The 71,194-nt window shown below is 49.1% G+C and overlaps 1 protein-coding gene across 1 annotated transcript; it reads right to left on the reverse strand.

Annotated features, from left to right (window-relative positions):
- Positions 1-31,867: 31,867 nt before the first annotated feature.
- On the reverse strand, positions 31,868-55,424 carry NECTIN1 (nectin cell adhesion molecule 1). Its single transcript, XM_075172664.1, has 6 exons — positions 55,381-55,424; positions 54,863-55,248; positions 53,854-54,156; positions 53,305-53,422; positions 48,972-49,123; positions 31,868-38,996 (listed from the first exon to the last, which is right to left on the reverse strand). The coding sequence occupies exons 1-6, from the start codon at positions 55,422-55,424 to the stop codon at positions 38,455-38,457; spliced, it is 1,545 nt and encodes a 514-aa protein (XP_075028765.1). The 3' UTR covers positions 31,868-38,454.
- Between the last annotated feature and the right edge of the window lie 15,770 nt (positions 55,425-71,194).

Raw genomic sequence — 71,194 nt, forward strand, 5'->3', positions numbered from 1 at the left:
CTGCTTACTGTTTCAGAAAAACAGAAACCCAGGTGATAAATCCTCACATTTAAAAATTTTTGTCACACTTCCCAAAATATCCATATTGCTGATGAACATGTATAGATTTTGCATGGTTTGTCCCTTGTCTGTAAATGCTCTGCCCCTCTGGATAAAATAAGCAGTTGGCCAAGAAAGGACAGTTTATTTTCTGTCTTCCTAACTCTTCCACACCTGAGTTTTGAAAAAGCAGTGCTTGTATGCATCATTAATCTAATCCAGGCTCACGCTCTTTTATTTAAAGGGCACATGTGTCTGACCAGGGACTTTGGAGGCAAAATAGGTTATTGTGTCTAATGTTTACCTAGCAGATAGGACTGCATGTGCTAAGCTTTACCTGTGTGAGCAGTTCCACTGAAAGCCTTGGGGCCAGTTTTGTAAGTCAAATCAACTACAGAGAATATAAAGCACTCGCAAGATCGAGACTCCTCTGTGGTCCCACAATCTTCCCTCTGATGGAGTGTATTCTTATGAATGCTTTGCAAAATCTGATTCTTCCACTTTAGGTGCCAAATGAAATGAAACCCCCGCCAGTCCAAAGTGCTTTGGTTTCTATTGAGATAATTTTGCAGAAGTGTGGCAAGCAATACTGTAGAAACACTGCTTGTTCGAGTGCAAAAATCGCAGAGACCCTTTTTCTCCCAGAAAGATCCATGCAAACAGCAGCAACAGGAAGACAGAGGCCCCCCTGCCTCTCCGGGTGTGCCTGCGGGGGATGCCTGTGTAGGCTCAGAGGAGTGCAGAGCTTTCCCACAGCCCAGGAATCTGGCTCCCCAGAGCGTGGCAGCGGGTGGGAAGGATTCCTCCCTGCTCACAGACCCTTTCCTCCGGTTTGAAGCCCTGCAAGATGACCCAAGCAGGAGGGACATCTAGCGAGGACAGTGCTTTTGGTCTTGAAAATCAACCCACATTCACAGGCTCTCACCAAGGGCTAATCTCTTCTCCAAGAGAGAGCAAATGCACTGACAGTCACCTTTTATGCCTGTGGTTTGAACTGGGGCTGGTTGAAGCAAGTAACTTGCCCTTGAGTCCTTCCTTGTTCTCTTTCAAAATTCCAGAAACAGTCGGTTTAGTGGAAAGGACAAGGACTTGACCCTCAGGAGAAAAAGCCTGAAGGAACAGAACAATTTACTCTGCTCCTCTGCCGTCAGTTCCTGGATAAATATTTCACCAAGATGCTTAAAAAATCATACAGAAAACAAAGGGTTGACAATAATTTATTGATGGTTCAGACTGCTAAAGTGGTAAACAGCAGCAATGCTAGGGCCAATCTGATTTTATTTTCCCTTTCCTTGGCAAAACTTCCCACTGCTTAAGCTTTTAAAAGTCAGTGAGCTTGATTGACCTGGCCAGGTAGCAAAGAATAATAGGCTCTAGGCCCCTTCTATTTAGAATTGCTGCATTGGTATCTGAAATTTGGGTGGGCCATTCCCACAGCTACCTCATGAGGTTTTTGTCCACTTCTGGCTTTTAATTGCAAAGTGAAAAGGTGGAGAGGTGCTGTGCAGCATTATAGCTGTTTAACTGGAGGAACCCAAGCCAGGGGACATGAGGAGGCTTCACTAACTCTACCTTAACCCCTACAATCTCTTTCAAGCTGCTTTAGGCAGCCCTGACTTATAGCTCTCCCATTCCCAGGTGGGAGCTATATTTACACAGAAAGTTTAGACCTCTACAGAATTCAAGGCTCAGATTTACATTGTACCACACTCAACCCTGTGGCTGGAAAACTGGGCAGGCTGTGGCAACACATGCTTTAAGCCTGGAGACGGTTATCTTCATACAAATTCTATAGCATAAACAGGGATCCACACCATAAGGGAAGCAGTGAACAAAGAACAGCTGATGGCTATTATTCTGATTGCACCAGCTGATAAAAAGGGATAAAGAAGGGCTAATGGCTAAGGAGAGTGTTAGTCAGCACAGAATGTGCAAAGGTCCTCTCCCTGTATAATCTACTCTCAAGAAATCTCAACACGACAGAACTCCTTCCCATACCTGCAAGGGGGAAAAAAGTATTAGCCATGCTCGCCTCCTGTTGTATAGAGGTAAGTCATTAAGTGGTAGCTCAACTTTCTGGATAAAGCTAACCTGAAAGGGAAGTTGTCTCAATGATCAAAATTAATAAGTCATAGCAGGCAAGAGGGTCTCTTAGCAAGGTTAGTAATCTATTATCAATTAAATGGGAGGGTAGGTTTATATGCTTTTTGAGCACGCAACAGAAAAATATAGGACTTCATACTAATATGTGTACTCAAAAGGCCTAATGGACAGAAAGGTCTTATAGGAAAGAAATTCTCAGTTAACATAAGTAGACATCTTGTGTAAATTGAGCTGGCTGTTAGCATCTAACACTAAAAGAAGCAGAAGCGGTCATGAGATTATGGGCTGCCTATTGACAATATACTGGGTCAGCAGAGCCCATTTCTGTTTGTCTATCAGTTAGTGTGGGCATGAAACAAGCATCCATGAAGTAGGGCTAGAGAAAGTAAGTGCAATTTTGTCAGCACTTCTATTTGGCCAGATGAGTATGAACAAACTCTTCTTTTCTTTCTGGCCAGTGTTTTTTGCTCACTCTTCACAAGTGGGAGTGGGGCCAAAGAAGGGTAGCTGGAGAATGCCAGCATCAGGCTCAAAGGAAGAGACTTCCCTGTCTCCTTTCACCTTTCTTCAGCATGTGAAGCCAGAAGTCACATTGCTCCTGCTTTGTTCCCTGATCTCATTTCTAAGTAGCAAAAAGGAAGAGAACAAAATCAGCCTGATGTTTTTTAACAGGTTTAGCAGCCGGTGCCCTTTGACTTCCTTCCCCAGTCCCACTGTGACTTTTCCCAAATCTAATTTATCTTTAACAAAGTTTGAAATTAAATTAGGGATAATGAACTAATTAAATTGAACTGGTACACAATTCTGCCACCTTTCCCCACCTGACTTCTCCCACTTGTCTTTGTTTTCAGCATGACTCCATACAATTCTTCACTATCTGGGTTACATCCTCCCCTCTCAGTTTTATTTTCAAGAGCTTGGTTAAAGGGGATGTCAGTAATCTATCTGTTTCAGACAGCCTGGCAGATTACCTTTAAACAGATTACCTTTTGATTGAATTAGAGAGCTTTCATTTCTGCCATGACTTACTCTCAAGCCTTCTCCATCCCCTATACACCTGTCTCCAACTTTTCTTCTATTTGGAGATCATCTCTTTGGTAAAACTAGGTGTGCTGCAGACAGCTTTCCCCCTGAGCTGACCACATCCTATACTTTTAATCATCCCTAAATAATGAGTTCTTACTGGTCTAAAAGTGAAAAACTTCTCAGGATCCTGAGGATTCCTCTGCTATTTTTTTCTCTGGAAAATCTGAAGCCTCTATTACATGTGAGATTTGGACAGATACCGCTACAGAAGACTGTGGTTTCTACTATCGCACAAAAGTCCAAGAGCCAGTTAAGAACGCCTCATGCAGTTTAAACTTGTCTTTAGTCTTGCAGCATGGCTCACAAACAAAAGTAGGTTGGTTTTCTCTGCTTGGCCAAACTCAAGGCAAACGCAGTGCACATTCATGCACTTATCTGATGTGTTAGTCTGTTCCCTGGCTGGGAAAAGTCTCTGCTGTTCAAAAATATTCAAACTTTGGGCTGCCAGTAGCCTGACCCTCTCCATCAGTTGGCTTTGAATTTTGGGATGCAGCACAGGCTGGTGGATAGAAAGAAGCAGTTTTGTTGAGTGACAGCAACAGGGGTCTGTTTTCATAGTGTGGACCAGTCAGTGGAGAGGATGTAGGTGTCAGAAGATAGAAAATATAACGGGAACCAAAACCAAGAACATTTCATCATGGTGTTGGGAGCCTCACATCCTTTCCTCCCTGTTTCTAAGCTCCCTGCTCAGCATTTTCAAGCTGCTTTTCAAGTTCCAAGTACGGTTGCAACTTTAGGCTTCTCCCAGCATGCCCCTGCTCTGTGTTTGATATCTTATCTATGAGAGAGCTCCTGGAATAATCACTGTCCCGAGTAAAGAACAAACATTAACATATCAGGGATGGGTGGGAACCTGAGGCCCTGAGCTTGCTCTTGGGAGTGGTGGACTTTTGTGAGGGCAAAACTGAGAGCAAGTGGAACAGTGGGTCTCAGCCCTGGGTTCAGAAAAAGAAAAGGTTGATCATGAGGAAGGCTGAAATTCCCGAAATATAGGTTGGGGACCTATGATGAGGGATGCACCCACAGACACATGCAAGTGTTACTTATGCAGAAAACTTGCTCATAAAGTTGCATTCTTTCTTACAGCATGCTTTTAACTCTTTTTCTCTCTGTCTATAGTACCTACCTGTTCTGCGTTCCTATAGCATTCTAGACCATCATTAATCTTAAACATTTCCCTTCATGCTGTTTCTCCCCTAGGTCCTGCTCTCTACCCTTCTGGAGTCAAGACAGGGCTGTTATCCTCATTTACTGAGGAGAAACTAATAAGGAGCCACCTTAGTTCTTTGCTTTATTTCTCCTGAAAATTGGAAATGGGACTATTGACATGGGGGGTATTCAGGCAACCTTGGTGTTGACAGGGAGGAAATGTGGCAACTGGGAACTGAGTCAAGGCTGCTACATTTGATGGTTCTCCAATATCCCCAGCTCAGTCTGCACCAAATCTGTAACTGGTGCATGTTTAATAGTTTTATAGGGACATTCAGAAAGCAGAGCTGGGAATCTGAACCCTCGTCATTAATTTGCTGGGATCTTGGTGCAAGTCTCATGGTTTTGAGCATTTCTTGCTGTAACAGGGACAAGAAATTCCCAAACAAAACTGAGAGCAGAAGTGTGGGGAGGTGAAGGGGGAGGAAATAATTAAAAAAGCATTAAACAAATCACCCTGATCTGTGGTGTGTCTTACCAGGGAGATTTTGTGGTAGTGAGATTACACCTTCAAAGCATCATATGACTGGCTTTATTTTTACTTCAGAGAAACTGGGAGGATTTCCAAATTTGGATTTGGAGGATTACTGTCCTTTTGCTGGCAATAAAATCCCCCACCCCAGGGAGGACAAGGTGAAACCTCCCAAGATGGATTAGGGAGCACTTGCCTTGTTTGTAACAGTGGGAGTGGTCCTCCAGTGCAGCCCAAGAAACTTGGGAATTGGAGGTGAAGGCGTAAGGGAAGGTGGCTGCTTTCAACCACATCTTCCTCTGGGCTGGCATTTTCATCCTCCCTCTGTGTGCAAGAGGCTGGCAGTGCTGCTGCCTGTTGGTGACAGGCAGGCAGGTGCCTGGGAGCTGATCAGCACCTCTCTCCAGCGACAAACAGACCCCACAACCAAATGGAGAAAAGAAAAACCAAACTAATCCAAAACTTACTGTCCACTCTCGCTCGTTACATCTACGAAGACCTTGATCCTCATTCTGGGAGCAGAGGTGGGTGAGACACCGCAAGAGAGAGAGGTTACCGTTCTGGTCCAGGCCAGGCCTGCTGCAGACACTTACCTAGGAAGGCTTTTGCTACAGCAAGGGAACTACAGGGCTGCTTCCAACACAGGAAAACCAGGGACCACAGGGATAAAGGCAAACGGAACTAACCCATTGCACACCTTCCACCGAGATGTTTCTGCTCCACCTTAACCCACCTGTTAGCACGGATGTTCTAGGCTGCAAGGAGGCACTACATTAACAGGACTGTCCAGTGGGACTTTTTAAAAACACCATTTTTCCCCTGCTCGTCCTCCTGCACGGAGCTATCCCCCTCCTTCCCAAGGATCCAATTCCTTTGCCCTCTATTATCTTCTTCTCCAAACCTGCCCTCTCCAACCCCAAGCCACTGCTTCTCTGTGTGCCTCCTCTAGTCTACCCTGGGTGACCTGGGAGGGATTCAGTGAGCTGCAAAGCACCTCGTCTCTCCCTTTGCTTTCTTCCTTGTCTCCCCACCCTTCTCTGCACCTCTTCATTGAATACCCCTGTGGGGCTCCATTAACCCACAGCCCCTTCCTCCCATTTAAAAGGCAGCAAAATAAAGGGGAAGGAGCAAGGCAGAAGCTGCAGTCACCACAACTCGGGGAATACACAGGAGCGAGGGAGAGTCATAGCCAAGGAGGGGGCTGCCAATGGCATTTCCTTGGCCATCTCTTGGCATCACCCAGCAATCTCCCATGGGGTGAGAAAGGAGAGTTGCCTCCCTTCCAGATAGGGACCTGGTGGCTTTAATACCTGAGAAAAGGGTATGATTATAGGGTAAGGGAATGTAAGAAGAGCTGAAGACACCTCTTTCCACTGCAAACACCATTGCATTTCAAAGGGTCACTGGTAACTAGAGATGGTCCAGAACAACCACTTGTAGGTTGAAGTGCAAGCTGAGTCCTAATCAGTCCCTGCCACAGGACTTGAGGTTGAAGGAGTTTGGTGACACTTAAAGTGGTCAGAAAAACATGAGATCAGGGAAACAGTCAGGTCTGGTCTCTAATTTTGAGAAGGAGAGCACCAAAGATAATAATCTTTCTCCCTTTCTTTCAAACATGCTGTCTCTATGCAATGCTCTCTTATTTTCACATATGTGGTCCCTCTCTGACTGTCTCTTATTCACTGTCTCTTTCAGATGTAGGAACCTTTACATGTTCCCATATTCTCTCACATACTCTCCCACCTTGTTCTTTCACACATGCACATATGTTCCATCTTATCTATAGTTGCTTCCATGCACACAAACTCTTTTCTTTTTTTTTTTTTCTTTCAGTCAATCCCTTTTCTTTCCCTCCCCTTCTTATACTGACTAGCTTAGAAAGGCCTTCTTAACATCTCCATGACTTTTTTGGCTTCAGCTTCTGCACATCCTAGTATTGCTGCTTTGCTTCGTGCTGCTGAGCCTTACAAAAATTTCCCAAACCAAATCCCACACCAAGAGCTGTACCTGTCAAACCCACCTCCTATGTCTCCAGCCGCACTGACTGCAGAGGGGGCAGACCCCTGTTCTGAAACAAAGCCATTAACCCTTTCCCCCTCCCACATGCCTCGCCTCACTGTAGAAAGCAAAGGAAAACACTGCAAAAAACATGCACAGAAGGCAAGACAAGGCAAAGGCACCCCCAGAAATAAGGGTAGCAAAGAGAGCAGCCATCGTGGACAGCGTGCAGGAGGTGGAGGGAGCGGGGAGGAGGACAGACTGGATGCATTGGGGCCACTCCACAGGAAGAGGAGGAGATGCAGGGGGGGAACACTGACTTCAGAGGGGCGCAGGGAGGAAGGCAGAGTGCGATCGTGTACCTTGAGGCCAGAATCTGAGGGGAAAGGGCCTAGAGTGACATGCGCTAGCGTAAGTTGGGCTGGATGGTTGCATACTCGACTAGGTCTCCGCCAGCATGGATGGAGGTCCGAGGATTGGGTGACGAGGCCAGAGCGGAAGTGTCCAGCTCTGCATAGTGGACATCACTGTCCTTGTTTCCAGAGTTCTGGAGAGAAGAGAGCACCAAGGCGGTGGGGACACAGGAGGGAGGAATTGAGGTTGAGGTGGGGGAGTGAGAACACAGGAACCGTGCAGAAGGTGGGGAGCGAGTGAATGAGACAGGAGAGGGAGCGTGTGAAGGGTGGAAGGAGAAAGAAGAAAAGGGTGAGAGGGGGGAGGAAGAAAAAACAGTTAAAAAGAGGGAGGTAGGGAGATAATGAACAATCAGTCAGGTAAAATCCCAAATCAAAGTAAAAGTCCTAATGGCACTGCTTCCCAAATCCGCCATTGAGCTGAATGACTCAGCCCAAGTTGGCAGCACTCCTAGCAACTGCCCCATCTGCCCCTTTTACTGGGGCTGCTCCCAGCAGCATCTTGCTGCTCTTCTCATTAACCCCTCTGGGATCAGCATTTTCCTTAGCCGGGGGTGGTTCAGTGAATCCAAATCTTATTGGATACCTGAGCTGTCAGTTTTGACCCAGGAATTTGGGGTTCATTGCAGCACACTGGAAGCAAATGCAGGGTTGGGGGCATGAATGAAAATCATGGGGAAGGCTTGAATTTTGGGTGTCGGGAAGGACATACCCGGAGGGAGTGGCTTCAAAGCCATAGCTCTAAGAGCAGGTTTGCAGCAGACACATTACCATAGAGGAATGACACTGCTTAGCCAATACTGTTGTTTTGCCCTAGCACAGGGGCTGTAGAGTTCTTAAGTGCTATATTTTAACACGAGGCTTGACTGCACAGTATGCTACAGCAGATTAACTATGCAGCATGATTTTGTTGTTGTAATAATGTCTAATAGATGCTAAAAGCATCCTTCTTTGGCATGAAAATATTTATGGGTATTCCCTTACTAAGCAGGCTTATCAGCAAGAACTGCATGAATGGAATATTATTCAATTTGTCTGATCATTCCTACCCAGACACCTCTCATGCTTTGCAAATAATAATGGTCAGAGAACCCTGGAAGGCGGGATGGCCTGGAAACCTCACTGCTCAGTGAGGAAAATGAGACACCAGGAGGAGCCCTGGTGTCAGTAGCCAAGGTGTGAGGGGGTACCCTGGCTACTTGCCCTGTGGAGTTTCTTTAATACTCGCTTTTGGGCCTGCTTTCTGTGCCAGCATTAGCCAAGCATCTGCTAAGCCTCTCTGAGAGGAGAGAGTTGTCTCTTCCAAATGAAATAGCTTTCCAATTTCTCTATCCCCTTTCCAAAATGGCTGCATCACATGGCAATTATGCAAAAGGTGTTTAATTTGAAAATGTTTCTCGTCTCTTTGTTTGGAAGTGTCCTCAGCCATGTACCAGCTGTGGCAGAGCCATTTTCAGAAGTTTATAGCCCTGTAATGAGCTGTTTTAGTGCCTGTTGCTGGAAGGGGTTATTCAGTGAGTGATTATCTCCTATTGCTGCGCTCTTCTGTGGCAGGATTTGGCTCCCTGCTGGTCTCCTCAGCCACCAGGATGAGGGGAAAGGGGAACAGGGCTGCATCAACATTTCCAACGTCCAGTTCCCCTGTGGTACTCAGGGAAGCGGGATGCTGGAGAACCAGGAGGTTTGAGGTTGCCCTCTGTCCTGCCCTTTGGGAGGTGACCAGATGGCAGCGGCAAGTTGTTGGCATGAAAGCTGTGTATCCTATGGCCTCTCTGCTTCATGTCTGGACCCAGACTGAGTGTTTACGGACATTTAAGAAAATTAGTAATGCCAACTCCAGTCTCAAATCTAAACCTATGCCCTGCAGAACTCTTTCCCCCTGAACTTTGTATCTCAGTACCCCCTCTAGTCCCAGAGAAAGGCATACTAAGTCTTTACCTCCTCATTCCTATGCTGTCTGCTTTGCCCCACTCCTCTCCAAAATAGTGCTTCCTTCCTACTGGAGGTGTTTTCTCCATGGAGTTCCCCTGCTTTCTGCCACTCTTGGGCTTGCTCCTGCTCCCTGCTGCTTGTTTGGAGCAAAATTTATTACAATATCAATAATGTGACTTGTATACAAGGTCTAGCACTGCCACATGCAAGCACTCTTTGTAAATCATCAGCATCGGCACGCTGGTAATTGCCCTGTAAACTGAAAGGAATTATTTTGCTGTCTGCAGCAATGAAACTTTCCCTTCTACCTGTGCAAATGGGTATTGCTGACACGTACACTAATCATTCTTCTGCTCCTACGTGCACTCATACCTCCACCTCTCTCACTCATGCTCCCTCTCACACACAAACACACAGCATCTACATGACACATAGGCACTGCCATGTGCACACAGAGCACACCTCTGCTTTTACTCACACACGTTGCTCTGTGCACTGACACACATGGGTACCAGCACACTCAGGCATGCATAGTCTTTGTAGGTGTTATCTAAAACACACACTCACCTTTCCATCCCATTCACTCCTGTGTAGACATCCTCACATAAACCAAAGCTTTTACCCCACAAGGGCTCAGAGACAAATGCTGCAGGCAACCCCAGCATTTGCGGGGGGTTATGCCCACTTCTGTACGATTAATTGTCCACTACATTGTCCTTGCATATTTCTGTGCTGTCAGCTTCATGTTATGTTTCCCACAGTTTGCAACACGTAAACATACATAGTCATTTGTAGCCTCTGACACAGGGCCCACCCCTGCTCCCTTCTGCAGGTATCCTGTCCCTGCAGACATGCCCCAGCCTCTCCCCTTCACCCGGTCCCCTGCCAGCATGCATCTGCACACGTCCGCACACGCATACCTGCACACCTTCTTTGTGGATTCCTCCTCCACCTGCCTCTTTTATTTTCTCCTGGCACCTCTCCTATTTCCCCCTCCCTCACTCTTTGCCATCTCTAATCACTTTCTGACTCCCATTCTACTGCTGTGAAATTGTCAACCCCAGTCAGTGGCTTTCATGCCGTCTTGTGATGAATCTAGTTTATCCCAAATTACGACGTTTTGCACAATTCATTTCAAGCTGAATTCACCTGCCCCATTTTCCTGCAGAATCCGTTCCCTTCAACTCTCATCTTCTTCACTACCCTCCCAACCCAAATCTCCAGATGAAGTGTAAGCAGAACAAGAATATCCTGCCTTTCTCTTGTGCCTTCCCCTCTACAGGATCCCAGAACCACATATACAACAGAGCAGCTGCCTACATCTGCATCTAAACACAGGGGGAGGGGGGCTGTATCAAAATGATCAAGATGAGGTTGGCAGAGACCCCTTCTGACCCATCTCTCAGGCGAAGGACTGTGCAGGTCTAGCTTGCCTTGGTCAGTCCCTTAGCAAGCTGCCGGAGTGTGGTGACTGGGCATGAGCTGAGCGTGCTGGTTTTGGCGACCACCACTATCCCTGCTGCTGTTCCCCTGAGGTTTCCATGCAAGTGCTATCCCAGGCAGACACCCCTCGGCATCTCCTCTGCAGGGAAGTGCATGTGTGCGACATGATCAGGAGGCCTCTGCAATGCTTTAGGGGTAAAAAAAGTGACGCCTGTGAGCGGTCCTGCAGGGAGGAGGGCAAAAGCTGGCTCCCTTCAAAGCATGGCTGGGCAATGTGATGCACACCTGGCCTGGATGTGGCAGCACATACTGCCTGTGTTATCTGGGAAGAATCCAGCAAAACCAGCATTCCTTGGCGGCAAAGTGATACCCTCCTTCCCCTTACCAGTCACAAACTTGAATAGGCTGCTGCCTCCCCAAAGGATACAGCAATTTAGCAAGAAATGGGAGCAAGCCTTATCTCGTTCCTGGGGCAAAAAGCCAAAGCATGGTGTATATGCCTGATGGCAGGAGCCTGATACCATTTACAGGGACTGCCAGCCAAGCTGACCAGAGGACAGGTACAATTCACAGCTGTGCTAGACTTGTGCCAAGAGCAGGCGCAGCTGTGGCAGTAGCGGTTGCGTCACCCAGACACCGCATCCCTACTGCAAAGGGAGTTTCTTCATGGGCCAAATGGAATGAGGGCTCTACAGTCCATCACCTCTTGGCTAAAACCACGGGTAAGGAGCAGCAAGTGCCAAGCGTGGGACTTAGAAATGCATCTTCTCAGACCAGGATTGAGAGCAGAAACCTCGGTTCCCATGGTTACGGAGCAGCTACCCATCAGGCCCCATCTCACATCACTAACTCTGCCACTTAATTAACTGACTGTTCGTTATTTCCCAAAATGAGCTCCTCATCCTCCTGCTTGCCTGAAATTCGGCTCTCAGATGCTGTCCACAGAGCAGCCCCTCTGGCTCTAGCATCCTGTGTTTCATTTAAAACTCAGCTACCACTCAGCAAGGATTAGAAAGAGCTGGACTGAGAGAGGGCTCCAAAAGGAAGTTTTTCTTTAGGGACATTAGCCATGTTCAGCTAGGATGAAGTAAATAGAATCACATCAACACAGCTCAGCACAGAACTGTGTCTTCTTATTTCCAATGCCCTTGGCATCTCTCTTGCAGACTTCTGCTAGCTAAAGGTCACTGGGCCCTGTCCTTCTACTATCTGTGCAGGAATATGCATGAAAAGGTCATACCAGGATGAACTGGAGGGAAGGTTATAATTAGTTATGTTCATAAAAGATTACTCTAGTATGGGCTGATATTTATACTGCTTTCTCAAACAAATGGGTTCACGCTGCTGTGATCTAGAAGCACTAGGCTTGGTGTGTAGCACCTTGAACCACCCCTTATGGAGGAAGAGTTTGAGAGAGACCTGCAGCATTTACATGGGGATCCTGTGTCTCCCATGGAGGATGGGGGGAGCAGCCCCATGCCATGGGGTGAGGGAGGGAAAGGATATTGTCCGAGGCCTGGGAGGAGGAAGGTTTTCTGTTTTCTTGTCAAGGGAGGACTCTAATCTTACCTGTTCTCTGTTTCTTATGCCTTTGCCCTTTGAATCTAACATTTCCTCCTTCAGCCTCAGTCCTTGAAGACCAGCCTTTCCCGCGTGGCTGCTAATATCTCTCCCTGACCCTTAATCTCTCTGCTGCTGCTGCCTCACATTAGCATCTCCGTATCTGAGGCTGAACAAATCCACACAAAAAAAGGGGGGGTTAAAGAACCTGTTGTCAATTGAGAGTCAAACACTGGCATGCTCTGCCCTGCAGATAATTGCTTTGTGAAGCTCTTGCTGCAGTGCACGCTGCTCTTCGACAGATGCTTCATTCTGCTGCAAACTCTAACGGTGCTCAATTGCAGGAGGTGAAGCGTGACCGGGGTGGGATAGGTGGCTTGTAGGCTTAGCTGTCATATGTAGGTAAAGATGAGACTACCACAGGTTGTGATAGTCCTCTGATGAAGATTTGGAATAAGCAGGGTGTTTTACTGAGGAATGACCCATAAAGGCACAGCTCTAGGACCTATGGAAACTAAGGGCAAAAGGGACAAGTGCTGAATTAGGGTCAGTAGTATCTGAGAGGTGGGCTGAGATCAGAGCGTGGAGGTTGCCTTCCTCCAGGAGAGGATAATCCTGGGCTCTGAAGGCTGCTTATTCACCCCTGTGGATGGTGGGGGTCTTTCGGTTTTTAGGGTGAGAGATCCTGTGTGAAAGGCGGTGAGGCTGGGAGTGAAGATGAGGCCAGGCAGCACTATTAGCACCCTGATCTCCTTACCAGTTTGTCAGTGTAGGGAGAGGGCTCGGTGGCTGCCATGTCATAGTATGGAGTCTGCAAAGGGAGTTTCTGGATTTCCTCCTCATGTTTCATGTTGTCTAAGTGAACAACCTGTAATAGAGGAAAGAGAAGAGGAATGAGAAGAGCAAGTACTATCCTTCTGTCACACCTTGGGGCAACATCTGCTTCAGGTGACACCACCAAAAGATATCACCATGAAGAGCAGTGCGTCTTACCTTCTCCCTTGCTCCTACTGTATTATTTGCCTCCTGTTCTCTTTCTTTCATTCTCACACTCCTCCCTACCACTCATGACATTCAAAATGGTGGCAATGCTCAAAAGTCCTCATGCCTAAGAGCCCATCTGAACACCATCTCATTTAGAATTCAGTTCCCACAAAAGGGAGTAAACAGGATCCAAATTTCAGCTCTCAATTAGTGCTAATCTTTGGGAATTCTGGGCAGACAAGTCCTTTGTTTCTGCCCCTCAAACTTAGGCGATGAACTTCTTCGGTCTTGCAAAGCTGGTTTTCCAAAATTTGGACACTGCGGACACTGTGTGGAATCAGTTTTCCTTGCCAGAGGAAGGAACTTGCAGCTGGGGAGGCATACCTGGATGTCTTCTGCAGTCAGGTGGCTTTTCATCTCCTGTTTCCTCTTTGGTAGAGGGGCAGGTTTATGGGATGGAGGCAAGTCAATTCTGCAGATAAAGAAGTGGTTGCTGATTAGAGAGCAAGAGAAAGGGATCTGCTTGCTTTGATGTGCCATAACGACGTGCCAGATCCTAAATGTGTCAAAGATTTGATTGTGTTTGTCACTGAACTGCCAATATAATCATATAGATTATTCTCAGTAACCCCCCGCCCCCCCCATGCCCTCTTTCTCACCCCAATTATTTGAAATAATAGAAATAAATTCCCTCCTAGCATTCTGTTCCTAATTCCAAGCAACCCCCCATGTCGGATTGCAGATCCCAAGGGTGCAGCTGGGATACCTGTCCCCTAGCACTGTTTTGGAATGGCTCCAAATCATCCCGTGGGAGGTGGCTCATTTTATGGCTGTAGGGCACCAGAAAGTGTCTGGCAGTTGTCACTGCAAATCAACAAGATAATGTGAGCCCCAATTCAGGAGCTTACCTGGAATGGTAGCCCCTGCCACAGGCTTCCCAGTAGGAGTTTGAATCTTCCTCATAGACATGCTATGCCACGCAGGGACATTTATCCCTGACCCCCAGTCAGGGGGATCAGCTTTTGCCCCAGAGCGTAAGGATTGGCAGCCATTATAATCCCAGCCTAGAGACTGTCTCTGCACATTCTGTTCACATGCACAGATGTGTCTAATCCTTTTACAAAACTTATTAAAACTCTGATCCACTAATTAGCTGGCTCCCCCTCCATTCTCTCTGTACAAACTTCACCAGATCTTCTGATAGAGATGGGCAACTTTCCCTGACAACCCAATATATTCCAGCATGGGACCAGAGTGTATGGGTGAGGGGGAGAGTAAAACGGGTCCCTGAGGCTCTGCAAAACATTGACTTTATGGCTTTAAAGAAAAGAAATGCTATTAACTTTTGGAGGCTTTGGAGCAGACTCCACAAGAGGCATCACCTCTGCAGACTAGGGCACAATTGTGTTTCTATTATCAGCTAAAGTGGCTCTTCCCTGTGCTTGCGTGGAGGGCCATTGTGGGAAGTGGGTTGTCTGAATGCATCTCTATCATAGGGCCGATGCTGTTGATGCAATTTCACCTTGTGGTGCTATTTTTTTGTTTGTGTGCCTTTCTGTCTCTCCTGCTTTCCCTGGTTCTCTTCCCTCCCTCTCCTGCTACCGTCCATGTCCTCTCTCAAAGGGGATTAAATAGAGCACAAAATGTGGCCAAGATGTAACAACAAGGAGGTGGCGGGGGGGTTGTGGAAGATAAAAGCATGTTCTAGCCTTTGGGCCTTCCATGCCTCCCCTATGAGCTGGGAAGGAAGGGAGGGGGTGCTCTTCAGAAAAGGCAGTGAGAAGATAGAGCTTTTCAGGAAGAGGCCAGGGTAAACATTTCTGAAGAGGGCTCTGTTCATGCTGCATAGGCTGAACTCCACACCACTGAATTCCCTGCCTAGGATCTGCGCTGCACAGTGTAGGGCAGAGCAAAGCAAGTAACTGTCAAAGAGGAGCCCCTGGAGCATCCCCGCTCCCTACTCTCGTATTGCCAGAGTTAATGACTTCAGGCTGGCACCATATATGCAACATTGGAATGCTGACTGGATGTGAATCCTTTCTGGACTCTTCGGGATACATTCAGAGCTGCTCGGGGTCTATCAGAGACCCCTCTCTGATGACAGAATGTGATTCAGTCTAAAACAGGAGCCTGAAGCCATTTCTATGAAAAAGGAGGAATAGGATCCTCTCCTACCAATGGAGGTGAGTGGCCCTGAGCAACTGCACCGTGTCCAAGGAAAAGCAGCATCTGGGTGAACATCATTGTGCTTCAGTTTCCACTTAAGGCTTGCGATAAGAGTTCAAAAATAAGAGAGAGCAGGATGGAAAGCACTAGGGGGCCCCAAGGAAGGGAAGAGAGTCAGGGGAGTGAGCCGGACAGTGGCAGACAGGAAGAAATGGCAGAAAAAATGCCGCCAGGCTTTTCTTGTATGCAGGTAGCGGAAGGGTCAGCAGTGCTCTCTGTCTGCTGCCCCATCCAATAGCACCTGTACTATCACTGTGCTGTACTTCTGCGAGCATGGGGCTACTTACAGGTCATTGTCCGTTTCAGTGCGGTTCTTTTGTTGCCGCCTGTAGACAATAATTACGGTGACGGCCACGCCAATGATGAGAGCTGCTGCGATGACTCCTCCCACGATCCCAATAATGCCTCCTGGGGCACCCTGAGGTAGTGGCTTATCTGCAACACAGAGGAAAGCACAGAGAGGGTTAGAGCATCAGACAACACAACCAGTAAGGAGCAAAGACCAGTGGAACCAGGGACTCCGGGAGCAAAGATGCCAACGTGCTCTGAAACTGTCTCAGGTCGCCGTGTGTGGGCAGCTTCATGGGGGGAGACAGGTCATACTGAAATGTAGTAGTCAGAGCTCAAGAGGAACAGAAATCTCTAGCTACAATTGCAGCCTACTGTGTCTCCAAGAGCTAACTGATTCCTTACTCTATTCTGCGATTTCCCCTTAAATCAGGTGGTTATTCCTGGATTCGTTTTTCTGCCTTTGTTCTGTCCTCGAAGAAAGAAGGGTTTAGGGAATAAAGGTGCTTTTAAGCAGCCAGCCCACGTGGTGCAGAGGGACTCATGTAGACCTGCTACTTGATATTTTTTAACTAGCTTGAAAGCCTTCTGCAGGGCTTTGTCACAGTGTCTTTACTGAATTCCTGGTGCTGTTGAAATGAAGGAGAGCTTTGCTACTAATGTAGACCTTAGAAGAGCTAAGGACCAATGCTCAATTTACTGAGGTGGAGTAGAGCTACGTACACCCCTAACCCTTACAAAATGATGTCCTGAGTGGAGGATTTAGGGACAAGGGGGAGATAAACCATATCTTGCATTTCATCTCCTGTTTGCCCCATGGCTGGAGAGTGACTTGGGCCAGCTCGTCGGTGACTAATGTGGACCTCATTCAAAGCAAACCTATCCCATGGGCCTGATGGGAAAGTGCTTTGAAACGTACGATAAAAGGATTTAATTTGCTCTACCTTCCAACCTAATTAAACTTGAAAACTAGCTAATTGGTACTTTGTACTTACAGCTCCAGCAGTGATGAAAGAAGGAGATAATTGGAATGGAGAAAGGAGGAGGAGGAGGAGGAGAAGGAACAGAAATTCAGGGGAGGAGAGTGAGACAGGGATGAGGGAAAAAGGTGCTTTGTAGAACTTGTCTGTCACACCTAATTTTTGTACTTTTCTTAATGCACTGGCTACTGGCTGCTCTTAGAGTCTAGATACTGGACTGTATGGACCTTATTCTGCAACAATTATGGCTTTGGGTGTAACAGTGGTAGCCAGTATCTCCACTAAACTACCCATCCCCAAGGCCTCAAAATTATACCCACTTTACACGTGTGCATGGTTATAAAATGGATATGCACACATTCCCAAACCACATAGGACAACTTATACAGGTCACTTATTCCCACCTCACATCCATGGATTCAGCACTTGTTTAGCTGGAAGGCTGACCTCCCTGAAATCCCAAGTACCGGGTACAATTGCAGAACTGACTGTGCTGAACCATTGCCAAAAGCCTATTCCCAGATCTCACCTCACAGCCAGCCTTCTTCAACTTTCAGATTTGCTGCTGTCATCCAGAAGTGAACTGAGGTGTATAAACATTTCCCAGGGAAATCCCCTCTCTGGTCAATACTAACAAATTGCACAGCAGAGAACTGGCATGTTTACAGTATCAGTACAAAACACTTGAATTCCCAGCACCATGCTGAGGCATTGCTACCAATGAAGAATTTGCCCTGGGAATCGTCTTGACACTGATCCCCCATCCCTTTCCATGTAAACCTGGTTTTCTCTTGCCTCACAAGGACTCCCCAGAGCCTCCATCGGTCAGCATCCCACACCCCACCTTCTCCTGTTCCTTAATTAAGAGCTCAAAGCTGTGTGTCTTCAAGTGGCAGGATGCTGTAGTCATTGGAACGTGAGGCTCTGCTCCCCACTGTCCTCGGCACTGGCAGTCACTTTTCTTTCTCTTCCCTTCTCCATAAGCCACATTATCTTGTAAATAATATTTCTGCCTTGAGACAGCTCACTTAGAGCCATGCTCAGGCAGACAGCTGACATGTTGCAATCCAACCCCCCCGACAGCATTCAAGATTGTGTGCAGGGACGGCGACTGTAAAGAATCTTCCAGTCACTTTGGCTGGGGCATTTCCGTGATGAATTGGCCCCTAATGGCTCTCTAGATGGCAGGTAGCGAGCAGAGAACATCAGGCTCCTGCTACCACTGTAAATCAGTAGGTGTGTATATGTGTACGGGGGAAGGGAGCGGAACGAGAAAGAGGGAAAAGGAAATAAATAAATAAATAACGCTAAAATTAATCTCCAGGAACTTGAACAGGGCTGTGTAATAATGGAAAGGGGCCAGGAAAATTTAAAGAGGGGAAAATGCAGCCCCAACTTTGCGGAAGAGAGAGGGGTAAACACAGGGCACTGGGTAAAGACAATAAGGGGATGAGGAGAGGAAAAGAACGGAGGAGCACAAGGAGAAATGCAGATGGTTTGGGGTGTCTATCAGAGTACTTCCTTCTTGCCAAGCTCTAAAGACTATGGTATGAACATCCCGGTGTTGGTACCCATCCCAGCTGCCTAAAACGGGGCTGTGTGGCAATGCAGTGCTTCCACAGAATGGCAAGTACCAAACAATGACAAAACCCTATGACAGTGAGCCCTGCCCCTACATGTGCAGGCCCCTTTCTTGAGGACAGGCTGAGCCATCCTGCAAAAGTGTTGGTCACGTATTTGTAGGAGTCCAGCTAGGAAGCTGTGAAAGGCAACAGGGATAATTGCTGACAATAAGAGAAAACACCAGGAGTCAAGGAAGATAAATGAAGGATGAAGGTCCCAAGAGAGCAAGAAAGTGCAGAGGAGAGGAGAAGAAAATGGGAAGAGGTAGAGAGAGACCTTCTTTTCTGCTGGCTCTTCCCGCTTTCTTTTTCCTTGCCCCCCCCCCCCCCCCCCTTTTTAAACCTTCTTTCATCTGCATCCCCAGCTGTTTATTTCCTCAATCTCCCCTTCCTGGGGAAGAGCTGTGGCTAGTACTGTTTGGAGGGCTCACCTGCAACCCAGCCTATTTCCTTCACTCCTCTGTGTGCATTGCCTCTTTAACAGTAAAGTCAGAGGCACCAACAGGGCTTTTCTGGAGGGCAGGGTGGCTGCAAGAAGGGGTGTTGTAAGTCAAAGAGGAGGGCACTGGGAAAGCCTCAGAAGATGGTAAGAACTGGCAGATGAGGATTCAGTTACATTGACAGGGCTTTTGGGCAGTCCTGAGAAGATGTTTGCAAGGCTTGTGAATTAGGATCAGAATAAATTGGCAGGACAGCTCAGGGGCCTCCAGACTGGAGTGGGAAAAGGCTTTGCCAATTAAGAATGCAAAACCCTTTGCTCTGTGTCATGCTCAAATAATTTAAAACTCTCCAAAAAGTTTGTGTGAAGCTGTTGGCAGTGAGGTAGGTACCAGAGAACCCAAAGGGGCTGAACAAACAGCTCAGCTTATCTGGATGTCTAAGGGCTGCTGGGAACTCCTCGTTCCTGCTGGAAACGGAATTAATTCACAGTATTACAATTAAGGAGAAAAGAAGGACACCTCACCCCCAGTCTCTTTCAGAGCGGTTTTGTTTCATTACTTTGTTCTCCCATGGCTCTTCTGGAGATGGAAGCAGACACAGGAAAGGAAGAAAAGTGGTTATCTATCCATAAAGCATCCTTCCCAGTCACTTGATGGTGCGTGTCTCTGGGTTTCCAAAAGTAACCAGTAACAGATGAAGATCTTTCTACCAACTAGATCAGTTAAAACATTTTGTGAGGTGCTGATACTGTAATTCACCAGTCCCAATGCTCAGTTAAATCACATCCAGCAGTCCAATGCTGTCAGTTGCTTACATCTCCCAAAAAAGTGAAGAATGTCCACTAGACAAGAATGTCCATCCCAGAGAGATGCATCAGGCGCAATCACAGTGCACAACTGATGCATAGTTTCATAGCACCAGTGATGAAAAAACCCTCATCCAAACAGCTGCAGGGCTGATGGCTCTGTCTGTCCATGGCTCAGATTTACTGCAAACAGTCATGGTAGCATTTCAGAGTACAGAGACAAATGGACAGAGCTGTCCACACACGCTGTGCCCACAGGGTGAAATAGTGCAGCTGCAGAGCGCAATAGTAAATAATAATAGAGAAACAATGAAGGCTTTGGAGAACCAACTTGCAGGAGAGCAAGAGAGATGTTCCCAAAGGGAACTTGAAGTGAGGCAAAGATGGATAAACTGGAAAGCTTCCAGAGAAGGGTATGCCAGAGCAGAGGAAATGACTCACTTGCTCTTGGTATGGGGGGAGTGATGTGGAGGACTTTGCAAAAGGAAAGGAAAGAAGAGACAGCATCTGTCACACTTTTGGAAGTAAGGTCTCTTCCCTTAAAGCAACTTGTGTGGCTGGGACATTTGCATCATGAAGCAGCCTGGCTGTTCTTGGGATCACGACTTGAGAGTGGGATATGTTACATCCCCACCAAGGGTATGTGCCTGTCTGGGATTGACTTTTTATGTAAAGCTGTGATCAGCCAGATAATTCAGCACTTGCTGCAGTATATGCATAGTGACATCCAGCCTGAGCAGGTGGGGTGGAGCAGATCTGTGGAATGGGGTCCTGCACGAATTGCACAGGCAGCTGTGGGGTGGGACAAAGGTACTGGCAGGCAGGAAGGTTTCATTTGGATGAGAGTGCTGGGTCTCACACCGGTACTGTCTTTCTGTCCTGACTGTCTGCCATGTATTCAGCTGCCCCAGGGAAAGCCTGAGCCCCACCTAATTGCTAATGCACTGACCTGCACCCCCAGGTAAATCTGGAAGCTGAGTCAGTCTCTGGGCCCAGTTCACTGCAGCTCTGAGTGAAGCTAGTGGGCTCAGAGCGCTGCACACTCTTCTCCCGTCTTCGCCTCCTAACTTCAACTTGATCCCTCAGTGCTTCGCGGAAAACCAGCATAACAACACACAACACCTCTGATAAGCCATTCGCTCAAAGATCTGCCTGCATCTGTAACCAATTGCAAAGTAGGGTTCCCTTTCCATTTATCACCTCCCCAGACAAAACAAATCCCCATCTATTTCATGGCTGGCTAGCCAAGGCACTCAGCAATGTGCTGCCTTGCTCACAGACACACTGCAAATCAATGGGAAGGAATCGTGATTCTTCTCCTTTCTTTATGCTTTCTTTGAAGCTCTTCTAGCTGCCAGCCTTGTTAGAGTTAATGTTACTTTGGTGCTCAACTGCATCCCTGTTCAGAGGCATATACAGCCTGCATTCTAAAGCAGCCTGTCCTGGTACAGTGCCAACTCAAAGTAAGCCTGTCTGTGACCTGGATTGTCACCCTGATCCAGTGGAAGGAGTCAGCGCTTGCTGGACTCTTTCTGCCTGCTGAACCTGAGCAAGACAATAAGATCAGATAATGCGTATTTATAATACACCCCACCTGACATATTCCAGGGAGCCCGAGACATGGCAAGTTCACAGAGCTAAATTAAACTGAGTTGGAAAGCTTGGCAGAACAAATACATCTCCAGTTTGGTTTTAAAGACAAGAGCAGGATTGGCCAATTTGAGACACGCTCCAATAGCATACACACCCCCAGGCACAAGCTGGTTCAGAGCCTCATGACGCCTCGTGTTTGCAAAGGGTTAATGAAATGCTGTTCCCAGGAGAGCCAGAGATGTGAGCTGGCAGAGCTGAGGTAGGTTTCTGGGGGCAGTTCCCTTCACTGTGTATATAAAGTGAATCCCTTGCAGGGACACTAAGCATCCAGAGGATAGAAGGGATTAAGAAGGGAAAGACACTGCTTGGAAAGCTGAGCTAGTGGCACTGGACCATTAATGTGTGAGGTTGAAGTGCCATTCTGCCCCCTCAGCAGCAGCATTTCCTTCATCCATCAGAGCTGAGTCCAAAATTTTCATGCCCTTCCTTTTGTCCTGGCCTGAAGTGGGGAGGAGAAGGGGAACACAACATCTCGGTCTCCTCCCACCTAAGTCCTGCTCAGTCCTTGCTCCAGCTCAGATCCTTGCCTAACTGCAGGTGGAGGTGACCAGGCTGCAAGAAACACTTATGAAAGCACTTCACAGTGGGGAGAATCTGTCCCCGTGCAAACACAAATCCATATTCAATTGTCAATTTGCGGTTTGCAGCACCACTTAACCCCTGCAGTATCCAGAACCAGCTCTGTTACCAAGTGCTGTTCATCTGATGACATATGGTGAGAGAAAGAGGGGGAGTTAGACCTCAGCATGGGGAAGAGGAGCAATTTGGTTAGCAAAGGTGGCTGGCAGGGTTTTCTGAGCAGGAGGAGTGTTTGGGCTTCACTTGGTGACAAAAGCACAGCAAGAGCAGAGCTGATCCAGTAGCCCTCCCCATCCCTGCCTCCCAGAGACGACTCCAGCTACAGAAAGAACTGAGGACCTCTCTTGCTAGCAAGAGAAGGTGCTTCTGGTTTTGTGTCACTTCAGGAGCTGGAGATGCAGCCAGCCAAGCAAAGGTTAAACACCAAAATGAAGGCAGAGCTGCTTTTCTGCCTCTATGCCCTGATATAAGTCAGAAGGAATTTTAAAAGCCGTCACAGCCTCTCCCGCCAGGGTATTTGTTGATGTAACTCTCATTTACACAATTAGCCAGCACGCGTGCGAGTGCCAAGCCATGGCTGCAATCCTGACACTGCTGCCGCGCAGGGCTTCAGGCTCATTCCCCTGGAAATCCCCCGCTGCACAGGCTGGGTCTGCAGGGCCCTGGCAAGGTGGGGGAGCTCGCCTCCGCTTGCTGCTGCACCTCCCTGCATCTGGTCTGAGCAAACGGGTGCTGGGAGGGTCTCGGTTATATTTTGTATTTTGAGTGGGGCCAAAAGCCAGGATTGCCAAGGGTGGTTAAACAAACAAATGCGCCTGACCGCTCTCTGCGTTGTCCTTCCTCTCCCTCCCACAAGTGGGAATCCCTCACAACTGCCAAGCCCCTCTATGAGTGACCTGATATATCCCCTCTCTAATTCCTTTCTGCTGAAGACCAGACGACTGGGTATCCCCTGGGTCCTGAGTGCATTCGGAGCATAGGTATCCCACTGTCTAGGACTAACACAACATCCCTTTAAGATCCCCGCCCACTTTGCTTTCCTCTCTAATTTTTACTAGCCCAACTGGCACTTAAAGGCTTTACAAACCACTTGCCTGTCTCTAATGAGGTTTTGGGAGAACTTGGCAGTGTGGTGTGCAGATCCAGCCCTCCCTGGGGTGCCTGCTTTGAAGAGCATGCCCAACTGCAAGTGAACACATGGATGTGCTTGATATTAGTGGAGATTTCACACACATTCCAGCAAAGGCAATTGCTTTGCCATTCACCAAGGGTGGAGGCATCTCGGCTTTCTCCAGTAATGACCAGCTTTCTCCCTTTCCTCTCCTGCAGGGGAAGCAGCAGAGTCATCCTTGGTTAAGTAGCATCTGGTTAAGCAGAAGTAAGCATCTGGCTGCAAAAGCATGTCTGGAATGCGGCTTTAACCCCTCGTGACCTTCCCTTGCAATGCTTCCCAGTGGCCACTAACAAAGATGGGGTTTGGATAGCAGCAATAGGAGCAGTGTGTTAACCCCATGGGATCCAGCAGAGATGAGGACTGACTTCTGCAGAGTAGCTGTTGTAGTGGGAGCTCCCCTGCAGATACCTCTTATTGGGCTGGTTTTTCTTCCGCTCCTGGAGCAAAGTGTAGCAGTTGTTAAACAGCACCTGGAAACATGGTTTGAGAGCTTAGGAAGGAAGCCTTTTCTCTGTATGAAAGGACAGAGCTTAGCAAAGTCATCACTCTGCAACAGTAAGAGCCAGTTGTTCAGAGGGTGCAACAGCAAGCAGTCATTTGCAGCAGTGTCCAGCCGTAGAAACTGAGCCCCTCTGTATGTGCATGCACATGCTACATCCCCACGCTTCCCACTCAGTCAAGAAATGCCTGCATTAACTCCAGATTCTGGGATGTGCCTGTCTCTCTGTGCCACTCAGTGGCTCTAGCAAAGAGGGGCCAGACATGACCTTATTGTCTCTAACCCATCTATCCAAATCCTGCACAAACCTCACCCTGCCCTCTCTCCACTCCGCTTGGCCAACTCCGCAGACCCCCCTGCCTTCCCAGAACCAGGGGCTTCACAGCTCAGTGCAGCAGTATGGAGAGTGCCCCAGCCTGTTTTGGGGGAGAAGATGGGCCCTGAAGATGGGAAATGTTATCTGACGTTTCCTCTGCCTCCCAGCCCTTAATTTTAGTTCTGCTTCATTTCCTTGCAGCTCAGCAGAGTAATGAATGATCAAATCCCTTTAGTAATTTATTTCTTCCGCTGTACAGTTTTGAGGAGGTGATGACACTTGAAATTGCCTCTCCTGGAGGGATGAAGGGGCCAGATCCTGAACCCCATTACACCAGAGCGTGTCTCTCTTGATCTTAGCAGCCTGCTATAGCTGCCCAGAGCACAGCATGGTCCCAAATCCATGTTTAGCCCGTGATACAGCCTTGCTCCCTTGATGAGTCCATTAAGGTGCATGCTATTACAAGCAGCCACCAGATGAATTCTGTCAGAGAAGGTACAGGGACTGCAGCTCAGACTCTTATCATTTGCGTTAATAGAGTTAATTTGCTCAACAATCTTCAGCAGCACTCCTGGGAATGTCTCACTCTGCTTGGCCATGTGCCCTGGGCTGTATTTGTCGCCTGTTGCCTCCAGGATGCTTACAGCACGGGGCAGCTGTATCTTGGATGTCCCCAAAAGATGAGATCAGCTCCCTGTTTGCATCTACACAGAGAGACTGCTGGCAGTTAAGTGTAGACACAGGGTATGTGTGGCAGGGCGAGGAGGAACTGCTCTGCTTCTCCATCATCCGGTCAAAAGTGCATGAACAGTCGTGCAAATGGAAAGGTGGACAGGGCTACAGTTCTCTTATCTCCCCTGGCAGCTGCAGCAGCAAGGAGGGCTCGAGGCTGCTATGCCTCTTCACATGCACCCTTTCCTTTTCTCCTCTCCCACAGCTTGCCAAATACCCTTGAGACCTGCTGCAGTCCAGACAAAAGAATGACTCTTCAGTCTCCTGGAGCAGGGAGGGAGCTGCCAGCCATTCTGGAGCGATGTGCAAGAATGAAGCTGTTGGATGCTCATGTGGCTCTGACCTGGACTCCAGTGCCACTGCCTCCCCTCCTGCTCCTCACACACATCTTCCTCACCGGCAGTGCCAAGGGTGAGATCTGCTTCTCCCAAGCCAGGATGGTCACTAGGCCTGCACTGACTTAGTGAAAGCAGCTGCAGCATGTCCCCGGCCGCCCCCATTCAATCCTACTCCAGGAGAGGGACAATGATGCAGAAGGCAAGTCAGACTTTATGTTCCTGACCCTTTTCCTGATTTCTCCCTCCTGTTAACGGCAATGAAAGACTCCTAACATACCTTCCCTCCTAACTTCTCAAACGTCTTGCAAGTTCTGCGGGACAGTCTCTGCCTTAGCATGTAACCACCAATATTTAGCCATGTAACTTTATTCAGCTGGGTGTTTGTTAGCTTGCACACGGGGAGCTTCCCCTATCTCCAATATAGATCAAATGGAAAAGCTGGAAAGAGAGCGGTCAGGACGAAAGAGAAGATGTGAAGGACAGGCAATTGATACAAAAGCTAGAGTTACCCTGGGGAATACAACAGGAAAAACAAAATATCTGCAATGCTCTATAGGCACTTTACCAGATGGATATGGTCAAGAGGGCAGTAATGATTCAGAAAAGGCAGAAGATTTGAATCACTATTCATGATCTGTCTCTGGAGACCAACAGACATTTGTTTGTGTCTTCTGAGATGACAAAACAATTTCCAGATGTTGGAGGATGACAAGACTGAGGAGCTTGCTGGACACCATCTCCTTGGATACTCCACTTACTATAAGCAAACAGTTAGGTTGAAAGACTTAGCTGAGGAGATCGCTAACTCACTGTTGTTAGTTTTTACTATTTCTTGAAATAGTTAAATTCTAGAAGGTTAAATTCTAGCAGACTGGAAGAGGACACAGAGAATGACTTGAACACTAGAGGGTGATTTGCTGGCACCAAAGAAAAAGCTAACACAGGTTCCAGTTAATAAAGAATTAAAAGGCAGGAATACAATCGATGCCAGTCTACACGGTTCATGGGAAATGGGTCTTGTCAGTCAAACACAATGCCATTTTTTGCCTACTAAACCAGTCATCTCATCGAAGTAAGTGTAGAGATGGAATAGAAAATAGATTAAGAACGGCTAACTGACAGGTCTCAGAAGGAGTTGTCAAGAGGGAATCACCGTCAGTGGGCATGTTTCTACACAGTCCGCAAGGAGGGGTGGTGGGTCTGATGATACTCAATGCTTCCATAGGGCTTGTAGAATCAATGACCACCTCAGCAATCCCTGGATGAGACAGAGGTCGGTGGATTTGTAAAGAAGCCCATTAATAGGACATTGTAATTCAGCCATTGCAATACTCTGTATCCCTGCTGAAGCACCTGTATTTTTACAGAGGACCCAGAAGGGAAGAATGCAGAAGATGCCTGAGTACAGTTTTTTAGTAAGTCTATTGAAACTGGACCTTAAAGGATGTTCCTTAACACCTCCCTGGTGAGAAAGAAACTGGTGCCAACCTGCAGCAGAGGAACAGGGGAACAAGCAAGGGCTGGGAGTTGAACACAGAGTCCCAGAGGCTGCCAGAGCTAATCAGTCACAAGGTCATGCTGCAACCCACCGACAAGCCTTCCCCATCTCTAAATCTCTTTCTCCCCACCCTAAACCTCTGCTGTGTGTCAGCCTTTTTGGCTCAGCAGTCAGCTGAATGCTGAGAGAGGGGAGGTGACCCCCTCTCTGACACAGGGAAGGTTGTGGGCCTTAAGGAAAGAGCATCCTAGGAAGGGGAGAGGGGTCTCAAAGCCTCTGTGGAGGGTGCAGAGCTGCCTGCGCACATTCCTCTATGCGGGGACGGGCTCCTCTTCAGCTCCCCCTATTCTGTTGCTCAGGTAACACTTTCAAGGCAGGTCCTCCAAGCAAATTTTTAGGTCAGTTGTAATTGGGAAACCTCGCATGGAGCTATAAAACATCAGTTAATATGCTGGAACTATCTAGTTAAATGCCAATTATAAAACCCCATAAGCTCCTCAACTCAAATATATTAATAACATAATTAAACATTTATTGCTTATGCAAATTAAAAGTTAAGTTAATCGGACATCAACAAAACCCCAGGAAGTGACCATTTAGGTAACTAATTTCTATTTAATTATGATTCCTTCCCGTTATAAAGCCTCCATGCCATTGTTTCTGGACTGCTCTGCAGTGTTTACTCGAGCCATCCAGACTCGGCATTCCCACTCTGGTGGGATCCATTTATAATCCCAGACAGCTGCAGCAATCAGATCAACAGCCGTGGACCTTGCACAGCTGGCAGCAGCTGGACTGGGTGTCCCTCCTACTTGTTGCTCCTTCTCCTACCTCCTCCTTGGCTCAGTTACTAGGAAGGGCACAGCCAGAATTAAATCTCCTCCAGATTCTGCAGATTCAGGGTGGGTACAGGAAGGGGTGTGCACTGGACCTGCGGAAAGGCACCTGCTGGGGATGGCGACAGCGAGCTTGTGTTTGTATATATCCCATAGGCAGAAGTGTGCTCCGATGAGCAAGACAAGGATTTAGATCTCCTGAGTCCACCCCTGAGCCATCTCCCTGGTTCCCTGCACACCTTGGCCGAAGTCATTCACTTCTCTGTATCACCCCCCCAGGGAAGGACACTCTTTTGAACAGTGGGGAAATAATGGACCTCAGAGGATGAGAGTTTCATGATGGGATCCGCTCCTTGGGTGGACAAAACTGTGTGCCAGCAGAAAGCTACTGTTCATTATTATTGTAAAGCGGTAATTGAAAGGGCTGGGAGCTACAGCAGGACAATGAGATGAGGTCGGGAGATGAGAAATGAAGTGTTTTGTTCCTCGAGGGATGGAGACATTTCCCCGGGCGAGCAGAGCCTGTGCAGCCAGGGCTATACGGATGGACTCCCTCCCTCCAAGCGACAGGCAATCAGTTAAACCTGACAGGTGTGAAGTTGGCAATTTTCTTTTCAAAACTGTGCGATAAACAGGCTGGCAGGAGTTTGAGAGGAACAGAGAGATAAGGGAGAAATGGAAACATTCAGGTACCCTCTCTCCATGGGACCAGCGGTGGCTCACAGGCAGATGGATGGAGGAAAGCGTTTGCTTTGCAAAGCCCCAGATATACCAGGAACTCAGGTGCTAGGCTAGAAAAAGGCTTGACAACCAGGCACTAATGAAAAAGAGAAACCCCTTCCTCCCACAGCTCCTCAAAGGGTGCTCCCTTTGATCTCTTAAGATTTGATCCATATTAATCTCCTGTGATTTAGCCAGCACTGAACTGCTCCTCCTGAGCTCACCGGCAAACTACAGGACAGTGTTTTCTGCAAAGGGGCAGAAAGAGCATTTAGTGCCTCTCTGCATGCAAACCATTTTCTTCCCCAAATTCCATGCAGTTCAGACAAAAAACCCTGCCTGTTTTCTACGAGGCTCTGGGTTTGGTTCAGCAGTTGTGAAGTCTACGGAGGAGTGTCCCTAACTCACCTTGTGCTGGGCTTAGTCAGATGAGGCCACAACATTCACCTCAGCTGCTGAGGCTAAGGGAGCAACTCCAATGGCTGGTATCCATAAATTACTACCTTTCGATAACTTAGCCCCTGGGGGGTGATACGACATTTTTAGCCTACATTTTAATCACGTACACATTTATCTTGCTGTGGCCCTGCTTTGCCTGCACAGCCATGGCTGATTTTCTGATTTCTGCTAGCCAGTATGTAAAATTTTAGCAGTGCAACACACATCCAGGTTTTTTTTTTACAGGCTGATTCATGTTCTGCAAATACTATATAAGAGAGAACCTGCATCTAAACACATCTGGGAAGGCTGAAAATGCCTTGTTTGGAGGAGGAGTGAACCAGCCCCCCTCGCCTTCTGCCAGGCACCACTGAGGCCATTTGAGGCTCAACAGCACTTCTTGGTGTCACAGGTCCCCCAGCTGGAATATATTTGCATAAAGCAATTTCCTCTAACAAATATGTTCATACAAATCAAAATCAAGTTTGCAAATAATCTGAAACCATGAAAAATAATTAATCAAACATATTTGTTACTACAAGTAATTCACCCAGCACTGTTCTAAACTGGCAAGTTTCCCTCAGTTCAATTTTGCCAGCACTAGCTCTAGGAGACTTAGTGGTATGTGTGACTGTGAGTGCTCTGACTTGAACTCGAGCACAGATTACCTCCTACCTCACAATGAATTTTGGATTGAAAGTCACTTATTTCTGGACTGATGCTCTGTGACCTGACCTGTCTCCAGTGCCCCTTGAACTCCCACCCCTTCATAGCCAGCCTGGTTTGACATCTCCCTGTGACACTGCCTTTTTCTCTGTCTGTTGGAGTAATTTTGTTCTTGCACTTCCAGTTTTGAGTCTGCCATGAATGTCTCCCATCCCTGGGAGATCCATCTGGTTTTGAGTGTTGTGCAAGGCATTAATCCCAGCATGGGAGGGACATCTCCTTCCCAGGTGCCTGTGCCCAGAGATAGCAGTCAGGTTGCCTGGTAATTCCCTGATTACACTGGAGTATATCTCACTCTCACTCACTACAAATCCTACTTAGGCCACGTTCATTTGTGTGGGTGGAAATAAGCGTAACTCCATTGTAGTCAGAAAAGTCCTGCACCAAGCAGGAACCTGGCTCTGTATCTTCATCACGGACATTTCAGCCCTGAACTCTGCATACATCTCCCAGTTCCAGCGAGGTGAATCTCACAGTGTCGGCTCTGGTCTAGACTGGCTTCTCTGCTGCTGGACCATGCTCAGCAGTGGGCATATAGCCTAAGAGCAGACACAAGCCTCTTGTTCATCTCCTCCTGCCGTGATCCAGCTCCTCCCCTGGCTCTCTGCTGGCACCTCTGCTGGTCGTCAGGCCTCTGAAGTTGCTTTTGGGGCCAGCACTGCTCGCCTGCAGAGATGTGGCTTTGAGAAGGGATCCAAGCCACGCTGCCATTTTTCCATGGGCTACATGCATTGCTGGCATTCCCGCCCCCAACATGTTTCTGTTTTGTTCCAGAGAAACACAATACTTAGGGGCACTGCATGGGAGTCAGTTCCTGCTGTGTTCAGCTCTCTGCAACCTGAGCTGCTGAGAAGAGGCCCCATGCAATGGGTTTTATCCATCATCACGTAACTGTAAGACATGGCCTGGGAAATGAGCGCAGCATTTCCCAGGGGCTCAAACGAGCAGGACTATGGGCAAAGATAGGCCCTCTTATCCTTCTTTCCATCTTAGACCCCCCATCCCAGTTCCCTGGTGCTCCTTTTCTTTCTCCCCTTTCTCCCCACCCCCAAACTTGGCTGATGCGGCTGAGCCAGCTGCTGGGGATCCAGTTCTGTAGGATGCTGCTCCTCTGCATTGCTGTCATGGTTGCTCCTACGGCTACTGACCTGAACGGCTGCAGCTGAAGCAAAGCTACACTTCCAACATCTGTCATTACTAAGAGGAGCTGGCAGCAAGGGGAAAATGAGAGGAGTAAAATATGTGGACATATAGGTACAGCCTGGAGAGTGGTCACAACTCCCTTGGCACATTGAAGGCTGATAACAGGAGTGTTCCTGGCTTTTCCCCTCTTTGTACCTGAGGAAAGCCTCCCCAAGGCTATCTTTAACCCCTTACAAAGTGAGGTGCCCAGCACACTCCTTTTTCAGCAGAATGACTGAGAACTGGCTCCATTAGTGGCATGGGGTGTGGAGGGAGCCTGTCTGTTACGCAGCACCCGATGCATTGATCATCCAGCCTGGTATCAAAGAGCCTCCTGCTGCTCTGGTGCATGCTCCACACCTGCTTTGCTGCTGACAGGGAATGAACAGCGTGCACCAAACAACTCCTTTCCAGCCAAATCCTGAACACTTCCCTCTCCATCCAGCTCATCTCTTCACAATGGAGACCAGTTCAAGTTCAGATTTGGGTCAGGATCCCTCTCTCTCTTTCTCTGTGATGGGAGTGCTGGGTTTTGGTTCAAATCTCCAGCAGATCATCCACCTGCTGAAGTTGGGTGCAAAAATCCCTTCCCAGGGAATATTCAGCTCTCTAGGCCAGAGGCATGGCAAAGTGCCTGTTGATGTCAGTGCAAGGAAGAGCATGCACATTTTCTGTGATCTCTTGCTTGCTTTGTCTCCCTCCCTTGCAAAAGTCTGGGTCTTGCAGAGATGTCTGCCTTGATCTTTGGGAACAAGGCTTTCTTTGTAGCATATATTCACAGTCAGGAAGCGGGAGGAAAGGGGAGAGGCAAACTGTTCTGCCCAATGCAGAGATCAGTAACAGAGATGCAGTCTGACTGATCTTGCCTCCCAATGGACCCTTAGCATCCCTATAGCATTCAGATTTTTTTGATGAACGATCATTACGGTAGCCAAGCGTTGCACTATAGGAACATCCTGCTGTGTCAAATCAAAGGTTGGCCTAGCCCAGTATCCTGGCCCTGACCGCAGCTAATTACACATGCCTAGAGAAAATGTAAGAAGAGAGCAAGTGTGTATTGACATTTTTCCAATAGCCTGTCCCATCTGCTATAGCTAACAGCAACTTAAGAACTTCCTAAGCTAGAGACAGTGTCGTAATTTTTAATAGCTTTTGATGGACTTTTCTTCCATAGGTTTTTCTAGCCACTTGTTTAGCTCAGGTTAACTTTTGGCATCAGCAGCATCCTTTGACAAAGAATTTCACTATATACATCGATAGGGGGAAACGTTCCCACCTCCTTTTGTCTATCTTGAATATGCTGTCCAAGAATTTCACACAATACCACCTATGTCAGTGGCAAAACCAGCCATCCCCTGTCCACCTTCTCCAGGCCATTTGCTGTTTTGCAGATCTCTTAACCCTTGGCCTTCACCCCTCATCTGCAAGCAACTCCCATTACAAAATACTGCCTATCATGGGAACAGACCTAGGTCATTGGAAAGCAGATGCCATTTCTGCTACTGTGACTCTCCTTACAGCTACCAGTTACAGGTTGCAGAACGACGCAGTCACAGCAAAAAAAAGGAGAATGTCTCTTTTTTTAAAATTCTTTATTTATAAAAAAGTACATTTTTTTCCACAGCTGAGCCACTATTGTTTTTTATACAAGTAAAAGGAAGGGTGATGCAACACCCCACCCACACAAATTATAACCATGAAAATGCCCCCCCGGAGCCCAAACAAACAAATTATTTCAAAGGATGGAAAACAAAAAACCAAACAAAAATCATAAAAGTCCATTACATTATTATTATTTTTATTTTTTATTTTTTACAAAAGCACTTACAACACAGATTACAAAAAAAAAAAAAAAAAGGTGGGGTTGGGGTTGTTTGTCTGTCTGTAGTCTTTATTCCACAATGATAATTACAGCAAGAGGAAGAAGAAAAAGAGAGATAAAATCACTGGAGTTAAGGAATCACGTCTTAAAAAAAGAAAGGCAAAAGAAAAGAAAAAACAGATCCTCAATGAGAGTACCTCCACCAATACCAGTTTATGCTAGCGGAGGATCTGACTCCATATGCTTGTTACATTCACCCCCAGGTACTTTCCATTACATATGGAAAGTCACACTGGTCCGAAGTACAAACTCCCCCCCCTCTCTAAGGCTTGGGTTTCCTTCCCTTGCTGGTGGACTTCGCCCCGTTGCAGAAGGCAGCACCCCCCGCTCCGGCACCCCAGCCCTGGCTGTGCTCAGCCCTGGCCCCTCGGCCAGGTCCAGCCCGTGGCCCTCCCCACCCCGTGCTGCAGACCGGCAGCCCCTGGGGAGAGGCCAGTGAGTTTCAGGAGCAGCGGTGAGGCAGCAGTTGGAGCCCAGGCCTTCGCAGCCTGAGGGGCCCCAAGCTTCCCCTGCCTCTCTCAAGGAGTTGCTCAAATTGTCAGCAAATTGCATCAAATATGAAGGGAGGGAAAGACGGGGGTGAAACTGCAGGCTAGGGGAGGGTAAAGCGCTACCATAAGCCCCGCAGAATATAGAACAGGCATCAGCGCACACGATGCTGGCAGCACCTCCTCTCCCCGCCGGGCCCACTGCCCACAGCCCAGCAGAGCAAACAGACCCGAAAACGTCGGTGCTACAGCAGGAGCGGTTGGGAACCTTGCAGTGAATTTTAACCTGCTGGCAAAAGGCTACAACCTGCCCCACTGCTTCTCCTCTTAGAACAAAATGGGCCTGGGATACCCGCCTCATCTCCACAATATGAAGCCTCTGAGCTTTGCGCAGAGGCTTCTGACACATTCGCTGGTCTCCCACATTGAGCTGGGCAATGGGGTTTTCCCCTCCGCTCTTTGAGCATAATGACCAGTGCCTGAAACTCCGAAAATCTCTGTGTGTGTGCATGTGTGTGCTTTTGTGCTTGTGTATGGGAAAGAAAAACAGCAAAGGAGAGCAGCAGCCCCCGTTCTAATTGCATTCCCTTCTCTAATTGCTTGAAGATCAATCTTTTGAATCTCTCTCTCTCTAACCCTCAGTGATTTCTGCTGAACAGTTGTTGTGTTTCTTTTTTGACTCAACATCAGGAAAATGGCTCCCTTTGTCCCTTATGTCTTTGCAATCAATTTGGTGCTACCATTTCAGTTTGTTTGATTCTTTTTCCTAAGAAATCTTCAGGTTTTTTTTTTTAGGTTTTTTCCCCTGGCTGAATGAAAATGATTTAACAACAGGGAAAAAAAAAATCTGGTAATTAAATAAGGGAAAATAACATCACTAGGGTGAATTGCAGTGAATAATCCTAGAGATAAGCCCCAGCAGGGAAACAGCTGGGGTGCCTTTGTACATAAACTACAGGCTCATTTTGGGTTGTGACACAGATGTGTCTGCTTCAGTGTGGCTCCCTGAATACATATAGGGAAGGAGCTGGGGGCTCGGCCCAAATTAACCTGCATTTTCTTTGCTGAGACGGTGGTGAGACCCAGAGCAATATGTACCACAGGTCTCAGATTGACCTCCCTCTTATCTACCTGTTCAGCTTTCCCATCCGCCCATCTTAATCTTGAGGTACAACAAGTTTTACCTCAAGTTGCCACCCAGGATCAGGGTTTGGGAAGGCAAAAGCACCATGCTGATACACCTCTTCACCAGCAAGAACCCAGCAAAGGGATCTGGACAATGATCCCTTCAAATGGAGGTACGGCAACCGGCCGTGCCTCCAAGGCACTTTGCCAACACCCAGTCTGCAAGCAGTGCGATGGTGCTTCCCAGGCAGAAAGCCAACTCAGGTATAACTAATGCGACACACCAGTTCAGCTCCAGCGTAAAACGGGGCATTTCCTGGAGAGCAGCAGCTCCCTAGCACCTAGGCAGAGAGGCGGCCAACCCTGTGCTCACAGCAGGCGCTGGAAACTGAGAAAGGATGGGGACGTGCTCCACCCTGACTGGAGGGGTGGCCTGGGGGTCCCCACCCCATCCTCCACTGCTGGCTGTGAAGCAGGGATGTCGCAACAAACAGCTTCCATCTCCCAACTGGAAGCTTCTGCTTGCTCTTTGCGGGTCCCACAGGGACATTTTACTCCTCCTTAGCACCTCTAATGAAAGGAGGAGTGGAGAAGCAGGGGATTTTTCACTTGAAGCAGCCTGAGGGTCCCTCAGAGAGGCAGCCCAGGCGGCCCATGAGGGAGCTCATGTGCGCAGCTGTGAGAAGTGCGTCACCACTTAAAATCGGCAGCTTGACTCCGGCCTGCCAGAATCGGGCCCATTGTGAGAAATTGAGGCACAAAGGGACAAGTGACATCGTCCCCCGAGGAAAGAACAGATTGCCCCTCTGCCTCCCCTCGCAGCCCAGGCACCGGGAGGCCCTTGGGGCCAGCAGGCAGATTGCCCCTCCAGGGTGAGTACTGGATGGTCTCCAGCACCTTCACTCCCTGCAGAACCTCCCAGGAAGCAGGATGGACATGGTCTTCAATTTGGCATCTCTACTGAGCTCACCCTTGCATTTGGGTGGACACAGGTATCACTTTCTTCCTGATGCTGGTGGAAAACCTGATCTAATTACCTTCAAGGGCCCCCTCAGAGCAGTTTAACCCAGAGAAGGGAGTGATGCTATTACTGGATCAAAATGGCTCTCACATGAAACATCAATCTGATTTTTTTTCCCCACACTTCTTTTTTCTCCTACCTCGCTATTGATTAATGGCTAATCACTTGGCTAATTACCACCCAAGAGTCTCTTGGCCAATTAGCTGACCTTGCAAGGGACAGCAAGAAGCAAATCACTGCACAGAGGTGGCATTTCTCAATGGCTGTGGGGATAATTGCACCAATGGAGTGATGCTGAAGGGCCCAAGGATGAGAGGAATGCACTACTGTACCTTGAACTTGCAGGATATCTCACTGCTGTGCCAGGCAATACTGTCTATGGATCTTCCACTCCAGGCTTGCCGAGGTTCTGGATGAAAAATAACAATTTGACCCCTCTTTTGAACCACACTGATGAGCTAAGTGGCTGAGCTCTTTCCTAGACTTGTGCTGGTGCAGTACTGGGGAGCAAAAAGTGTTATATAGCAGAAAGGGAACTGTATATAGGCTCTAGCTTGGGAATACCATATTGCTTTGCTATCTCCTTTTCTTTCTCTGACTCCCAGTGGTTTTTTGAGCCTCCCTTCAGCTAACTATGTGGACCCTATGTGAATGAGCAATGAATAAGCTAAGGAGGCTACATCTCAAAATACGACACCTCTAAGTGCAAGGCTAATAACTACCAAAGCAGATTTCTTAGGACTCCTTGTTCATATTTCCTGCAAGCCATAGCTTAACTCAGGAACTCAGTCACACTGTCCTGTCCTCTCCCAGGCCCGTCTGCTCCGTTTGCAAGGCTTTGTACCTTTGGTCTTTAGGACACAACTTCACTGTGGGCTAGGGCCCTGCAGTGCTCTGGAGTCAATGCAATGTGAATTTGCCAGATCAGATCAGTGGCCCCTGCCTGTGACTAATGCAGAACATGACAGAATCGCTGCTGGACCCTGCAGATTTTATAAAAGGTTGTTTTCTTCCAAATCCATGTCCTCGCAATATGTATCTGTGCTGGGAGAAATTTGCAGAAGAGGGTCTGTGCCACTGATTTCCACTCTGCGCTTGGTCATGGACCACCCAGATTTTCGTGCTGGAGACGTTGTCACAACCCTTTTTAGAGCCTAGATGTGAAATTCAGATCTAAAGGATTATTCACTTGAGAGATGGACTTTGTTGAGAATTATCTCTGAATCATAAACTGTGCAAGCTCTGCAGCATATCCCATGTTACATTAAAGTAAGCTGTGGCTAAGGTACAGTGCTCAGGGTTCACACTTTGGGGAATTAAAGCCCTGTGTATGCTGTTATCCCAAGGCACTGAAGGGAAGTCATTCCCTCTGCAGGTTTACAGCTGCCCCTAATATCAGCCCCTACTAGTAATCAGAGATATGGAGAGATGTTAGAGATTTCATTTTCTTTATTGGGGGGTTGCTTGGTAGCAGGGTGCTCCTAGTGGCAGTGGACAGACATGGGAAGGCTTAGCTGTATTTTTTAAGGTTCAGCCCAAGAGATCCTGAGGGAATCTCTGTCTGCCCTGCTTTGAGTGGACATAAAACAGCCTTCCTGTGGCATTTGGCTGTTCTGCCAGAAGCCAGGAAGCCTGGAGAGCTGGCAAGAACAGCAGAAAGTGTAACAGTTGGATTTCCCACTCCCCTACACCATTAGCGCAGTAAGAGCAAGCTACAAACTGTGGATGGCTCAGGCTGAGCTTCATGTTGTCTGGACCAAGCACCACACACTAAAAGAAAGCATTGGAGGCTGCCTGGATCAGAGATCTGACCTTGACTTATCTGCGTGGGTCTGACTCTCCACCCTCCCTTTTGTAGCAGGATAACTGCAGGATGCTATGGAACAAAACCCAGCGAGTAAGGCAGGAGGAGAATTAGTCCTGCTATTTTTAGATGTGCATGATAATACAGCTCAGAAAACTGGGGATTTCTTTTCAAACAAAAGATTTATTTATACATCAAATTAAAAAAAAAAAAAAACAACCCACAAGAAGAAAAATAAGCCCCAACCCAGTGAATCTAATTTGAATACGGTCAGTGTCAGACAGAGGGCCCTGAAGTCTGGAATCCCATTTATCCACAGAGCAGAGATAGCAGCAATCCAAGCCTCCCCATCACAACGCAGTGGCTCAAGGGAAGGAGGACAAGATCAATACCCCAGGCTCACTCACTCCTGCTCTGTCTACCAAGCCTTTGCTTAGAAGAGGGATGTGATATTGAAAAAGTGGCAATCAATGCAGACTAAGCAATGTATCTAAGGGCTGGGGTTGTTGCTAGGGGAGTTAGACAGAAGCACCCCCATGCTCTGACCAAAAAAATAAAAAAAGTGTAAACACATGACAATTAAGTCTTAGTGGTATAATAAAACTTAGGGGCCTGATTCTGTACTGAAGCCCTCACAGACACTGGATGGTACCCTGGGAGATCTGCCCTGCCAGGGTCTGCAGACCAGAGCTGAAGGCAGTGAGTTTGTGGGAGAAGTGAAGCGGTATCGGTTGGTCCCCTTCCCCAGGCAATGGCAGCAAGGTGTGTGCACAACACCCTGTGCACACCCGTTGTGCCAGAGTTAACTGCTCTGTGGCTGGTACTAGCAACAACAACAGCAAGAAGAACAAAAAGAGCCAGCATTTCTCTCAGCCATCACAGGGGAAAAAATGTCAGCAATAAATACTCCTTTTCTTTCTTTTAAAAGAACACTCAAACAAAGACAGAAAATGAAAAGCCAGGAAATAATAAATTGTAGGAGGAAAATGGCAGCTCTGTTTCCCTGCCCTGCTATCAGCCCATGCACCTGGGGTTTGTTCTAGGGCTTCTTCTCCCCCCTTTCTCCTCATTTTCCTTTTATTGAGTCATTAAAAACTGGGAGTGGATCTCCCCAGGCATGCAGTGGGCAATGGGAACGCTACGCAGACCCCACTGAAAAGAAAGTGATGAGGAAAAAAAAATCAGTTCACCTGATAATGGCACCTATGTTTCCATTGCCATAAGCTTTCCTGGCCTCCGTCCTTCTACGGACAGCCCACTTGACCCCCTCCCAAGGTTAAAAAAAAACAAAGAAGACAACATACAAACAAATTCCAGTGTTTCAGGGTGCAGAAGTGGGAGGAGGAACCTCGGGGAGGGAAGTGGGGCCGAAGGGCACTCTGAGACAGGAAGACACAAACAGTGTGTAATATACAGGCTGGGCAACAGTCGTGAAAGCAAATAGTAACACCTAAGCCACCGACCAATACAAACACCACAGAAGGGGACGAAAGTCGTCAAGAGAAATTAAAAAGCAAAACCAAAACCAAGAAAATAATGACCCAACCTCCCACCTCCCGTATGCCCCAAAAATGATCTGTAAGCAAAGCTGCCCTCCCTCCCCGCTCGCCCCAGCCCACCCTTCCTGCCAGGGCGGGAAGCGTCCAAAGTCTCTGCCGAGCGCCCAGGGCTGGCTGGGGCCAGGCGTGCGTGTGCGGGGGGTGAGCGTGCGTGCAGTGTGTCTGCAAGCGGCCGCGGCACGCTCGGCTCCGCTTGGCAGGGATGCAGGGGGAGTGGGAGGGCATCACTCATGTGTACGTGTGTGTGTGTGTGTGTGTGTGTGTGTAGCAACGGGGTGCTGAGCTACACATACCACTCCTTTTTGGAAATAAAAGATCCGTCGTTCTGTGAGACCATGTTCTCCGCTATGTCGAGCTGCTCGGGGTCGTACTGGAAGCCGAGTGTCCTTTCGTCGTAAGGTTCGGGGTGTGCCTCCCCCTCGTCTACCGTGAAGTAAGGCCGCTTAGCATCCTCCTCGTATTTGTTGGGGCCACCCAGCTTGCGCTCGCCTCCCGCATCCTCATCCTCATCTTCGTAGGTGCTGCCGCCCAGCGGGCCCGGCTTCTTCTCGTCGTCCGAGTCGTCGGGGTACTGGAGGTTTTGGGCCATGGGGGGATGATGCTGTGGGATGCCAGCCTTGCTGTAGCCATTGCCATACACGTGCTTCTTTGTGCTGTAGTCACCCTTGAAGGTGTGACGCCGGCGCCGGAGTACCACAAAGAGCACCACGGCCACCACCAGGACCAGCGAGACTCCTCCCACTATGCCCCCAATCACCGGTGTGGGGATGTTCGGCTGCACCATGGATTTGCGATCATCGATTGGAGACGGGGTGTAGGGAAATTCTGGGTGGGAAAAGACAGATGGAAGGGGGAACAGTGTCAAACCATGCGGAAACGCGCCCTCCCTCCATGCTTTCATTGCCATTTTTGGGGGGTGAGGGGGTGGGAAGATGAGGGTAAGGAACAGGGAAGGGAAAAACTAGGGAAAGGGGAAAAGGGTGCATCCTCACAGGGGTCAGCACACAGGAGCTCTGCCTTAGCAAGGGGAATGCAGCGTGCCATGCCAAGCTCGCCAAGCCTCATGCAGGAGCCCAGCAGGCTGGAAGCAGTGTTTCCCTCCCCACCCCACCTGGTTTCTCCAGACGTGCTCAGATCCCACAAGCCCAGTGCCTTGAGTCCAGACGCTTTCCATTTTACTGGGTGACATTGGAGGTCCAGTTTGCCAGAGCACGCTGACAACCCCAGGGTGCTCCTGCTGGGGAGCAAGACCCAAACCCCATCCAACAGTGGGCACCGACCTGCCACAATTGCTCCTGTAAATGCCACGCTGGACCTGCCAGCTTTGCATCCCCCTCCTCGGCATCCCAGCCCGGCCTGAGCCCAACCAGCCTAGGTCAGGCCAGAAGGCAGTGGCACCTTGTGATCTCCCCTCCCACCCACCCCATAAGTGATCTGTGGCTGCACAGTGCTGCTCAGGGTCACGGCTGGCTCCTGAACCCGCTTGCTGACCTGGCTGTGCTCTGCAGCACAGGGACACAGACCTCCCACTGTTTCTTTTTCCTCTGTATTACTGTGGCCGGCATAGTGCCACTACTCTTGCTAATCTTGTTCCTACAGTTACCCTGACCTATTTAAAAAAATAAGTAACTCAAAAGAGAAAAAGAAAAGAGATGAGAAAGAAGCTCTCTTCTCTTTCAACACTTACACTTTGGCACAGATAAAGTTTGATCCAGGACTTAAATCAACCTTCCTAGCACTCCCTGGACACAGTTACAGCCCCTGGCCAAACTCAGCTTTCACAAACTGCCTGTTGAGCACCCGTGTCCATGAGGCATTAAGCACCACATGGCTGTCTCAGTCCTTCACCTGCCTCTGAATTTAGACAGCAGGCGCCTGGTTAATGCCCCCTGGCAGCCTTGCCCTTGCACACCATGCTCAAACCCCTCGCACCGCTTTTTCCGCCCCCAAGGCCTGTCTGCCAGCCCCTCTCGTAGCTGCAAGCCGTTATTGCTGCTCTGGAGTGTCCTGGCCCTCACTACTTTTTACCCCCTACCCTGGCAGCCAAGGAGAGGCACAGACCGACTAGGTCTCTCAGCAGGCCCTCCCAGAAGAGCAGCCAGGATGGGGTGATGGGGAGGGAGGGGCTCAAAGGCAGCAAATTCAAAAGGGATATGAGGCAGAGTCTGATTCCTGCCGCCTCTTCACGCGCCTGCGGGACTGCCTGCTGCTGGCAGCCACGTTTCTGCATTAGGGCAGGAAGCCCTGAACAAGCAGGAGCTGGGCAGGGAGCGGGTTTCCCTACAGCACAGCTTAGCCCCGCCACTCAGGAAGAGGGGAGAAAAGAGCTTCTCCCGGGTAGAGGCAGTTCCTGAAACAGCTGCAGATTTTGGACAAGGGTACTGAATTCGAGCAATTGCTGGTCTGATCCTTGCAGCATAAATGTTTTGCTTGTGCCTGAAAGCTGTTTCATTCCTGCCTTTCCTCAGACATCCCAACAACAGCATCTTGGTTTCTGCAGTGCTGACTTGCCTTGAGCAAAGCCTCACGATCCTGAAACCACACACAGAGCAGCACACTGGGCAGAATGGGCTGGGGGACAGGCAGATGGAGGGGCTCCCTGCTGCAGCCAGAATGAGGAGCAAGACGCTGTGCAGGCAGGAGCCAGCATCTCTTTCCAAAGACAGCCTTCAGAGCAGGAGCGAGGGCATGTATTTCAGCATAGGGAGCTGGGGCTGGGTTCTGGAAAGCCAAAACCACATGTTGCATCAACAGAAGGCTTGTCATAGCCAGCTGGTTAATGCAAAACCTCTCTGAAGAGACAGCAAGAAATGTCACGTCCATCCCCTGGTAGTCCTGGCTGCTGAGGGCTCAACTTCAACGACACAAGCATCCACAGAGCTCTTGCCATCCCTGCCCATGCCACCTCCCCAGGCCGGCTCCTTGCCATCTCAGCCTCTGCAACCCCGTGGTGCCCAATTCCCAAAACTGTGCACAAAGCAGGGGTCCACCTGGAGCTTAAGTGGGTGCAGGGAAAGCCCAGCAAGCTGGCTCAGACCCCAGGGGCTATATCTTTGATTTTCCCCCACCCCACAGCTCTGATCTGAAGCCTCTTCCTATTTCGCTTTTCCCCACAGCAAGGCTGATTTTGTGCATGAGGCCATGGGTCCCAATATCGCACCCTGAAAAGACCCAGATGTGGTGTGCATCCTGGGCACAGGGTCCTAAAGCCATACTGATCCCCTCTGCCGCCCAGCTCTGGAAAACAGACAGATCTGAGAGAGGAAGTCTGTGCACGATTTCAAAAGGAGCTTGGCCCACTTTTCTATGAAAAGCCTCATTAACAGCCCAGGTTGGACACATGAAGTGAAAGGGGGAATGTTTTTCTACCTTTCTCATAATATTTATTTTTTTCCTGCCCTTTGTGCTGCCCGCCCCTGAGATAGCACTCGCCTACATGCCACCCCCCTGCCACTGCCAACGTCGTGGACACGAAAACTAACACGCCGCTGTGTTGGATTTCACACGTTGTTCGGGGAAGGAACTATTTTCTGCTCAGATCCCATCCCCATCCTCCTCGCAGTGGCCCAGTTCCCATGCCAGAGAAAACAAAACCAAACTGCGGGAAGAGAGGGAGAAGAAAGATGGGAAGATCGCAAGCCAGCAGCCGAAATCATCCCCTCCCTACCCACATAGTTTCCTCCCCCCCCCCCGTGCACCCACCGCACTCCCCCGGAGCCTGGAAAAGCGAGTGGCTCTGGGGATGCAGCGGGGGGACGGGTACAAACGAGGCGTGAGTGACCCAGCTAGGAGGGGGACGGGCTGCTCCGGAGCAGGGGAGGGCACACGCCGGACACCGCCGCTGGATGGCGGTACAGACCGCCGCTGGCGCCGGAGCAGGGGTGGGCACTGCCGGAGCCCCTCTCCGTGGCCGCTGGGCTGGAGCCAGCGGCAAGCCCGGGCTGAGCCGGGAAGGGAGGGGGGCCCCTTGCGACAAGGTCCTCTCCGTAGGGCCAGGTGGTGAGCCAGGGAGCAGCGTGCCACCCTGCGCCCCAGCCCGGCCCCCCCGCAGCTGGCTCCCTTTGCTTTCGGCCTCCTCCAGCCCTGCCCCAGAGCCAGGCCCTGGCGCGGACCCCCGCGCCCCGCAGCTGCCGGGCACAGCCTGGCACGCCTGCAGCCTCCTGCCACGGTGCCCACTCGTCCAGCAGCCAGGTTAATTAATGACTCGGGACAGGTCCGCCTCTCAGCGGGTGTCGCCCCCCACGCATCCACTGCTGTCAGCCCCACAAAGGGGGATTTACCCCTCTGCCCACCGAGTTTCGTGTCTGGGGTGCAAAAGAGCGCAGAACTGCAGCCTGGGGAGAGAGGGGAAAGTGTGGGAAAAGGATCCCCTTCTTGTGTTTGAGGGGTGCGTGAAATTTCTGGAAACTGGTGCGATGCCTGAGCATGCTGGGGGCCCCATGTGAAAAATCCATTAGGAAGAGTCTGGAGAGAATTAAAGCCGCTGTGAAGAGTGGACTGGAGAAACAGGAGACAGCAGAATGGAGGGAGGGGGAACAAGCTAGGCTTTAATGCCAGCATAAAAAGCCTCCCCCCCTCCTGCTACCCCCCAGCCCTCATAAAAAGGAGTGCTGTATGAATAGGAATTAAAGCAGCAACACTATCTGCCTGCTGCCCGGCTCTGCCAGCTGTTGCATTCAGCCCAGCTTCCTGTCCCTGTGCCAGGAGCCGGACCTCTGGGGCGGCAGCTGGGAGCGCAGGGAGACGGGAGGTCGCCCTGGGCTTTGCTCTGGCACCCGGCCGAGCCCACAGGTTTTCTTTGATCCCCCCATGCAAGGCGGAGGGCTTGAGCATCTCCCTGCCCTGGCTCCTGCCTTCTCCCTGCAGCACCCAGGGGTATAGCAGTGCTGCCATTGCAGAGACAAACCAGGTCTTCTCCATCACAACAGTGGCTTCAAAAATACACGTTTTAAAAATCACATCTTTCTTTTAATGGCTGGTTTCCAATAAAAATGAGACGTATGCAAATCATCCTGCCTGTCCATCGATCCTTTATCTAATGCTTTTTGAACCTGCTGGCCCATTTCAGTGCTATCTGACAGAAGAAGAATGAGCCAAAATTATCCCTATCATAAAGCTCTTGGAGTGAGCTGGAGTGAGATCCCTGACAGAGATGGGAGCTAAACCTCATTAGACTTCGGAAAACCCACAGGGACAAGAGGCTGCTCCCAAGGGCAGGAAGGGCCCAGATCAGAAAAAGCCTATTTTTAGACACCAAGCAATTCTTCTATGATATGCAGATCCACAGGAAACCAGCTTTCAAAAGCCCTTCTGCTCATCACACTGCTTAGATATTTTAAAAGATACTACTTCCTGTGGACAAGTTTTTTCTTGAAGTCACATTTCCATCCTTTTCCCTTCAATCATAACGCTGAGGAAAAACCCAGCACCAGTTGAGATTCTCACTGTAGCCATGGGCATTGAGGAAAATGTCAAATTCCATGAGAAATTACCTTTTGGACATGTGTCAGCCCAAGCTGCTCTTTGCATGAGGCTCCTCCAGAGGAAGGCCCTGGATTTCCTTCTGCTTTGCAAAATCAAAAACCTGCTGCGATGGGAAGCAGGGGCCTTTGGCCAGCTCTAGCCAGGGCGAGCAGCAGCTCCGGGGAGGAGCAGGAACCTTAATTCCAATGGGCTCATAGAGCCTCCCAGCTCCCAGATGGCCTCAGCAAATACAGTGGTGATCACGTGGGTTTTTTTACAAGACAGATTGCTGATGGCAAACTTTCCCTGCCAGTACAGTCCACACCAAATTATCCCAGGACTTTGACCCACTGTATTACAGACACGTACATGAGTGAAGATAGGGAGACACCTCTGGACCTGCCTCAGCCCGGACAGGGCTGCAATTTGAGAAGCCCGTAGCACTGCTATCCTTTTTCCTTCACAACAGCCCTTGCTCCTACACATGCTCACCTCCAGCTTCATGGCATCCTGCCCTTCCTCTCCCTACCAGGGATTTCTGCTCTCCTCGTGTGGAGCAGGGCCAGGGGGAGAGGAGGCAGTGGGGGTGGAAAAACCACTGGCAACTAATCCAGAAGTTTAGCAGCTGCCACTGGCATGTCAGAGTGTGACGGCTCTTAGGCCAGATGCCAAACATGTCTTAGGTTTTAATCTCTCTGTCAGGTCACCTATCACTTGTCAATCAAGCACTGCTCCCGCAGGGACCATTGGCACAGATGCCATCAGACAGGATGCAGCAGACACTCCTACCCACCATCCGGAAGATTAGCATCAGACGGACCCCCCAGGCTTGCTCCTCTTTAGCCCCCAGCTCTACGTCCTCCCACCTAAAGCAGCCACAAGCACTTGCTGGTGCAGCGTGGCACGGCTCTGGCTGGCAGCTGGGCTTTGGGTGCACCTGCTCTGGGCTCGGGATTTGATGCTTCCCGGAAAGGGCTTTCTCTTGTGCTCTGAGCCTTAGCAAAGGCCTGCTGCCGCATGGCAGAGGGCTCCAGCGAGCCCCATGGGCTGTTTGCAGTGACCTTGCTGGGACGAGATCACTGGTGGTGTGTAAATAACTCCCTGTTGCAAGCTAAGCAAACGGGGGGCTGTCAGTCCCTGCCAGCCTCTCCTCCCCCCCACAGCCTGTAGCACATTCAAGGCCAGGGCTGCAAAGCCGCCTGCCCACGGGCTGGCACGGCCTTGGGCAGGGAATGGCACACAGCCTCCCGTCCTCACAGCCCCTCCCCGGGGCACCTGCACGTCATGTCCTGTCTCCTGGAAACCCGGGGGGTGCAGAGGTGGGGCTACACCAAGCAAGCAACCGGGGGAGCCTGCAGTATCCTGGAGGAAAAGACCCTTTCCTGCCTCGGGAAACAGGCGCGAGCCCTGCAGCAGAGAGGCTAATAGCGGTCACTGCCTCAGCACAGGCTCTACTCTCCCTGCTCCCCCAGCTCTAGCACTGTGGTTCTCCTTGGATTTTGATGTTTGCCTAGTGCTTGAAGGCCCATGGCGAGAAGAGATGTTTTAACAACATCTTTCTCCTTGTGCTTCCTCTGGCTGAAGCCAGTACACAAGTGCATGAATGCCCCCCCCACATACACACACAAATGTATATGTACACACATGCACAAGGGCCAGGGTATGTATATGCACCGCTGCACAGAAGCCCATACAGCCAAGCACACGTTCATAAATACATGCGTAGTCACACTGATGCTCTTGCATCCTGTGTGCACACGTGACTGTGCAGCAGGCATGCAGGTTTGGGAGGCCCATTTGCATGCCAGGATGAAGATGTGTGTGTGTAGATGACAGCTGCCTGTGCAGGACCACCACACCCGCGTGCAGACACGCAGGGACACGCATGCAGTCTATAACCACAGCCTTTTATTATGTCACCCAACCGCCTGTAATAAATAGTTACATGTCACACTACATGGCTTGGCTGCGACTGACAAAGGTCCTGCAAGGCAGGAGAAGCTATTATAGGAACAGATTGCTGGAATAAAATATTAAATTTCCACTTATCAATCTCTTTAATGCACTATAACTCTAATAGAAGCGTTCAGCCTTCTCCCTCTGAACAAATTGCCCTCCCCATGAGGGGGCTGAAATAGCCCTGCACTCCTCATCTCTGGGGCCGGGGCTGGGAGGAAGGATGCTGGGTGACAAGAGGGGGGAGATCTGTACCCGGGGAGACAGGAGAGGGAAAGCCGCTGCAGGTTTTCTCTGCATCAGCCTTCTGTTTTTTTTCTCCCAAGGCTGGCTGCTCACTAGATTGAACTCCATTTATTGCATGCAGCTCTTGAAAGAGGTTTCGTGGTCCACTGACAATCCCTAAATTGCCTGCAAGACCCAAACAAATGTACCTGTAATAGCTGAGCGAGGACGGCTGAGCCCTCCCCAGCACTGGCCTAATCGGTCCTTAGGGAGAGCTGGATAAACATATTCAGATCCCATGAATTATTAAAAGCAGTTTTTTTATGTGGTAGAGGCCTGGCCTAACAGGTTGGCTGCTAATTCCTCCTAGCGGGGCAGCTGCTGCTGTGCCCTTCCTTCCCTCTCATTTAACCTCAGCCCCACAGTTCGGACCTTTGGGAATAAATTGAGATTACAGGCAGGCAGACATCAACCCAAAGTCATTCCCCAGAGATCCTGCCAGTCCCCGTTTCCCTTGCCAGCACTGTGCTGATTGAGCATGAGAACCATGCTCTACCAGCCCCCTGAAAAACCACCAGGAAGGGAGACATTTACCGAAGCCCGGAGGGGGAACCCACAGACTCTCGTTCCTAGAGGAGCCCATGCCCGAGGAGCAGAGTCGGTGCAGCCCACCCAGGCTGCAATGCTATTGTGGCGCTGAGACAGATAAAACCCTGGCAGGTGGCAGCAGGTAATATGAAGAGAGGGCTGCATCTGGTGTTTGGGAACATGTGTCCTGACACTGCAAGAGATACAGGGTGGCTGGATAGACAGAAAGACAGCAAGAAATGGACATACAGGCTATGCAGAAATGGAAAATGAGACATGGTGAAGAGAGCCTGTTCCTCCCTAAGTCTTCTGCAATACCTATTCCACCTCCTTCTCTGCAACTGGGGACTGAACTTGGAGGCTTCTTCCCTCCGATCACTGTTTCAAATGTGACCCAAAGTGCTAGTTACTGCATGGGATGGTTTTCTATTGCCGATGGGGAGCGAGTCTGCTCCATTTGTACCAGGCACTTGCCTGGTACCAGTTGCCTTGCACTGTCCCAGAAACACAGCGCCTTTAGTGGCAACTCCCGCTGGCCAGCGGCTGAACGCATTTTGGCCACCACCTTCCCCTGGCTTGGGGCGGCTGGGCAGGGCTGGGCAGGGCGGGTGCTGCGCTGCATCTGTCCTGAACAAAGAGCTTTGTTATTCTGGTGCTTTTCACTGGCAAATGAAAAATCCCCCAGAGAAAAGCATATACCAGGAACAACTCAGCAGGCAAGGATCCAGGACAGGAGGTGTGAATTAAAGGCCTGCTACAGTGATAATGATCATAAATAAATACTTGGTAATTAGCATCTAATTAGCACATCTCATCTATTGACCTCCAAGCACTTGGACAGAGGAAGATTAGTGTGGTTTACCCATGTTACGGAAGAGGGGAACTGAGGTGGTGAGGGTACCACACACAGTGTTATTGCTAATTTCAGGAGGTCAGCTGCCCAGGCCTCATCTTTACACTTGCTCATCACTTACCACTGTAGAAAGCGGGTGGAGGGGGCTGGAGCTCGGCCCCTCTGAGAAGCCCTCTTCATCACTCTCAGGTTAGACAACTCTTCAAGGACTGGGGGGGCTCAGAGAGGTGGCCCGCTACCAGAACAGCAGGCGCTCTGATTTGCCTCAGGCTGGACAGCAGGAAGAACTAACAACCCTGGGAACCTGTCCTGTACTTCCCATGCCTTGGGAGCCCCGGCGCGCCTCGTTGCCCATCCAGCTTGGAGGCACCTGTGCTGTCTGTGGCACTTGCAAGATGCAGGCAGCCGGCTGCTCTCCAGCTCACCTGGCTGCAGTCACAGCCCCGCTGCTCTCCCCAGGGAGAGCAGGTCCGGAGCTACAACAACCCACGGTCCCTGCTGTGAGCCCAGCTGGAAAAGCGGCTGTGTGCCATGGTTTGTGCTGTCTGCCCACCTGGCAATGGTCCCAAGCTGGGGTGTAGGGGGAGCACCCGAAGGTGCTGGCCAGCTGGGGGGCCAGTGGAGAGCCTCGGCAAGTCATCCTAGCTGCCAGGCACATCTCCCAGGCAGGCGGCCCTACTTCATCAGATGGTCACTCCCTCCTTTGTTCCCTGAGAGCCCGGAGCTCATCGCATGTGGCAGTGCTCCAACTCACTACTGCAAGAGGTACTTCCACCTCTCTCATGAGACCCACAACTGCTGGTCACTGCCTGTCCTTAACCCTCTGATAAAATCGCTCCTTTTACCCCAAAGGAATGGAGTAAACTTCCCTTCCCTGCTCTCAAAGCACCAAAAGCCACTTTTCCCCTTTGGTGATGCCTTGCAATATCACTTTGTCTCTCTGAAATCAGGCTATTGCCATATGTTATTTCTTCCCTTTAACCTATTTCTTGACATTACTTTCTCTCCCTGACACTACCTAAGCATATTCACGTGTCTTTTCCTCACTCCTGTGGCTACAGTGATTTGCAAGTAGTCAAATTCCTTCTGTCCCATATGACATCACATAGCATCACTTTCCATTGTCTGCATCCTGTGATGTTATTCCTTTCTGGGAGCCCAGATAAAGCTTGGTAATCTGTGGCAGTCAGGTAAGCAAATGCGCAGACCAACATGGCATTGGAAGGAGCACAAATGAAAAATCATGAGAATTGCCTAACATCAGAAACATCAAACATCATCCTGAACAAATGACTCATCCATCTCATGCTTTACTGCCTCAGTGGCAGTCTATATCCTCATCCTACTCCTTCTTCTACCTTCCAACAAATATCTCCCTGACATGTCTTCACTTTCAACATGTCCAATGATCTCTCTGAATCCGAAGCAGAAGACAAGGGGGAAACAAATTGCTTGTATCTTGGTGTAAGAAAGGAAAAGACAACAAGAGGAAAGGAGAAAAAATCCAAGCCAAACCAGTGCAAAACCAGTGCAAAGCAAAGAACTTCACTGCTCCCTTTGCATCATGAAAGTCCCCACCCCTAGAAGGAGACACTGGTGATTAAGACAGACGTTAAGGAGATGTAACTGACTGGTAGTTGTCAGCCGCTCACACTCTCCTCTCCCCACCTCCTCCTCCTCTTCTGTCTTTCAAAGCACGCCAAGTGTTTTCCTACCTGTGACATTGACTTCCACCAAGCCCGACCGTGTACCGATGGCGTTGGAGGCCTCACAGATGTAGGTGCCAGCCACGCTGTAGGAGACAGGCCCTTTAAAGTAGATGGTGTTGTTCTGGATTTCCACGCTCCCTGGCAGAGTCCCATTTGGCCTAGGGGAAACAAAGATCATGGTTGACCCCAGAGATGATACTCGGTAGGGGCAAGCAGTATTGCAGAGGTGACACTGACATGCTGGTTCTGTGCTTGCCCTTGGGCAGGTCCAGAACCCAGTGGTGCTGGCTGGAAAATACCCATTAATGTAGTCAGCCTTGAAACCAAACCCTCAGACAGCAGCATTACAGAAAAGAGTCAGTAGAGTGTCTCCAGGGTAAATCCACTGCATGATGAGAATCAGGTTCTTTACATGGATTGTTTTTTTTTCCCCCTTCTCTGTGATTACATTATTTGGGTCACATACAGTCCCAGTTCCCACATACAGTTTGGCTAACGGGATGTGGAGCACTTTCAGTCTATGTTCTCCCCTACCCAGAAAACAGACTCAGAGCCTTGAAGTGGTTCATTTTCCAGCACAATCCCCGAGTGGGTACAAGCTTGGGGTAAGATGGCCAGGTCACTCTCTTGTTTCGGGTGGCTCACCTCTAGCAGGCTCATCTTCAGAGTGTTCCTCCATCCCTGACTTTACATTTGATAGAAAACACAGGAATGGGACACCAGCCTGACCCTGCTTTACTCCAATTTCCTGCCCATGTAACTCTCCTGGGCAGCTGATCAGCCAGTGTTAATTGCAACTCAAGCTCGAGTAAAGCGGTGCTGGTTTAGAGCCCTGCCATCTGTGACCTGCCCATGTCAGTATAGTCAGATAAGTGTGAAACTGGAATAATGCAAAACTAACTCTAGAGATACACAGAATAAATGAACAAAGGCAGATAAAAAATTTAAAAAACCCTCTGTGTTAGGAAAAGACACACATGGCCTGGTTATTTCTTAATTACTGAAGCAAAGTAAAGTAATTACTTCTCTTAGGCAATTAAAAATTACTCAAGTAATTCTTTCCCCTCCTCCCAACAAAAAGGTGCACAAATTGTCAGCAACTTGTGAGAAAGAAAAGGGAATAATGGGGGTATAATTAGGTTTGTAAAGAAGTGTCTAAACGCACACGCACATATTTTGCATGTCTACATATAAACATAGGCACATATGTATAGCAAACACATTAGTCTTTCCCAGCTACATCAAGCCAATGATCCCAAAGCTGGTGGAAGAATGGAATAGCCTAACGTTGGTCCTCTGCCTATGGGTGAATTAGGGCCCTGAATCTACAAAGACAAGGGCACACCTAAAAACTGTACTGTGGGATGCTAAAGAAGGCTATTGCTTCTTCTAACAGCTCCCTTGACTGTTGCTCATCACCATCCGAACGAGATGAGAGGAAAGCACGGCTGGTTTTTACATTCCAGGCAGGCGCAAAACAGCAGCAGCAGTAATTGCTTCCTGACCCCCAGGAAGCGGAAGAGGCACATATTAGCACCTGGATAAACCAAAGATGCTGGTGGCTATTTCTCTGGTTGCCCAGCCAAAGAAATGAGGAATCAGTTTGATATTACCGAAGTGGCACTGTGGGAAAGAAGGGGATGGCCATGGATCTTTTTCCCGCTCCTTACGTCCCTACACACACACATGCTGCATGCCTAGGTGGTTGGCTGCAGTACAATTATTTATCTGGCTTTCATCCCATCTGCTTGGTCTGCCTCTTCCTCGCAGGGCCCAGCTCACAGGCAGCCTGGGGCCAAGAATGGGAGAGCAGGAGTCTGAAAGAGCCAGGAGGCAACTCTGTGCCCCAGCTTTTTGTTCCTCCTCCCTTTCCGCCTCTATTTCCCCCAGTCTCACTTGCTCTCTCCCACTCTCTACTTTCCTCTTCTTCTGCCTCCATTCTCCTTACCTTCAGTTGCACTCTACCTTTCCTTTCCATCCTCTCTCAGGTCAATAATCCTATACTCAGTCCGAACTGACCCACCAAGAGTGCAAAAAGGGAGAGGCTGGGGAATCAGACTGAGGCACTATCAGACTTAGAAACCTGTACTCTTTAATTCTGTGCTTTCTCTCTCCATTTTTCTCCCCACAGTTCCTTCTCAAAGCAAAGTATTGATGCTCCCAGCCTCTTAGTTGTAAGTCAAGAAACCCTTGCAGGCTAAAGACAGACAAATAGACATACGCACAGCTCACAGAGAATCCATAGGAAAACAACTTTCTCCAATGTTAAAAAAAAAATCATCCATCACGCAAAGACATTGGGACCAACTCAATGCCTGGCTCAAAGATGTGCTGTTCCCAAGAATCGTTTCTGCCAGAACTGAATTTATTACCAGCGCAGTGTGTAAACCAGGTGTGCAAATGACACGTCATCCTCACTCAGTCATGCAGTGCCATGCTCAGCCCTGACACCTGCATCCCCTGTTGTGTTTGAGCCTAGTTGGTAACTAACCCTCTTTCCTGCCCTGGGCTACAGAAACATCACCTGGCTGGACATTTGGCACCTGGTTACCCCACGCTTCAGTTCTCAGCCTGCCTTCGGCATCACTATCACAGCAGGAGCAGACCGCCCCAACAGAGATGAGGCTCCGCTTGTGCTGCTGGCTGTGTCTGTACACAGCGACAGAGCTCCTGCCACAGACAGCCTGATGCCTAGGAGCCCAGCAAGCGCTCAGACTCCAGCCCCGCATGTGAGCAATAGCAGAACAAAAGGATGAAATTACTTGCCCAAAAGCAGAGCGAAAACCTGCCTCCTGTCCCCAGCTTCATCTCACAAGGCTCGCTTCAGCTCAATTCGCCAGCCCTGCTACACAGAGATAGCCTAAACTGGGATCTCTTCTGCCTTGGGTGCCACAAGGGGCATCTTTGCCTCTAACACTTTCCTGGCAATGTTGTGAGGAACCCAGAGAGCCTCCTCAGAGTTTAAGTCAAACTGGCAGAACCAACAGAGGGAGAGAGCTGGGGACGAGAACTAGAAAAAAGGCAGGAAAAACAATCCTCTTCAGACTTTCACTGTGAACAGTTTGATCTGGGAAGCGAAATGAGAGAGAATATGCCTAGGTCCTCGCAAAGCCATTTTGCAAGCCTTTTTCCTGATGACAAATGCCAGCTGAAAAGAAGAAAGGACCCATTTGATCTTTCTTTTTTAAAGCTACATGAGTGCTTATAGAAGAGAAAGAGAGGGAGAGAGAACCACATCACGTTGCATCAATTCCCATCTGACTCCCCAGACACCCCTCGCTCACTTTTCAGTCCCTTTAGTATGTTCAGCCAAAAGCTCAAACCCTGGAGGACAAGGAATTGCTTCTGTTTAATGTCAGTCGCATGGGGATGAGTGCTCTGAAGGGGAGCTCCTGCTTACAGCTGGGGCTGATTCCAGGAAAAGGTTTTTTCACATGCAGACAAATTTTGTGGTATTTGTGCCCTTTAAGGAAGGGAAATTCTGGGTTCTTTTCCAGCTCTGCTACTGAAGTACTTACTGGTGCTGGGCAAATTATTCACCTTGTCATATCTCAGCTGCTTCACATCACCAGGGCAGAATATTATTCCGGTGAAGTGAGAATAGGAAGTTATCCTGGGTATTGAGGCTGTACTGCGCTGGTAGCAAGCTCCATTCCAGCCCAGTGGAGAGGGGGTGTGTATGATCCTTACCCACTGCCCCTCCCTCCTGAGTCTGAACTGGAAGATGCTGGGGGAAGACCCAGCTGAAAGACGGGGGATAACCTCTGTCCTTCGCAAGCTGTGGCGGCTGTGTGTGGCTCAACTAAAATGCTAGTCCCAGCTCTGTCAGCTGGGGCCGTAGGTCACGTGAAACTTCTGATAAAGCCCATCCACCCAAAACAAGTCCCTTGCCCTAGTCGCTTCAAACACCGCGCTGCCTGCCTCAAAAGCACAGGCTGCCCTCTAGACAGGGCTGGCAGGGCAGCAAGCCTTGTTTTGGATCTGAGAAGCTCAGCTTCAGCGGATGGCCAGCACAGGAGGGGGTGAGCCAGAAAGGCCAAGACTGAAGACAGCAGCTTCCCTGGTTTGCAAATAAAGAAATTAGTTCCAGACCTCGTGCAATGATGGCCTCCTGGCAGAGCTGTGCCAGGAACCAGAATCAGATCCGAGCATTCTGCAGGAACACAGCTCCAGCAACGACAAGTGTCCAACTTTCCCCTCACATGCACAGGTTTTACCTTGGAGTGACACCACTGACAGTATGGGACTGGGCCCTAATTGACCAGAGGGTGACTGAGGTTTCTACAGAGACTCCTTGGCCCTGTTCGCTGCTGAGAGCAGAAGCACTGTAGGCACTTACAGCTTCCATTCATAGGTGTGAGCTGGAGGGTTGGCATCAGATTTGCATATCAGCTTCACATCCTTCCGGTTGAGAAACCAGTTGCCATCAAAGCCCTCAATAGTGACTTCTGGCTCATCTGCAGGGGGATGAAAAAGATAAAAAAGCGGGATGGAAAAGGTGAGGAAAGAGTTATGGAAAAGGAAGAGGAAGAAAATGAAATAGGAAAAGATGAGGTGGCAGCGGTGGGAGAAGGAGAGAGATTGCAAGGTGGGAAACATGATGGGACCAGGAATGTGAGAGAGGGTGAAGGAAGGAGAGAAGGGGAGGAACAAAGGGACATGGCAGAGGCAGAGAGAGAAAGAAGGTGTGAAAAAGAGAAAGCATATGATTATTCCAAGGGATCATTTCAGTCTTCACCCTCCAGAAAAAGAGAGCAGCCTCCTACATCAGCCCCTCCACCAGACCAACATCTTCCCTTCAGAAAAATCCTCTTTTGCCAGACTTTATCACCCACCCCAGGGACTGACCACAGAGCATTGCTCTCCAGCCCTGCCCATGCTCACTTACACTGCACGTTGAGGGTCATAGTGTCGGTGAAGCGGTCCAGCTGGTAATTGACCACGCACATGAGCTGCTGCCGGTGGGCCTCCCGGCTCGGCACCAGCCGGTACCGGCTGATCACTGTGATGGTGCCATTGCTATTCCGTATCTCCTGAAACTCCGCTTCTCCTTTGAGCTTGGTGTCCCAGGTGACAGTGCTGGGGGGCTTCCCATTAGAGGAGGTGCAGGTAGCCACCAAGATCTTTTCTGTCCTGCCAGACTTAGCAATAAGTGGCCGCTTGGTGCCTTCCATCCGATTTGTGGGCTTGGCTGCAAGGAATTGCAAAAAGGAGGAGGAAGAGAAGAAAGGGTACAAAGGGATGGTTAGAAAAGCAATGCTACCCTCTCTGATACAACCCAAGAGACAGTCTAGCACCACTGACCCTATGACAGACCTTGTGTGAATCCAGAGCTGCTGCAAACTGCCAGCAACCTACTCTGGGGAAAGAATGGTGGAGGTGCCCTAGACGCACAGATACACGATGGAAAGCCAATCCTTTCCTGCCATAGGTTTTTAGCCCTATGTTAGAATGAGAAACCAAAATTGGAGAGCAAATGAATCATGTAGACCTTAGATGGGGTCTATTCACTCACAACCCTAAGCTCCATGGACAAGCTCTACTTGTGCTTAGGATCTCTCTGTTGTCTTTTCTCTCTGTTCATTTGACAGCCACCAGCTCATTAAAACTCACCACTTCCTTAGGGAACAGGTCACTGTTATTGCACCTGCATTAAGAGATAGGGGAACTGAGGCCTGGAAAGAGGAAGAGGCGTTCCTGTGATAGCTCCGAGATTCACCTACCCTGGGTTCCCTGCACTTCACCTCTTTACAGTCAACTTGAAAGATCATCGTAGGTAAAATTTACACCCAAGATTCACCTTTGCCCTGAGCCCCAAGGACATGAGTCTTAGGTTCCTCCAGGTCTGTTTAACTGGAGGCAATGGTTCACACTACAAAGCTTGTCCAGTATCTTACCCAGCACAGTGAGGTTCAGTTGACTTTCCCGGTTGCCGGTTGGGAAGGTAGCAAACTCACAGATGTAAACTCCCTCATCCTCCAGCTCTAGCCGAGAGAGCTGAATAGTGCCATCTTTGAAGGAAGGATTCCGGAAAGTCACCCGCTCTTTGTAGGGAGAGAGGATGGAGACCCCCATGGCAGGGTTGTAGATGGCCACATTCTGCTTGGAGCCGTTGGTGGCTTTCTGCCACGTGACCTGCGTGATCTTCACATTGGGGAGCGGATTGGTGAAGCTGCAGTGCAGGACCACGTCTGTCCCAATAAACCCCGAGACTGTGTCATTGACTAAGACAGTCTGAGCTTGCAGCCCTGCAATAAAATGGAAAGACATGAATATATGTGTACTTCTCAGACAAAGAAAGAGAGAAAAAGAACGGTTCTTGGACATCAGGCCCATGAACTCCTTTATTTATTCTATTTGCTTCTTCTTGGCATGGCTGATACAAGAACAGTCTATGGCTACAGGCACTCAGTACCTTCTGCAACTACCTGCATCCACCTGCAGCTCCTGCAGCTTCATTCCTGTTCATAAACACATTCTTTCCCACAATTGGTGTTCACACTTCACTATGACCAGCCCTAATACTCTGCAGCCAGCCTAGGGCTCATGATCACCAAAAGGCACAAGGTTGGATCAACAATACTTTCCTTCCTTTTGTCTTCAACTTTGGATGACACTAAATCAGTTATTGTAAATATACAGAGCATGCGTATCTGGAGACATATGAAATCACTGATATTTATCAGAATAGCATATCCTAACATATGCTAACACACACTCAGACATCCATTTAATCCTATTGGAAATGCATCAGTAGTTAAATGAGCTGCAAAGACTCAGCCCTGATTTCAGAGTAGCAATAGTTCCCATATCAGAATAGATTTATGGCAGTGCCTATACACCTTGCACGATCTACCTGCATGATCTAGATCGTTTCTGTAGCCTTTCTTTAACCCCAGAAGTGGCTGCATTTAGGAACCTTCCGTCTTGATTCTGTGGAGTAAAGATGAAAGGTGCTTGGGAAAAGTGGTGGCTGGTGTTCATGACTGCTATTCTGTCTCAGTTGATTCCTCCCCTGACAGCTGGAGAAAAATGTCTCCCACCAGACTGACCCTGAAATTCATCTTTGGCTGCCACTGTGTCTTTCCCTAATCTGTATGTTTAGAGATAATGCTCTGGTAATTATACAGCCAGTATTTATATGATAAATACAATAGAGAAGCAAGGTGGTAAGAACAAGAAAAGCGGGTTTTGCTCACTGTTTCTGGCAGAATCTGAAATTGGATATATTCTGGGAGACTGAGAGTAAAGGAAAGAAAGGGGTAACAAAAAAAAGAAAGATGTACAAAGAGTGAGGAACATGAAAGGGTAATGAAAGAGAGAGAGGCTGGGGAAAGAAAAAAAGGCACAGCAAGAGAAAGAGAACAGCATCTTCTAACTGAGGGGACAGAGCATTTCTGAAATGTCACCCCTACCCTAAGTCTTCCAGGGGACGAACAGGCTCCCCATGGCAAGGCCAAAATGAACTCCTCAGTCTTAGCCCCCACAGACCCCTGGCTGATGTGCCCTGTGACTTCTACACGTGAACCTGAGCAAGAGTCTCCTTCCTGCAGTCTCACACTCACACAAGTGCAGGCATACAAAAGTCGTCTCACCCACAAACACCGCCGTTACCGTTCTCTCGGCACGCTCCCATGTTGCCCCCTCACTCCACGCCTGCTGTACTCAGCCTGATCTCAGTCCCCACATCTCATCTAAGCCTCTTCTTTCTCCCCTTCTCCTTCCCTCCGCGCCAAGCCTGTGACCCTGAGGACAAGCCTCAACAATCCAGCCCGGCCATGAGACGCCATCAGCTGACCACAGTCATCAGCAGTTAAGACCGAAACTCAGTCTCTAGAGCTTTGTGTGAACTTGTCCCCTTCCCTGAGTCAAGCGCTGGTTTGCCCCACACCCTAGCATTGCGGCTGGGTGCTGAGGAATGTTTTTCAGCGCTGCTTACAGCCACAGCAAAGCACTGGTGCCCTCATGTGCCTGCATGCATGAAGCCATCGAGTCCTTAGAGGCTGTCAGCTGAGCTGGCAGGGTTGCACGTTCCCCCTCCCCGTGTAGCCAGGGCCATTTTTGCCATGCATGTGCCTCCAGAAACCAGAGGGAAGGGATGTTCCTGCTCTGATAAAGTCACAGCTGGACCATGTTTCTCCATGCCAACTGGAGGCACTGGCCTATGGGAGAAGGATGTCCAGGCAGTAAGATACAGTGAAAGACTGGCCTGTGCCCTGTGGGACTCTGTGGCCCACAACGGCCTTCCTGATGGAATGAGGACACCGGGTGCAGAGCAGGGCTGGGTCTAGATAATGCTGTGCTGGGATTTGAGGAAAGAATGGGTGGATGGGGAGTGGGGAGATGTCTCCAACATGCTTTGCAGCATATGCTGCTCCTTCTACCCCGGAGGTGAGAGAGCCTCTTGCAGAATTGCCCACACCTGCGGAGGTGAGCAACAGCTTTGCCAAGCAGTCTGGCTCTGAAGTCTTTAGAGCCTCGCAAAGCATGTGGTAGCTTGCCGGAGAGCAAAAGCAATCACGTAGGAAAGGCCCTGGGAACAACCTGCCGCCCATCTCACGGCTGCCTGGCTGTAGGTGTGCTCAGCACTCCCTCTTTCTCCCAAGGCTGGAGGAGAGCGGATTCATCAGCAGCGGTCCCCACCTCTTTCATGAAGGGCCCATGCCCCCGAGCAGAGCCTGCCCGGGGCTGGGGCGATGGCCCAGCTGGCTCCGCTCCCACACAAGCTCCCTGACCCCCCACAGGCCTGAGCGGTTCCCTTTGAACCAGGCTTTCGACATCCCAATAAAAGAGGCCCCGTTCGCGACAGCAGGAAGTGGCCCAGCGCCTCCTCGCAGTGCCAGAAAAGCAGGAGATGAGCCGAACCCCAGAGAGGAGAGGATGGCAAGTCACCATCTTCTCCTCGGAGTCGCCCTTGCAGGGCAGCCGGGAGGACGGCCCGGTCTCTCCCTAGGGGGGCGTGCAGACGAGCACTGCACGCAGGAGGCTATGCCGGGCTGAAGGCCACCACTGTCCCAGCATGGGCACCTACGACATGCCCCTTAAATAAAGATATTGTCAGCCAACCTGGTAGAGAATGTGATATGTATCGCAAGAGAGGGATCAATCCAATCCCTATGCTATGATTTCCCTGCAAATTAATGAATGAACCTTTTAAAAAGCAAGATTTTTCTTGACCTTGAGTGGTAGTAACAATTCCCAGTTCTACCCTCCCCCTTCTACCCTACCTCTGCCATGGGATCCACACATCAGAGCAGGCTGTACTTGGACACAAATTGGAGAAAAAGCAGACTTTGGTGCTGATGAACCCTGAACCAGACCCCAGAACGGTCCTGCAGAACCCTCCTCTGCCCAGGTGTAAAGAGTCAGACTTTCAGCTAGGGAGAAAAGCCAGTGCCAGTTGAGGACTGCTTGCCAGGAACAAAATGCTGCCAAAGCTGGGATTCAGGCCCCTACATGTAGCAGCTTTAACAAAAACACATTCCAAACTTTCTAGAGGCTTCAGGGGAAAAGGGAAAAAAAAACAGCAGAAGAAATAACAAAACAAACCAAACAAAAAATACCCCAAAAAACCCCAAACACTGTGCGGAAATCGTGTTTCCTTTCCAGGTGACTGAATAACTCATGGCTCTTTTGCAAGACAGGGTAAACTCTTTATGTTCCGCTCCTCCAAGCCTCTCATCAGGGAAATAACGCACCCATTGCTCTGCTCCATACCACAGCAATAACACCCACACCTCAACAGCAATGATGAGGAAGGGGAACAGATGGAGTAAAGGGGTTTTGCAAGTTGCTGGATCAGCTTCCCATGCTCCTCATCCTAAGTCAGAAGCCAGAGGGCAAACTAGCTGCCGTCATGCTCTGGGGAGCGTTTGTTTGCAAGGTGACTGAGCTGGGATGGCAGGTCTTCCCTCGCCCCGTTACACACTCAATAATTCATCAGGGCAAATGCATAGATAATTGATGGCAATGAGTGTGCAAGGCCAGGAGAGGAGGAGAAAATAAAATCACTAATCAGCCTCTGGAGAGGCTTGAACATATTAAGCAGGATGTGTGTGTGCATGTGCAGGGGTTCGCCTTGGTTTTTCTTTGTGGAATGATGTGTGTGGTCGGTATGGCAGAGAAAAGGCTTGGGATACATCCTGCCATTTGCAGTTCCTATGCCAGATCTCCCAGTGCCCACCAATCCACTCTGACACCTCCCAGGGGGCAGCCAGCACACAAGGAAGGGTTGGCTGTATAGGTTGAAGCTTGTCGAGTTGCGTTTTACTCATTAGTTTTTTGGTGTTATTTTTTGTTAAGGACCAAAAGCAGTAAAAAAGGCCCAGCTGAGTGCCAAAGACATGTTGGTGCCAAGACCTCATTAGTGGAGACCTCTGAGATCCTACTCCTCCACCTTGGCCTCTGAAGTGGTTTGTGTTGATGCCTTTCCCCACGATCCCAAACCCAGATATTTACTAGGTCATGCAAGGCCTTGGGGGCACGGTGCAGAGCTCATGGTGCCCTGCGGCACAGGCAGTGGGCTGGGAAGGATGGTCTGGACTCCCTGGATGTGAGGGGCGCTGGGCAGGGAGCAGACTAAGTGGCAGCTGGTGGCTCTTGAACCTGAAAACCCTTTCTCCTAAAAGCCCGGGAGGTGCTGTTACGTTGAGGCTCCCACACTTGCAAATCTGGTTCTTGCTCCCCCATATAGAAAGCTCTGGAAATGATCTCCAGGCACTAGTGAGCTCTGTCACAACAGTGAGTCTCCAATCAATGCCTCTTTGTTAAGAACCATGTGAACTCCAACGGCTTTGCACAACCTTGCTTCTGCTGAGCCTCTCACCAATTTCTCTCCCTCCTGTTCCCTGATACTCATCTCACCCCAAGGGCATTGAAACAGCCCTTGGCAGAAGTGTGATGACCCACCCTTTGGTGAGGCAATATCATGGCTGATGCAAATGTCAGAGGAATCAGTCCTAATAGTCTTTGCATCACTTAGAACTAAACCGAAGGGTCACAGTAGCCAGACCTTACAAAAGGACAAAACAATGCATCACGCTTCAACCTACAAAAGACCCTACACAAAGCACCTGATTTTGAGACAGCCCCTTGCACTGCACATTGACTATGGGCAATGGTGTCCTGTACATGGTCCCATATGCCTCACAGACACTTCAAACAGATCTCCAAGAACTTTCCAGGAGGGGAAAAATGGGATGGAACAGGAGCTCAAAACTTTCCAGTTGGTGGCACTTAAAAATTTTTCTCCTGGTACTTCTGAATTAATCTTTCAAGTCTTCCCTATTTTGAAGTGGAAATCAAGGTCTGAAATGCAACCCTTGTGGGGCAGAACACAACGAGCCTCCAACAGCCCAAAGGAACGCCACAGGTGTGTTAGGCAGGGTGGGAAATGGGAAAGAAGGTCCTAAATCCCAGCAGGGGAATTTCAGGTGGCAAGAAGCAAAGGTTTGAGCTGGCGCTTGGCCAAGATGTTGGGGTTAATATCTTTCCTCTTGCCAGAGAGACTTTGTATTGATTGCCAGGCATTCAAATCAGTACTCTGCTGCTCTTCCAAAAGAGCACAGCGCCTGCCTCACCCTGCTTAGTCAATGGCTTGCAGCCGACTGCAATGAAGGAGTGGTCTCCAGTGACTCACCAAGATGCACTTCCTGCAGCAGCAGACTTTCACTGGAGGTCCCTCTGTCATGCACTGATTCAGTTCTGCCCCACTTAAGTGTGGAACTTGAACACCAAAGGGCTTAGAAGAGGAAGACTGAGTCTCCAACACAAGGGGAGGGGGGCTTAGAAAGAAGATGACAGAGTATGAGATGTGGCAAGATTATAGCTCCAGGTGACACGGCTGCACATGAAAGTGAAAGGCCTGAGATAACATTGTGATCAGGTGGGGGCGCACCAAGAGAAACTGCAAGCCCAAGCACCCCTTCCCCCGGCTGAGAGCTGGGAGCTTTATGAGAGCTGACGGGAAATGGCAGCGTGTACAATGGCCCATCTGGCTCTCATCCAAATCCCTCTCCAAAAAGAAAGAAGGGCTTGGCTTTGGCTTGCAAATGGAAAACACAGGGCCTTTTACTCTAGGTCACTGGTTCATACCCAGAACCAGCACATAGTAGCAACAGCAGAGATGTTATTATCTGAGGACTAGTCAATGGCCTTTATTGAGTGAGGTCTCTAGCCAGCCCTTCATTGGCTGTCTGCTGGGACAGGACAGTGGAGATGCCTTTGGGATAGAGCAGGGTTGCCTTCTCCTGCCTATGCAGTATTTCCTCTTTGGATAAAGAGAGCACAAAGCAGCCTCAGGATCCATTTGAATGAAAGATCTTTCCCAAAGAGCCTGATCCATTGATGCTCCGCTTGTTCTCTGTTAAGGTTTGGGAAGTCTATTCATTGAGCCATCACTGGGATTCACACAAAGGCCGTAAACAAGACCAAGTCCATGTTTGTCCTAGGTGTTCTTCACAGATGAAAGAAAAGCAGACGCCAGAGTGAGACTGGCCACAGATCAAACAGACAGCAAAAGCAGAGATGAACACCAGACTAGACCACTAGTTCTTGCTGTCTGTGCTTCAGCCTTGCAAACAGCCTCCATTGCAGCCAACCTTCTAGTTCTCTAGGAAAAGGGTTGCAAATCAGAGGAGTGGGAAGGGAACAACCATGCCTGCCTTTGCTCCTGGCTTTCACTCTTTGCTGTACCCTTCCTGGCTTTCACACAGCTGCTTTGCTTCACCCCCCAAGTCAAGGGGAGGGGAACATGCCCCATGGCAAAAGCAGGAAGGCTGGCAGAGCAGGGCTCCTGCTGAAAGAGCTGACACAGCTCTGGGAAAGGCCTTCCTGCAATAAAGCTATGAAACCCCATGCTCAGCAACAAAGCACAAAGGCTCCTCAGTCACCTCGGAGGAGCCAGCTCCTGTTGCCCGCCCCGCCCCACAAGCATGTCAGCTAATCCTTCGGCAAGAGCTGCCAGTTCCCACGCACCTGAGCAGCGAACCAGACTGCCCCTTGCCTCTACCTGACGTGCACCAGTGCTCAGTACTTGGCCTACTTCCCCGTCCATGCAGCCTGTCCCTCCAGGCCTTTTGGACTGGACTTTACTCCAGCTCCTTCCTCAGCTCTTTTCCCACTGTGAGCTCTTACTCACACCTGTCCAGTGCCTCGGCTCAGAAGACTCTCACCTCCTTTCCCCTGTGGCCTTGTGCAACTTGTTACAGCTAAGACACATCTCCCTTCTGCCTCCGCTACCTGTCTCCATAAGTTAGGAGAGGATTGCCTCTCAACCTGGTCTACAGTGCTTGTTTCTTTGACTTGCCCTCCTTTCATTTTAGCCTTACCAATTTTCCCACCCCTCTTTTGTCTCTCCAACATCATCACCACACCCTAGGCCACTCACTTGCCTCTCCTCATCCCTAGCCACCAGTTCCTCTGGAAGGGCACCACTGAGTGTGTCCAGGATCATAATTCTGCACTAGGAAATGCAGGTAGCTGGCCAGGCAAAGACAAGGGTGGACAAAGAACAAAACATCAAAGACCCTTCTCTCAAGAGCCATCTTGTTGCCTGCCAGAAAGGAAGAAGCCAGGGTCTTCTTGCTTACCAACTCTGACCTGTAAACAAGAGGGAAGACTAAGAAAGGGGACCAAATTCAGAGCCAATGCTTATTTGGTGGTTGGGTGGGGAAGCGAGGGCAGAAAAGAACAGTACAGCTGGAAAATCAAGTGTGGAGGAGGGGAAAGAAGCTGAAGCATTGAGCAGGGGGAAGCTAATTAAGCTGAGACTGTCCTGAGACCTTATCTTGATGGGCTGAGTCCCCAAATGTACATGAGTATTTTCTCTGCTCTGCCTCCTTCTTGGACTTCCGTGTTGCCTTGGATGTTGTTCAAGGAACCCTGGTCCAGGGCTAAATATTCTCACTATTAGAGCTGTCCAGGTGCTTAGGAGGAGGGATTTAACGAAGAGCTGTGAAGAGCGGACTAAGATAGTAACCCATGGAGAGTCTCATTTCCGAAATGAAGGAACTTAAGACTGAAGAGATTCAATAAAAACAAAAATAAACTTCATGGCACAGAAAGAGAGAACATCAGATCCTTCCTTCCCTCCCTGGGCTGACAGCTCAGAGCTGGAGCAGGAGACCGGGGAGCTCTCAGGGCTCGGCCCAGTGATGACTCACTCGCCTCCACAACGGGAACGAGACAAAGCCGAAACTCTGCTGACTCAGGCGTGACTTCAGAGCCTGGGTTAATAGCTGGCAGCCTTAATTTGACTGCCCCCACCAGCCTCGCCACCCCCTGATTCTCTCTGTCCTCACTCAAATCAAGCCTCTTTTATCAGAGGGGTAGATGCCAGGTCACGGGAAATTACCAAAGGATACAAACTCTCTGGTCTTCTGTCCAAGACATGGTGAAAAATGCACCCCTGCCAAACCATGCTGGTATTGGCCAGGCCTGCAATTTTTGTGAAGATCAAAACTCCTACTTTCCTATAATTTAAATGCATGCTAACCAGTCACAGCTTTCTGACTGTGGTCTTGCTTTCCTCTTGTCTTTCCTTCCATTATCCTTTTAGTACAAATCATATTGTTGCTATTTCAGTGCCTCCTTAAGTTAGAGAGAAATGTTTTCTACTCTTGCAAGTGGGAATGCCATGCTCTGTTCTATTATAATTTGTTCAAAGATAGAAACATCAAAATTTTTTTTGTGACCAGAAAAATGTGATATATGTTCTGGCAGCTCATGACCCGTCAGAGCTGACAACTAGGAAAAATCCTTGCAAACAACATGAACGCAAACATGGCACCCAACAGATGCAATGGACAGATACCCTTCGCCAGCTGACTGCCTGTGATTTCTGTCGTAATGTGTTTTATCTTGCCCTAGAGGTATTTCTGCAGGAAAGTGGAAGAGACTCAGACCTCCCAACTTTGTCTGGGTTGTTTAAGGATTCCTGCCCATGAAAAACAGGCAGAACAACAACACTGAAGAACAGTGTGTAAATATAGACCAAAACTCAGTGCCCTGCCTGATTTCCAGCCTGCTGCTGGTCAGCTTTCTTATCATCAAGTCCCTATGCAGGGAACTAATTTTACAAATTTCACCTTTTCCCAGATTTATGATCTCCACAGTGCAGAGTGACAGACACCACGCTTCAGTCCTACCTGGGCCCCATCTGTAGGAATAAGTCTGCGTATTTATGGAAAGCTTTGCACCTTCAAAAGGCTTTTCAAACAGTAACTAATTAATCCTCCAACACCCTGAGAGGCAGGAAAGTATTATTATCCCTGCTTTCAGGGATGGGGAAATCAGAGGTGCTGAATGACAAAGAGATGTGCCCAAGGCCACCCAGGCAATCATTGGCAATCTCACTTGAATGGCTTGGTTTAGATGTGGGAATCTGCATATTATGGTGACAATTCTCACCTAAGGAAGCAGGTATGGAGGCATTTGTGGTAAGGCCTCACAGCCCCACCCACCACTCATGCAAATAGAAAAGGTCACCCTCATTTTTATGGCTGAGGAAACCGAGGCATAAGGAGATGAAGTGGAAAACCTATTCTGTTGACAGAGCCTGGAAGCAAACCTAAACATTATCCATGTCAACAGCTAGACTAAAGGTTCCCAAAATGTGGCTCATGCTTTTCTCAGCAACGAGCAAACTGGCTGCGACCAAGTCTATGACATTTTGTCATAGAACATGCCAGAAAATGAGAGACATTGAGGCTGATGGTGAGTGTCCCATTCATCCTCTGAGCAAAGCCAGCTCCACAATTCCAGTCCCCACTGCCCCGAGGAGCTGACACGCACTCCAGGTTTGCCTCATCTCTCTCGCTTGCCACATCAGTGGCTGCTGTGATCCTTCTAGCCCGGGTTTAGATTTGGCATGGCCCGCTACAGCGCAGCAGGAATGCCACCTTAGTGAGGAGAGAGATCTGAACAGGGCAGATTTGGGTGCATGGGAGTCCCTTTGACTCCAGACCTCACAGCAGCTGGTGGGGTTGAGCAGAGGGCAGCTGGCAGAGAGATCGACTCCATGCTGGACGGAGATGCAGCTCTCACATCTATTAAGGTCACAGCCTCCATCCAGGCTGTCTCGGGAATGACTGCTGAGCTTCAAAACGGCTGCACAGGTGGGGGCTTAGAGGAGCCTGCTAAGCTTGTAAGACTCAGGACTGTAAACAAGTGACAAGACCACCCATTAAAGGCAGCCTGTGCTGGCCCCAATCATGAGCATCTGAAGTGGGGGAGGAAGGCAATGAGTGAGGGTCAGAGCCCAGGGAGGAGGCCTCCCACAGGGGGTCACGCTCCCTGCCTTGTCCTGCCTGGTACACAGCTCTGGGATGATAGGGCGGTGGCTTTGCTCTTCTGGGGATGGTAAGGGAGACCAATATGGTTATATCCACTCTTACATGCCCAGAAAGGTGAGGGCAGTCAGCAAAGGCTCACTGCACTGTAAAGAGAGACAGCATTTAGCCCAGAGCAGAGGGCAAATCAGGAGGATCAGGAGTTCAGAGGGACTTCTGCAGAAAGAAGATGATTTGTCCTGCAGAGAGGAGTTTACAAAACAGGGACCACATCGCATTTCCCTTTGGACACCTCTCAATGGGAGCAAGGCTTGCTCTTTCTGGTGGGGCAAACAGGGGTAACTGGGGACTTAGACTCACGGATTGTACATACTTAGTGATTGTAGCGCAATGGGGGAGGCAAGCAAACTTTCAGGAAGAGAAACTAAGGGCTTCTCTATGTCTTATTATCCCCTTCTCAAACAAGGTGGCTTTGTGCTTCCAGGCAGTCCCAGCGAGGAGCTGGGTTGTGATATAACACTCAAGGGAATTCGATGACAAATGTCACTCAGGAGGCGGAATGACATGCTGCGCTGAGTGACTCATCGGGCCTCTTATGCCCAGGTACAAAGCTGTCCCTTCATAGACATCTTGGGAGGCATTTGGCTTATGCTTCATCCAGAGTCTGATAGATGCATCAGCAAGCATCTACACTGCGTTGCTGCTGTTTGGGCTAGTTTTTGGGGCCTCTCTCAGCGTGTTTCACTTTTTTCCCCAATGCCTGAGCAGGAAGGCTTGGATACCAACAACTGTGGCAGGAGCTGCAGGTAGCTACAAGGCCTGAATCCCTATGGCAGGGGATTTGCTCTAAACCTAACTGTTCCCAAAGTCTAGATTCATGAGAGACAAGCCAGAACCAAAAAGCAATCAGTTCCCCATAAAGATCTATTAACAGTTGACAGGATGGAGCAAGCCGAGAGTCAACATCCCATTTCCAGCCTCATGCTGGAGAAACTAGGCCCAGAGACTGAGGGTTAAATAGCTCAGTTGGCCTTAATTGACATATTTCATTGACTTTCATAGTTATTCATTGACTTTTGTCGAAACTGCATCAGCACTAGGCTCCCCGTTTCCTCCTTATGTAGCAATAAGCCACGTTCAAAAGGCTGGCTATGTGGACGGGAACAGCAGGCTGCTCAGCGGGGCAGATGTATTTTCCTCTGTGCCACTGGGGAGAGCTCCAGTGAGTCATCCTGGTCTTCAGAGACCAGGAGGTCAACTGCTCTCTCGGGACTTCTGTGCTTCGTCCTAGCTGAAACCAGGGACTGACAAAGTTGCCACAAAAATGGAAAGCACGTTAAAAAAAAATAGAGCTAGTGGAAAATTTTCTAACATGGCATGTTTTTCTGATGGAAAGTGCCGTTTAGTCCAAGCCAAAACTATCCACTGGAACATGCTGATTTTGACAAAATTCAAATAAAAAAATAAAAAGCCCTTTGATAAGGTTGAAATGGTCTGTGCTAACCTAGGAACTGAATGTTTCCTTTTTTGTGGTTTTAATTTTTCCCATTTTAAAAAAAGGGTTTTTTCATTTTAAGCTTTATTAAATTTATTGTAGAACAACTTCTCCTTTTGGACTCTCATTTCTTTTAAATGGTATATGGTAAAACACTGACCAGAACTGCAACCAGAATGAAATGCTTTGGTTGTAATGCAATGGGACATTTTGGATTAAGCCAGACCAAAGTTTTCTTTTGAAATTTCATTTCTGTGGAAACTTTCAAATGCCAGTTTGTTTCAAAGCAGAAGGAAAACTCATTCTGAAACGCCCAACATCCCCATTTGCAAGCCCATTCTGCATTTTAGTCATATCCACAGCTGACCCAAAGAGAAAGCACCCCCCGCGTGCCTATGAATCTACCTTCATTTTCCACAGCCCACTCTGAGCTCGAGTCCATCTGGATTCATTCTGTGAGAGTCTCATCCCACCCTGTCCTGGGTTAGGCGTTCTCTGGGGCCTCAGGCCAACCCGCACAGCCCGGGATGGTGTGATGTAGCCCGGGATGGGACCGCTCCAGCACCTGTCCCTTTGGACTCCGTGTTTCTTCCTCCTTCCCGACAGACGGATTTGCTCCCACCCTCCACCTGCCTGGTGTGCCCACCTCCTCCTCCGTCTGCTGTTTGTATCTTCCCACTTGCTAACAACTACATAGGAGGCTATTTAAGAGAACTCATGTACTTTTCAGATTGGGAGGAAAAAAAGGAGAGAGAACACAAACCAGATTGTTACATTTTTTAGCAGACACGACAATATGGACACAGTTCCTGCGGAACGTTGTACATTTTTAAGACAAACTTTACCCAAAAAATGTCAGCCAGCTCCCCTGGTGGGAGGAAAAATGAAGAAAAGAAAGGGTCCTTCAGATTTCCAGCAGAACTTTTATATTTTCCCCTTGGAAAGCTGAAAACAACTGGGCAAGACCTCTCGGCACCTGGCTGCATAGTCAGGAGGCCGAGTGCTTGGCTACTGCACGCAGCAGCTGCTCTTCGACACGCTGCAGAGCACCTCTCGCTCGCCAAGCGCGAGCTCCTGCACGGCGCTGCCCCGGTGTCAGCCAGCGTCCCAGCGGCCTGACCTTCCTCGCGACAGTGCCCCGCCGCTGCACACAGCAGCAGGCCTCGTCTGCCGCCTCCCCGCAGGGCTGGAGCGCGGACGGACGCTCCCCAATACCACAGCACCACGCAGCCAGCGCTCCCACAGAAGCAGCCCTGTCCCCCATCAGGGAAGCGCCCGAGGATGGGGGAAATGGCTCTGGAGCCAAAATGCCGGAGGCAGAAGCAGGGAGATGTAGGTCAGATGTGATGGACTTCCTTGACCTACGATGCCATGTCCCACAAGAGCTGAGGACCATCAGACACGTGAGGGAGCAAGGGAAGGAGCTGTGCAGAATGAATCCCTAGGAGACAAGAACACCTCCCCTGGGGTCCCGATGCTCCACAGCAGGACAGGAGAAGCCTGGTGCTTCACCACCTCTGGGCATGGCAGCTGGGCTTGAATTGCTCACAAGCTGCACAGCAGCTAAAGCGTCACTTGTTTGCCACCCCTGCTCTACACCAGCCATTGCTTGAGCTAACAGCTGTTAAGAAACATCTTTACTTGTTGCTTAGGTACCAAGGTGACAGATATAACACAGCTGGATGCTTGACTACCTAAGAAGATGGATGGAAGGATATAAATAGCTAACAGAAAAAGAGGACAAAAAGTCCCATCTCCAATTTTGTAAAAAATGACCAGAATACTAGTGAAGAGAGACTTCCAGAAATAACCAGATGGGTACTGAATGAATGCAAATGGGGGCAATAAAAAAAGAAAGAAAAAAGAAACAAGGGAAAAGATATTAAAGGGAGCTTCGTAATTTGTCTGAACTGTAATTCTCCCATCATGGAAAAAGAGTTAATGTCATCTGGATGCCACAAACTGTTACTGTCGGTAAGGTAGCCAGATACTTCAGTATGGGGAGTAACGGGGTAGGCAGGGGAAAAGAAAGATAAGTATATAGATAAATGTCATTAACTCCTATTAGTGTGGGGGTTGGAGAGTTCAAAGGCTCAATCTTCAGTTAAGGGTAGAGGTCTCAGGGGCTGTGTCTGGCAACAGAGGTTTGTCTGTAGAAATTCTGAGAGGAGGCAAAGGTGGGCAGAAAGAAACACCAGCTTTAAGGCATGTTGTTGCCTTGTGTGAACACAGAGCAGAGCAGCAACACGTCTTCGTGGCACAGCACAGTGACATGCAGAAATAGATTAACTTGCTCATTAAAAGTAAGCTCAGGCACTGGAAAACGGTATAGCCCCTCCGGTAAAGGACTCTGCTTGTGCTAAGCAGCCTGATTGATCTAAGCAAGAGGAATACTGCTGCAAGACACAGCCTGGTGCCTTGCCAGTATACCCACAATTTGGATGAAACGAAAGAATCATTCATTAAACCAAAAGCTAAGTTTCTTCCTAGTTCTGGAAAGGCACCAGACCTGAGAATCTCCTGTTTCTGATGCTGTCACAGCACCAAATCTGTGACAATCATAGGGAATAGGTCTTTGGACTTGAACCTTCAACAGGTCAATAGTGTGGCGAGCAGATCAGTCCACATTGGAATCACCCATGCGACAATGCAAAGGTGATGGGTTCTACCTCTGAAGTCACCCTGTGCCCAGACCCAGCAAAACACACAGGCAGTGAGACAGAAGAAACAGAGCACAAGAGGGTAAGAATGATGTGCCCCAAAGGGAAATTAAGAGATTTCATTTAGGGGAGAGACACACCTTCCTCAGGAAAGATCCCATCAGAAAGAAATAACACCCCTGAAATGGAAAATAACTACCTCTTTGCAGAACTGAAAGTAACCTGAAAGGACAGCCCAATCTTACCCCCAAGGCTATTTTCAACCCTGTGGGCTATACAAGCTCAACAAGCACTAAGAAAAGGACTGGGATTTTTTGCTGCGGATCTCCTCAAGCAAAGGACTCAGACGGGGAAGCAACAGGAAGCCCAAGAGGAAGAGGAAGTTTACAGTTGTCCTCAGAAAAGTGAATGTAGCCTTTTCTCTCAGAGCTTCCATATCCCTTAGGAAAGCGTAACAGCTTATATGCAAGTCTGCACAGGACCTTTGGGAGTCTGAACCTCAGGCCTGATAACTCACTGGCATAGTGTGAATCTGAAGTAATTGCACTGTTTGCTCTGGGAATACTCCAGATACACTTGGCATAAGTGAGAAATAGACTCCAGATTCTCCCATTGTAGGATCTACAAATCCTCTGCTCTTTCACATCCCTAGGATCTGTTTTTTCTCTTCTCTTATGCCCTCTTTCTTTCTCTTGCCTCGATCCCATAAAAAGGTATTTGCGTTTCTGCCTTCACTCTCTCACTGTGTAATGAAATCCTGGTATCCTCCAAACATACCTTGCAGTTAAGGGGTTCTCTGGAGCAGACAATGAGGTAAGGGCCCCTTGGGCATAAAGACAAGTTATCTGCAGGCAGCTGTTTGGGCTGCAGGGTTAAGCCATTTTAATTACCTGGAATCAGAGCACCAGCCAAAGAATGGTCAATGTGTAAAGCAAGCCCTGCTGTCCCAGTGGGGATGGGATGTCTCAGGAAGGCTGCCTGCTGATCTTCTGCTAGATTAAATTCTTCTGTGAGAGCTGGCCTACAGTTTTATGGCAATGGGTATAACTTCTTTCCTGCACCCTAGAGTCTGTTGTTTGGTTTGGGGCAATACCTGTGATCCCAGAGCAGTGCAACTGCAAACCTCCCATCTGGATTACAACACCCCCTGCAAAATCCCAGGAACCGTGACTTCAGCAGGGTTTGAAGTCATTGCTTTTCCATTCCTACCATTGCAGAGAGGCAGATCCCTAGAGCTTCAGGATATCAGTGTGTCTTCCAGGATGTGTCATCCCCAGAAACACCCATTGCTGGGCCAGAGGCAATGGACTTAGGGTTTAGCACAGTAACCTCACAAAACTGATACATAGCTTGTTAAGAAAGTGGGATTTTTTTCTTTCCAAAGTAAGGACAAATTAATCAGAAAAAAGCAAAAAAAAAAAAAAGAAAAAAAGCCGCATTCTGAACTTCCCAACCTGTTTTCTATTTGTTGTTTTCTTGAAGTTCAAAGGATTCTGATCACCTTTATGCCTACTGGCTGCCTCTGCAGTTTCAGTTCAGGTTGGCACCCGCTGTGGAAGTTTAACAGCTGTTCTCGTACACACTGTGCTCAAGTAAACTGGTGCCAGGCCAAACACCCTCACCATGGCTCAGCCTAGGACTAAACGGGAACATGGGACTGAGCTGTGCAAGGGGACTTGCTCTGTTGTGATCCTATCTATCTCACCCACTCAGCAGGTTGCTTGCACCTCTGAGCTCTGATATTTAATACTAAATTATAAGGCAGAATATTTCATTTTACTTTTT

Source organism: Calonectris borealis, chromosome 24 (assembly GCF_964195595.1).
Source record: "Calonectris borealis chromosome 24, bCalBor7.hap1.2, whole genome shotgun sequence".
In the NCBI taxonomy this organism is placed as follows: domain Eukaryota; kingdom Metazoa; phylum Chordata; class Aves; order Procellariiformes; family Procellariidae; genus Calonectris; species Calonectris borealis.

Coding starts and splice junctions, on each gene's coding strand:
- NECTIN1 (XM_075172664.1), bottom strand. CDS start 55,424: ATGAAGCTGCAGGAGCTGCAGGTGGATGCAGGTAGTTGCAGAAG. Junction 54,157..54,862: donor ACTGAACCTCACTGTGCTGG/GTAAGATACTGG, acceptor AATTCCTTGCAG/CCAAGCCCACAAATCGGATG. Junction 49,124..53,304: donor CACACCTATGAATGGAAGCT/GTAAGTGCCTAC, acceptor TGTTTCCCCTAG/GCCAAATGGGACTCTGCCAG.